This window comes from Haliotis rubra, unplaced genomic scaffold, assembly GCF_003918875.1.
Source record: "Haliotis rubra isolate DU_JTF1 unplaced genomic scaffold, ASM391887v1 Scf397, whole genome shotgun sequence".
In the NCBI taxonomy this organism is placed as follows: Eukaryota; Metazoa; Mollusca; class Gastropoda; order Lepetellida; family Haliotidae; genus Haliotis; species Haliotis rubra.
The window spans coordinates 339,872-411,960 of NW_025767076.1; the positions used below are offsets into that span (position 1 = coordinate 339,872).

The 72,089-nt window shown below is 41.1% G+C and overlaps 3 protein-coding genes across 4 annotated transcripts in view; 1 reads left to right on the top strand and 2 right to left on the bottom strand.

Moving 5' to 3' along the window:
• Positions 1 to 297: 297 nt before the first annotated feature.
• Positions 298 to 6,151, bottom strand: LOC124286956 (60S ribosomal protein L23a-like). The gene is made up of 5 exons (XM_046723413.1): positions 6,023 to 6,151; positions 3,753 to 3,972; positions 2,662 to 2,838; positions 1,333 to 1,402; positions 298 to 359 (listed from the first exon to the last, which is right to left on the bottom strand). The coding sequence occupies exons 1-5, from the start codon at positions 6,048 to 6,050 to the stop codon at positions 345 to 347; spliced, it is 510 nt and encodes a 169-aa protein (XP_046579369.1). The 5' UTR covers positions 6,051 to 6,151; the 3' UTR covers positions 298 to 344.
• Positions 6,142 to 38,269, top strand: LOC124286955 (ras-related protein Rab-34-like). Of its 2 annotated transcripts, none has more exons than XM_046723411.1 (10): positions 6,142 to 6,218; positions 16,950 to 17,098; positions 18,615 to 18,706; positions 19,266 to 19,331; positions 20,775 to 20,876; positions 24,660 to 24,724; positions 25,171 to 25,298; positions 26,816 to 26,906; positions 29,148 to 29,267; positions 36,703 to 38,269. In XM_046723411.1, exons 2-10 carry the CDS (start codon positions 17,033 to 17,035, stop codon positions 36,762 to 36,764), a joined length of 792 nt encoding a protein of 263 aa, XP_046579367.1. In that variant the 5' UTR covers positions 6,142 to 6,218; positions 16,950 to 17,032; the 3' UTR covers positions 36,765 to 38,269. The 2 variants fall into 2 exon arrangements, with proteins under 2 accessions (XP_046579367.1, XP_046579368.1); XM_046723412.1 differs by lacking the exon at positions 6,142 to 6,218 and adding an exon at positions 6,222 to 6,281.
• A 5,205-nt stretch (positions 38,270 to 43,474) lies between these two features.
• Positions 43,475 to 72,089, bottom strand: part of LOC124286951 (neurogenic locus notch homolog protein 1-like) — a 29,110-nt gene continuing 495 nt past the window's right edge. The window contains exons 2-33 of the mRNA XM_046723408.1: positions 71,806 to 71,922; positions 71,370 to 71,398; positions 71,007 to 71,071; positions 70,677 to 70,793; positions 70,322 to 70,438; positions 69,992 to 70,108; positions 69,686 to 69,802; positions 69,330 to 69,446; positions 68,975 to 69,091; positions 68,644 to 68,760; positions 67,752 to 67,868; positions 66,401 to 66,517; positions 65,382 to 65,492; positions 64,958 to 65,068; positions 64,581 to 64,697; positions 56,429 to 56,542; positions 55,894 to 56,013; positions 55,498 to 55,605; positions 54,497 to 54,601; positions 53,493 to 53,609; positions 52,582 to 52,686; positions 52,169 to 52,282; positions 50,613 to 50,711; positions 50,351 to 50,458; positions 49,867 to 50,007; positions 49,438 to 49,635; positions 48,796 to 49,011; positions 46,055 to 46,204; positions 45,245 to 45,630; positions 44,919 to 45,033; positions 44,329 to 44,408; positions 43,475 to 43,868 (exon numbers count right to left, since the gene is read on the bottom strand). Of these exons, the coding sequence (XP_046579364.1) occupies positions 43,827 to 43,868; positions 44,329 to 44,408; positions 44,919 to 45,033; positions 45,245 to 45,630; positions 46,055 to 46,204; positions 48,796 to 49,011; positions 49,438 to 49,635; positions 49,867 to 50,007; positions 50,351 to 50,458; positions 50,613 to 50,711; positions 52,169 to 52,282; positions 52,582 to 52,686; positions 53,493 to 53,609; positions 54,497 to 54,601; positions 55,498 to 55,605; positions 55,894 to 56,013; positions 56,429 to 56,542; positions 64,581 to 64,697; positions 64,958 to 65,068; positions 65,382 to 65,492; positions 66,401 to 66,517; positions 67,752 to 67,868; positions 68,644 to 68,760; positions 68,975 to 69,091; positions 69,330 to 69,446; positions 69,686 to 69,802; positions 69,992 to 70,108; positions 70,322 to 70,438; positions 70,677 to 70,793; positions 71,007 to 71,071; positions 71,370 to 71,398; positions 71,806 to 71,922 (3,921 nt within the window). The 3' untranslated portion in view covers positions 43,475 to 43,826. The remainder of the gene's footprint in view (positions 43,869 to 44,328; positions 44,409 to 44,918; positions 45,034 to 45,244; positions 45,631 to 46,054; positions 46,205 to 48,795; positions 49,012 to 49,437; positions 49,636 to 49,866; positions 50,008 to 50,350; positions 50,459 to 50,612; positions 50,712 to 52,168; positions 52,283 to 52,581; positions 52,687 to 53,492; positions 53,610 to 54,496; positions 54,602 to 55,497; positions 55,606 to 55,893; positions 56,014 to 56,428; positions 56,543 to 64,580; positions 64,698 to 64,957; positions 65,069 to 65,381; positions 65,493 to 66,400; positions 66,518 to 67,751; positions 67,869 to 68,643; positions 68,761 to 68,974; positions 69,092 to 69,329; positions 69,447 to 69,685; positions 69,803 to 69,991; positions 70,109 to 70,321; positions 70,439 to 70,676; positions 70,794 to 71,006; positions 71,072 to 71,369; positions 71,399 to 71,805; positions 71,923 to 72,089) is intronic.

Consider the following 72,089-nt stretch of genomic DNA (forward strand, 5'->3'; position numbering starts at 1 on the left):
TCAGATTATGTGGTGACGCTAATTTAGTTATCCGGTCTCTTTTGTTAAGTAATTTACTACCAGGGACCAAGAGAAGAAGTTAAGCAGTATTGTTTACTTATCCGAGTTTAGTTAACAGGACTCTAATAGTGATAATTAATGAAGAAATTTGCCGGGACCAAAGAATAGTGTTTACTTATCCGGTCTGTTTAGTTAAGCGGTCATTACTTAGGTTTCCACTGTATAAACTCCCTTTCAAAGGGGGTGGTGCAGCATATATTTAGACTATTAAGACAAAATTACAAAGCAAGAAAAAAATGTATTTTGTATTTTTTTTTATTTCCCCTTTTTACAGACTCAACTGCTTAGATGATGCCAATCTGTAAAGAAAAGAAGGTGTAATGAGCATATGCAAAAACAACGAATAAGGTACTAAATATGAAAATCTACACGTTTTAAGTTTTTAAGCCATGGAGAATGTCTTGCAAAAATAATGTGGATTGTGAAAGGCATATGAAGAAATCAGCCTGCCTAGGTACTGAGGTTTTGACACCAGTAAAACATTTCAAGTTTCAGATCCAGTGTCCACTTTGAAGTTTAAGTATATTAAGTCAGCAATATTACAGTGGATCAGCTCTACGTGGCAGGTAGGAACCACTGAAGGGATGCCGGTCCCAGACAGTAACACTTTGGTTTGATCAAGGGCACCTTAGCTGAGAAGGCCATTCATGCAAACTTGGTTTAAGAATAGATGCGTCAATCATCACAAAAGAAAACAGAATTAATTGATAGGGAAAGAACATGTTCTAATTTTAAGTTGGCAACCAGTGTTTGACCCAAGGTATGAAATGTTCATGTTTATAGTGCAAGCCATATCTCTAGCCTCATCCATACCATTCCTGCTTCAGATGGTCAGTAATAAAGTTTCTTGTACAATGAGTACAACATTTTTCACAAGCACGAGGGAAGTGAGTGAGTGAGTATGGTTTTATGCCATATTATGGTTAAGCAACATTCCAGCAACATCACGGCAGGCAGCACCAGACATGGGCTTCACACATTGTAACCATGTGGGGAATCGGACCCAGGTCTTCAGCGTGACGAGCGGACACTTTAACCACTAGGCTACCCTACTGCCCCCACTAGGAAAACCAAGAAGTTCTCAGCCGAATGGGTTTTCAGCTTACATCGCCACACAAACACGTCTCCCACCTCTGGCTGTGTAAAACATGCCATAACCATGTGTTTACATCCAACGTCACTACATTTGTTACAAACTAGCCATCACCTGTACCATCTCAATGTCACAAACTACTGAATGTCGCTCAAGAACTTATCAAATGATCAACTTGCCTTATTTGCAACATCCAGAGCATCGTAATCTGATGCTAGCCGCACATAAGCTTTCTTCTCCCCATCAGGTCTGAAAATATAACACAAAACTATCACATCTGTTTCACAAACAGGTGACATCAAACCTACATGATTTTATACAACACTGATGTCAGCAAATTTGTGCTGGTGGTAAGAAATATATTGTCCTTGAATTGAAGGCTCAACCTTTCCAAAGATCCTTTCAATACTTTCTACACATAGGCAGTAACAATAAGCCCAACCAAATATAAGTGCTATCTATGCCAATATGTACAGAATATGACACATATACCCTTGAGTTTCAGGCCAACTGGTGTGCCAATATGGTGAGGTGAGGTGAAATTGATTTAACGTGCTTGAGAATATTTCGCTCATATGACTACGTGCATGCGTGTGTATGTGTATGTGCGTCTGCTTGTACTAGCTAAGACTTAAGCTGGTTTTATAGTGCTAGCCCACTAAGATACCATCCCACAGTGAAGCATGAATACCCCACTCAGACACATTATACTGGCTCTGAGCCGACCAGTCCTTCGTGTACCCATTAATGCCGAACGCCAGACAGGGATCAACAAGTACCATATTTCAACTTCTTTTGGTATGATGTGGTCGGTGATCGAACCCGCGACCTTCCGCTCTAACCACTACACCACGGAGGCGGTCTGTGCCAATATGGCCAAACAACTTCAACATAATGCAAAAAGACGTTTCAGTTACTTTACCACTAATAACAGACTAAAAGCGAACAGACTATGACAAAATCACACAGAGAACAAACATAAATCCTTTACTTCTTCTATGCACGGTGAATTCTGACTTCATTTGTAGTAGCGAGTGAATAATAGTTAAAGCTGTGTAAGCAGATTACCAGTCATGTCACATCTGGCTTTCAGTGAATAAAAGAATGAGCGGCATCTACCCTATCAAGGTGTGTGTGTGTCCTAATCAGTGTTCGAAATTAACTTCGGTCCTTAAGCCAAAAGCCGTCTGAAAACCACTCGGACCCACAACTTTTGTTTTCTGCAGGTCCTTATGGCCGACAGTTTTTTCATCCCCAATAACTAGAGCATTATTTCCATATTAAAATATAGGGCCTACACATTCAGATCAGGACCCTGACATTCAGATCAGGACCCAACTTCTATGGGTCTGGGTCCTCAGGGCCTGCAGCTTTTCGGGGTTAAGGGCAAACACTGGTCCTGATCAGTATTTTAGTCCTAATGAATGACAAGCATGGGTTTCTGGGGATCTATTCCGACCCTGAATTCCTTTACTTCTCACTCTGCAGCACACAGCACCAAAACGTACCTGACCAAAGTGTTTACTTTAGCGACTTCAATATCATACAGCTTCTTGACGGAGCTCTTGATTAGGGGTTTGTTGGCTCGCTTGTCCACAATAAACACCAAAGTGTTGTTGTCTTCAATCTTCTTCATGGCAGACTCAGTGGTCAGGGGGAACTTGACAATCTTGTATCTGTCCAACCTGAAACACAATCATCACAAGGAAATAAGTGAAAACATTTTGTTTAAACCTGTGTCCCAGCATACATACACCCATTAAAATCCTTGGGAACAACTGGGCTGAATACAACATTTACAAGCTTACAAATATGATTCACATGAAGACATCGATCAAGCAGACACTACATAATAGTTGTGATGTGCACACAAACTCTCCCAGTAAATGGTTGTGATGTGCACACAAACTCTCCCAGTAAATGGTTGTGATGTGCACACAAACTCTCCCAGTAAATGGTTGTGATGTGCACACAAACTCTCCCAGTAAATGGTTGTGATGTGCACACAAACTCTCCCAGTAAATGGTTGTGATGTGCACACAAACTCTCCCAGTAAATGGTTGTGATGTGCACAAACTCTCCCAGTAAATGGTTGTGATGTGCTCTCCCAGTAAATGGTTGTGATGTGCACACAAACTCTCCCAGTAAATGGTTGTGATGTGCACACAAACTCTCCCAGTAAATGGTTGTGATGTGCACACAAACTCTCCCAGTAAATGGTTGTGAAGCTGCAATCAAACAGTGTAACCAACATTATAACACTCAAACATGATGAATGAACAATGACACTGAATCCAGAATAGTTGAGAAATGTTAATATCTTAACAGTGTATGAAATAAGGCCCGTCCGACCCGCCCGCGATGGTCTAGATTTCTGACGGATGGTTTAAAGTTACAGTCAGCCAGCCCAATGGTCTGGTATTTTTTTAGATGTTACATACATCTGAGTAAATTCACCATATTTGGTCTGGTTTAATCAATTTTGGGCTGGTAACATTTTGAAATTACCAGCCCTGATGTCTTGCTGGATTTTTTACTTATTTCATACACTAATCTTTATCAGTATATGAACAAAAGAAATGTCTATTATGTGAATTACCTGTCCCTTCGTGCAACACTTTTACGGGGATATCTGGGAGCTCTGGGCAACTTTATGGTCTTAGGCCTCCTGAATTTGACGGAAGTCCTTGTTTTCCTGTTCCTTTTATCATGGACACCACGTAGGACGGCTTTCTTTGCCTTCAGGGCCTTGTCCTTGGCACTTTTAGGTGGTGCTGCTGCTGCCTTTTTGGCAGGTTCAGCTTTGGGTTTGTCAGCCTCTGAAGTAATAATCCAACATAATAAATTTCTAGAATTAGTTTTTCTTTTCTTTAACATTGACTTTATAACAAACATTTGTCACAGTATGCCTGAAATATTGCCAGTGTGACATTAAATATTAACTCACTCACTTATTACAAATATACTGCTGATTAACATGTGATGGAATCTTGTCAGTTTTGCCATTATTTCTATAAACTTTCTCTGAAAAGGAACAAGCAAAATGTAATAGTGCCAGCAGTGCTCAAAATTAACTGGGACCACTTCTATTATGCTGGTATACTATTTTCACAATGTGTTTGAGGCACCCTCTAAATCATTAACTGTTAAAAATGGAATTACAGCAAAGACCCATTGACTTTTATATGATTGTATCCTCTGGCAACTCTTCCATGATGTTCATAAGCAAATTTCATTTCAATACTGAAACTTCACTGCTTAGTCCATATCAAGGAGAAAATGAACTTAATAAACAGTTGGACACAAGGTGGCTAGGACACTCAAATATTTTTTATAAAAAAACATGGTCAGTTACAAGCTTCTGTACTGAATCGTTACCTATCAGACAAGAGTCAGATTTCTTGGTCATGTTTTTGAAAGCTAGTCTTGTTATATATTTTGATTCATAAATAATCAATTGTAACTTATCTCTGGAGCATATCTGGCATCAGAGTACTTAAACAGTAACTCTATCATACATACTCCTGCTGGTACAAAATAGGTTTTGGACATTACACATGATACAAAGATACCAGTGTTTAATCACGCTCTTAACAGGGGTGTTGCTTCATACAGATATTGTAAATTCTTCAATGAAGGCTTGTGTTTAGGATAAACTTATATTTTGTACATTGGTACAATTGTACATGCGATAAGCAAGAAACAATGGATGTTCTGAAAACTCATAATAAACAGATTAAAAAATGCAAAAGCAATATATGCCGACCATAGACAACTGACCAGTAGCAATGACACTTCAAGAAAGCATTGATATCCAAAGAAAGAAGCCAGCAATTAACCAAGACCAAGGCATTTACCTTCCCAGTGTGTACTCATTTGTGCTGTTATCATTGGCCACCCCTTACAGTGTTATACAATTAATCTCAATGACTTCTTTACATTGTTATACATGTTCCCAAACTAATTGGCTTTGTGACTGTATAAGTGAGTGAGTTTAGTTTTACGCCACACTCAGCAATATTCCAGCTATATGGCAGCAGTCTGTAAATAATCGAGTCTGGACCAGACAATCCAGGGATTAACAGCATGAACATCAATCTACACAGTTGGGATACGATGACATTTGTCAACCCAGTAAGCGAGCCTGACCACCAGATTCCGTTAGTCACCTCTTACAAGCATGGGTTGCTGAAGATCAATTCAACCCGGACCTTCATGGGTCCGATTATATAAATATTTTTGTACAATAACCACCTTGCACTGGGTTAACATATACATGTATATATATTATTTGTGTGCACTGACATAGCCTTCACCCGATGAAGAATTAGCTCTGATGTGAAAAAGAATAAACAAGGGGTTGCTATCACGTGTTCATTCAACTTGTAAATGCCTTTGAATAACTTTATTTACATAAGCTTGAAGTGCTAACGAGTGAAACATTCTACCAGGAAGACTTAATACGAAATTAATGTTACCTGTATGTACACTCATACAGGCCTGGCAGTCTGTGGACTAGTTGCTACAGAAAATAATGCATGCTCCGTCATCGTAAGTGTTCAGATTTACACAACTTAAAAGTAGTTTGAGTCGCCTATATTGTGTGTAACTGATGTCAATGACATTGCAGTTCATATTTCCATACATGAACAACATTCATCAAAGCGTGTGGTCGGACCTTTCCAAAACCAACAACATGTGCCTTCATCCCCTTCAACTTGTTGTGGGCATGGTATTACCCTGATCCTACATTCCTATGTTCATATTTAATTATTCTAAACAAGTACGACAATTACGAGGGGAGTCGGTACAATTATATCCTGTTAATAATGTTTATTTTATCAGATACATGTCAGGTTTTGTACGCACTTGCCGCTGGCTTCTTCTTAGCAGCCATGTTGGTGTGAAAGAGACCGAGTAGGGGCTCCACGTGCTAGATCACGGTGGACGGGCACTGGGCTTCCGCTTCCTGATCTGTTGCGCATGAATATATTCCGCGCTTCCGTTTCCGGTAAATTCCAAACACATGAACACGAGCACTGTGCAAGTGGAGATACCCTGCCAAGTATGTTTTTAATTAAGTTCTGTATCGAAAAAGATCCTCTGCTCAGATATGCTAACTGAACTGGTGGGTAGAAGTAGTCTCTTGCAGTGCAAATTGACGTTTTCATTGAAAACAATGATTGTGTTTTGGCATAACACGATGTACGAGATAACACGCTAACAACGGTGTAAACTTTTGGTATGAGAATATATTGAGATTTGGTAAAAATGTAACAACACTGATAAAAGAGTACGTTTATTCCATACGACAACATTTGGTATTGTTTTAGTGTTTTATTATTACCTCGAAGTTTCTTAACTCTGTGGAGGGAATGCCTAATAACCCTAACCCAATATTCATCTTTAACTTGACATTTGCATTATAGTCTTCCACTGTTGGGAGATAAATTAACCACTGACCCCTACTGTCCAACCCATAACCCTACCACTATTTGTTGAAAATGATGATGTTTTCTTGGCTTCTGTGCTGATGACGCCCTTAACAACAGCATCTTTCTTAAATTTATATTTGCTCATTTACGATTTGTTAGCAGCTCACCCATGTGCCAGTTGTGGTGTAGCCAGTCATACTTGTGCCTCCTTGTTTCTTACTCTGGTCCACATTACCCAAATGGCCATATTTGAAAAAAACATCCTTTATGCATATTTGTAGGTACAATCTCTGAAACTGTTTTCTGATCACATTGTGTCGGCACATTAATCACCATCATGTACTTGTAGATTAGTAGTAGACAGTGGTTAGAGCGTCCACCCGGAGAACGGAAGGCGCATGTTCAATCCCTGGCCACGTCCTACCAAACGACGAAAAATATGGTACTTGTTGGTCTCTGCCTGGCGCTCAGCATTAATGAGTACAACAAGGTCTGGTCAGCTTAGAGTGTCAGTAGGGTATGCATGCTTAACTGTGTCATGGTATCTCAATGAGCTAGCACTATAAAACCAGCTTACATGTGGGCTAGTACAAGCAGCCACACATACAATCGCATGCACGTCGCCATATAATGAGCGAAATACTGTCAAGTGTGACATTAAACCCCATTTCATCTCACCTCACCTAGTAGTAGACAAATCTGACAAATAGTACTGGGATCTCTTCAAAGTGTTTGTGTGAGGGTGCTACAATTATTTATCACTTTTAGTATGTATGAGTGTCTAAAAATGATTCAACACGGCAACACGGCAGATTAATATTTTGCTAACTGTTGCGCTGTTGTAGATAAATGATATCAATGAAACATCTCAGTCTCATTGCCAATCTTCTTATGAAACTTCCAGTACAAAAGCCTTACAGGCATACCTCTATATCTGCCTGTATGTGGCAGCATATACATTCAACTAGGGTTGGTTGTGAATATAGATCACATAGATCAATAATTGTTAACTAAATAGCAGCTATTGGTAAATATAGGAGCAGTAACTTTGACTACTTTGAGTAAAACATACTCCAAACTAAATATTTCACATCAGTGGTGAGTGGTCAGATATTTTTACATAGGTTGTAAATAAAAACAAGTTTTCTGAACATATTTTGGAAGTGGCCTGTGAATAAAGACATAACTTTGTGTATTGTGTGTGTGATTTAAAACTTTGTTTCATTGCAATAGTTCATGCAAGATAGTTTGGAGGACAAAATTTTCATAACAATAACTGCTAATAATTCTTCATATCAACAGTATTTCTGATAATCAATCCTTTTAGCCAGATCTAGAAGACCTGGTTGTGTTGAGCTAACAATCCAGTCACAGAAAACTTGTCCTGATTTTAGGTCTGTTCAATCCCAGAGGTGTTCAGCTGAAAGTGTTGAATTACCAGTTGTCTCGAACTCGCTTTATAGTTCAAAAAATCAGATTTACCGGTACTGTAACACCCCCTACCTCCACCCCCCACCCCCGATGGCCAGGTTTACAAAACACAGTTTTTGTACAAGTTAGTATTGTATAATCTTTATAAAATATTATATGATATACCGTATATTACCGAAGATATGCCAAATTTTTAGGACCAAAAGTAGCAGTCTGTAGGGGGTCGACTTATCTATGGGTTACTCTTTTGTCAAACTTTTTTCAGGGGTAAGAAAATGACATTGTATCGCTTCGCATGAACAAACAAAAAAAGAAGATGACTTTCTCAGTAAGGACGTCAAATTTGCAATTAAACGTCACTAGACAAGATTATTTATCTGTTCAGTTCTAATTTGTTTTTGCTGTCTTATATGCAGGGATTAAGATTACCGTGTGTAATTGTCTCGTATACAGCGCCGGTATGTTCATATTATATAGATGTTGTTATCCCCCGCAACGCGTTTTGCGGGGGGTATTAATATGGACTCCGTCCTTCCGTGCATATTTGTCTTTTCCGAAGCAGAACTCTAAAACCGTTCTATATTTCTTCACCAAACTTGGCACATAGATAGATCTGGTGGTGTACTGGTGCCTTTTGGTAGTTTTGGAATTCTGAATAAAATATTTTTGGCATTTCCATGGCAACAAGTTTGACTTAGCCTGAAATTGGTGGTTGTGCTCTTTTCCGGAGCTGAACTCTAAAACCGTTCACTATTTCTTCACCAAACTTGGCACATAGATTGGTCTTGTGGTGCACTGGTGCCTTTTGGTAGTTTTGGATTTCTGAATAAAATATTTTTGGCATTTCCATGGCAACAAGTTTGACATAGACTGAAATTGGTGACAGTGCTCCTTTCTGGAGCAGAACTTTAAAAACCTTTCAATACTCTCCTTCCACTTTTCTATATACACACCTAAATATTTGACATAATCATAACTCGTAGACATAATCATGAAGAGTATTTTGCCATTGCGGGGATATTGATGACTTTGTCTTCTTGTTTTTTCTACATGGGTGAGCTAAAAGTTGTCTAATAGCAGTTGTAACTCAGGTGCATCAGATGAGTTGAACACGAGACATATTGAACCATTTGTCAGGTCCCCAGGAGAGTGAAGTTTGATTATCATGATTCTATTTTTGTCAGATGTGCTCTCTGTGTCTAGTTATGCCTGTCTGTCAGCGCATTAACATAGGCATAAACATGATAAAGGAATGCACCTCATTAGGTTTTTTCTATATAGCAGTAATACTGCAAACTGTGTGTAGTTATTTTAATGAAATCATTCTGTAATGACATGATGATGATGATGATGATGATGAAATATCAATATGGTAAATTCCTGTACAGTGGTTTAGTTCCTCCATGCTACACTATACTAGTAGTATTACTAGACAACAACAACTAGCTCTTTGCTCTTTTCATTTCTAATCTTTGTTAAAAGTTCCTATTTTCATCATGTTCATAGGACTGGAAATTGACTTTCTCAAGAGCAACATCATGTAACAGCTAGCCCAGAGAAATTCAAAACTCAGTGTTGTAGCAACATCATGTATTGCTAGCCCAGAGAAATTCAAAACTCAGTGTGTAGCAACATCATGTATTGCTAGCCCAGAGAAATTCAAAACTCAGTGTTGTAGCAACATCATGTATTGCTAGCCCAGAGAAATTCAAAACTCAGTGTTGTAGCAACATCATGTATTGCTAGCCCAGAGAAATTCAAAACATCATCAGTGTGTTGTAGCAACATCATGTATTGCTAGCCCAGAGAAATTCAAAACTCAGTGTTGTAGCAACATCATGTATTGCTAGCCCAGAGAAATTCAAAACTCAGTGTTGTAGCAACATCATGTATTGCTAGCCCAGAGAAATTCAAAACTCAGTGTTGTAGCAACATCATGTATTGCTAGCCCAGAGAAATTCAAAACTCAGTGTTGTAGCAACATCATGTATTGCTAGCCCAGAGTGTTGTAGCAACATCATGTATTGCAGCCCAAGACTCAGTGTTGTAGCAACATCATGTATTGCTAGCCCAGAGAAATTCAAAACTCAGTGTTGTAGCAACATCATGTATTGCTAGCCCAGAGAAATTCAAAACTCAGTGTTGTAGCAACATCATGTATTGCTAGCCCAGAGAAATTCAAATCAAAATCTCAGTGTTGTAGCAACATCATGTATTGCTAGCCCAGAGAAATTCAAAACTCAGTGTTGTAGCAACATCATGTATTGCTAGCCCAGAGAAATTCAAAACTCAGTGTTGTAGCAACATCATGTATTGCTAGCCCAGAGAAATTCAAAACTCAGTGTTGTAGCAACATCATGTATTGCTAGCCATCAGAGAAATTCAAAACTCAGTGTTGTAGCAACATCATGTATTGCTAGCCCAGAGAAATTCAAAACTCAGTGTTGTAGCAACATCATGTATTGCTAGCCCAGAGAAATTCAAATCATCAGTGTTGTAGCAACATCATGTATTGCTAGCCCAGAGAAATTCAAAACTCAGTGTTGTAGCAACATCATGTATTGCTAGCCCAGAGAAATTCAAAACTCAGTGTTGTAGCAACATCATGTATTGCTAGCCCAGAGAAATTCAAAACTCAGTGTTGTAGCAACATCATGTATTGCTAGCCCAGAGAAATTCAAAACTCAGTGTTGTAGCAACATCATGTATTGCTAGCCCAGAGAAATTCAAAACTCAGTGTTGTAGCAACATCATGTATTGCTAGCCCAGAGAAATTCAAAACTCAGTGTTGTAGCAACATCATGTATTGCTAGCCCAGAGAAATTCAAAACTCAGTGTTGTAGCAACATCATGTATTGCTAGCCCAGAGAAATTCAAAACTCAGTGTTGTAGCAACATCATGTATTGCTAGCCCAGAGAAATTCAAAACTCAGTGTTGTAGCAACATCATGTATTGCTAGCCCAGAGAAATTCAAAACTCAGTGTTGTAGCAACATCATGTATTGCTAGCCCAGAGAAATTCAAAACTCAGTGTTGTAGCAACATCATGTATTGCTAGCCCAGAGAAATTCAAAACTCAGTGTTGTAGCAACATCATGTATTGCTAGCCCAGAGAAATTCAAAACTCAGTGTTGTAGCAACATCATGTATTGCTAGCCCAGAGAAATTCAAAACTCAGTGTTGTAGCAACATCATGTATTGCTAGCCCAGAGAAATTCAAATCATCAGTGTTGTAGCAACATCATGTATTGCTAGCCCAGAGAAATTCAAAACTCAGTGTTGTAGCAACATCATGTATTGCTAGCCCAGAGAAATTCAAAACTCAGTGTTGTAGCAACATCATGTATTGCTAGCCCAGAGAAATTCAAAACTCAGTGTTGTAGCAACATCATGTATTGCTAGCCCAGAGAAATTCAAAACTCAGTGTTGTAGCAACATCATGTATTGCTAGCCCAGAGAAATTCAAATCATCAGTGTTGTAGCAACATCATGTATTGCTAGCCCAGAGAAATTCAAAACTCAGTGTTGTAGCAACATCATGTATTGCTAGCCCAGAGAAATTCAAAACTCAGTGTTGTAGCAACATCATGTATTGCTAGCCCAGAGAAATTCAAAACTCAGTGTTGTAGCAACATCATGTATTGCTAGCCCAGAGAAATTCAAAACTCAGTGTTGTAGCAACATCATGTATTGCTAGCCCAGAGAAATTCAAAACTCAGTGTTGTAGCAACATCATGTATTGCTAGCCCAGAGAAATTCAAAACTCAGTCAGTGTTGTAGCAACATCATGTATTGCTAGCCCAGAGAAATTCAAAACTCAGTGTTGTAGCAACATCATGTATTGCTAGCCCAGAGAAATTCAAAACTCAGTGTTGTAGCAACATCATGTATTGCTAGCCCAGAGAAATTCAAAACTCAGTGTTGTAGCAACATCATGTATTGCTAGCCCAGAGAAATTCAAAACTCATCAGTGTTGTAGCAACATCATGTATTGCTAGCCCAGAGAAATTCAAAACTCAGTGTTGTAGCAACATCATGTATTGCTAGCCCAGAGAAATTCAAAACTCAGTGTTGTAGCAACATCATGTATTGCTAGCCCAGAGAAATTCAAAACTCAGTGTTGTAGCAACATCATGTATTGCTAGCCCAGAGAAATTCAAAACTCAGTGTTGTAGCAACATCATGTATTGCTAGCCCAGAGAAATTCAAAACTCAGTGTTGTAGCAACATCATGTATTGCTAGCCCAGAGAAATTCAAAACTCAGTGTTGTAGCAACATCATGTATTGCTAGCCCAGAGAAATTCAAAACTCAGTGTTGTAGCAACATCATGTATTGCTAGCCCAGAGAAATTCAAAACTCAGTGTTGTAGCAACATCATGTATTGCTAGCCCAGAGAAATTCAAAACTCAGTGTTGTAGCAACATCATGTATTGCTAGCCCAGAGAAATTCAAATCATCAGTGTTGTAGCAACATCATGTATTGCTAGCCCAGAGAAATTCAAAACTCAGTGTTGTAGCAACATCATGTATTGCTAGCCCAGAGAAATTCAAAAGAGAAATTCAAAACTCAGTGTTGTAGCAACATCATGTATTGCTAGCCCAGAGAAATTCAAAACTCAGTGTTGTAGCAACATCATGTATTGCTAGCCCAGAGAAATTCAAAACTCAGTGTTGTAGCAACATCATGTATTGCTAGCCCAGAGAAATTCAAATCATCAGTGTTGTAGCAACATCATGTATTGCTAGCCCAGAGAAATTCAAAACTCAGTGTTGTAGCAACATCATGTATTGCTAGCCCAGAGAAATTCAAATCATCAGTGTTGTAGCAACATCATGTATTGCTAGCCCAGAGAAATTCAAAACTCAGTGTTGTAGCAACATCATGTATTGCTAGCCCAGTTCAAAACTTGTTGTAGCAACATCATGTATTGCTAGCCCAGAGAAATTCAAAACTCAGTGTTGTAGCAACATCATGTATTGCTAGCCCAGAGAAATTCAAAACTCAGTGTTGTAGCAACATCATGTATTGCTAGCCCAGAGAAATTCAAAACTCAGTGTTGTAGCAACATCATGTATTGCTAGCCCAGAGAAATTCAAAACTCAGTGTTGTAGCAACATCATGTATTGCTAGCCCAGAGAAATTCAAAACTCAGTGTTGTAGCAACATCATGTATTGCTAGCCCAGAGAAATTCAAAACTCAGTGTTGTAGCAACATCATGTATTGCTAGCCCAGAGAAATTCAAATCATCAGTGTTGTAGCAACATCATGTATTGCTAGCCCAGAGAAATTCAAAACTCAGTGTTGTAGCAACATCATGTATTGCTAGCCCAGAGAAATTCAAAACTCAGTGTTGTAGCAACATCATGTATTGCTAGCCCAGAGAAATTCAAAACTCAGTGTTGTAGCAACATCATGTATTGCTAGCCCAGAGAAATTCAAAACTCAGTGTTGTAGCAACATCATGTATTGCTAGCCCAGAGAAATTCAAAACTCAGTGTTGTAGCAACATCATGTATTGCTAGCCCAGAGAAATTCAAAACTCAGTGTTGTAGCAACATCATGTATTGCTAGCCAAAACTCAGTGTTGTAGCAACATCATGTATTGCTAGCCCAGAGAAATTCAAATCTCAGTGTTGTAGCAACATCATGTATTGCTAGCCCAGAGAAATTCAAAACTCAGTGTTGTAGCAACATCATGTATTGCTAGCCCAGAGAAATTCAAAACTCAGTGTTGTAGCAACATCATGTATTGCTAGCTAGCCCAGAGAAATCAAAACTCAGTGTTGTAGCAACATCATGTATTGCTAGCCCAGAGAAATTCAAAACTCAGTGTTGTAGCAACATCATGTATTGCTAGCCCAGAGAAATTCAAAACTCAGTGTTGTAGCAACATCATGTATTGCTAGCCCAGAGAAATTCAAAACTCAGTGTTGTAGCAACATCATGTATTGCTAGCCCAGAGAAATTCAAACTCATGTAGTGTTGTGTTGTAGCAACATCATGTATTGCTAGCCCAGAGAAATTCAAATCTCAGTGTTGTAGCAACATCATGTATTGCTAGCCCAGAGAAATTCAAAACTCAGTGTTGTAGCAACATCATGTATTGCTAGCCCAGAGAAATTCAAAACTCAGTGTTGTAGCAACATCATGTATTGCTAGCCCAGAGAAATTCAAAACTCAGTGTTGTAGCAACATCATGTATTGCTAGCCCAGAGAAATTCAAAACTCAGTGTTGTAGCAACATCATGTATTGCTAGCCCAGAGAAATTCAAAACTCAGTGTTGTAGCAACATCATGTATTGCTCATGTGTTGTTGCATCATGTATTGCCCAGAGAAAATTCAAAAGCTCATCAGTGTTGTAGCAACATCATGTATTGCTAGCCCAGAGAAATTCAAAACTCAGTGTTGTAGCAACATCATGTATTGCTAGCCCAGAGAAATTCAAAACTCAGTGTTGTAGCAACATCATGTATTGCTAGCCCAGAGAAATTCAAATCATCAGTGTTGTAGCAACATCATGTATTGCTAGCCCAGAGAAATTCAAAACTCAGTGTTGTAGCAACATCATGTATTGCTAGCCCAGAGAAATTCAAAACTCAGTGTTGTAGCAACATCATGTATTGCTAGCCCAGAGAAATTCAAATCATCAGTATTTGTAGCAACATCATGTATTGCTAGCCCAGAGAAATTCAAAACTCAGTGTTGTAGCAACATCATGTATTGCTAGCCCAGAGAAATTCAAAACTCAGTGTTGTAGCAACATCATGTATTGCTAGCCCAGAGAAATTCAAAACTCAGTGTTGTAGCAACATCATGTATTGCTAGCCCAGAGAAATTCAAAACTCAGTGTTGTAGCAACATCATGTATTGCTAGCCCAGAAATTCTCAGTGTTGTAAACTCAACAGTCATGTATTGCAACATCATGTATTGCTAGCCCAGAGAAATTGCTAGCCCAGAGAAATTCAGTGTGTTGTAGCAACATCATGTATTGCTAGCCCAGAGAAATTCAAAACAGTGTTGTAGCAACATCATGTATTGCTAGCCCAGAGAAATTCAAAACTCAGTGTTGTAGCAACATCATGTATTGCTAGCCCAGAGAAATTCAAAACTCAGTGTTGTAGCAACATCATGTATTGCTAGCCCAGAACTCAGTGTTGTAGCAACATCATGTATTGCTAGCCCAGAAATTCAAATCAGTGTTGTAGCAACATCATGTATTGCTAGCCCAGAGAAATCAAAACTCAGTGTTGTAGCAACATCATGTATTGCTAGCCCAGAGAAATTCAAATGTTCAGTGTTGTAGCAACATCATGTATTGCTAGCCCAGAACTCAGTCAGTGTTGTAGCAACATCATGTATTGCTAGCCCAGAGAAATTCAAAACTCAGTGTTGTAGCAACATCATGTATTGCTAGCCCAGAGAAATTCAAAACTCAGTGTTGTAGCAACATCATGTATTGCTAGCCCAGAGAAATTCTCAGTGTTGTAGCAACATCATGTATTGCTAGCCCAGAGAAATTCAAAACTCAGTGTTGTAGCAACATCATGTATTGCTAGCCCAGAGAAATTCAAAACTCAGTGTTGTAGCAACATCATGTATTGCTAGCCCAGAGAAATTCAAAACAGTGTTGTAGCAACATCATGTATTGCTAGCCCAGAGTGTTGTAGCAACTCAGTGTTGTAGCAACATCATGTATTGCTAGCCCAGAGCAAATTCTAGCCCAAATTCAAAACTCAGTGTTGTAGCAACATCATGTATTGCTAGCCCAGAGAAATTCAAAACTCAGTGTTGTAGCAACATCATGTATTGCTAGCCCAGAGAAATTCAGTGTTCAGTGTTGTAGCAACATCATGTATTGCTAGCCCAGAACTCAGTGTTGTAGCAACATCATGTATTGCTAGCCCAGAACTCAGTGTTGTAGCAACATCATGTATTGCTAGCCCAGAACTCAGTGTTGTAGCAACATCATGTATTGCTAGCCCAGAACTCAGTGTTGTAGCAACATCATGTATTGCTAGCCCAGAACTAGTGTTGTAGCCAGTATTGCTAACTCAGAGAACTTCAGAACTCAGTGTTGTAGCAACATCATGTATTGCTAGCCCAGAACTCAGTGTTGTAACATCATGTATGCTATTGCTAGCCCATGATTGCTCAGTGTTGTAGCAACATCATGTATTGCTAGCCCAGAACTCAGTGTTGTAGCAACATCATGTATTGCTAGCCCAGAGACTCAGTGTTGTAGCAACATCATGTATTGCTAGCCCAGAACTCAGTGTTGTAGCAACATCATGTATTGCTAGCCCAGAACTCAGTGTTGTAGCAACATCATGTATTGCTAGCCCAGAGAAATTCAAAACTCAGTGTTGTAGCAACATCATGTATTGCTAGCCCAGAACTCAGTGTTGTAGCAACATCATGTATTGCTAGCCCAGAACTCAGTGTTGTAGCAACATCATGTATTGCTAGCTAGAACTCCAGTGTTGTAGCAACATCAGTATTTGCTCAGTGTTGTAGCAACATCATCATGTATTGTATTGCTAGCCCAGAACTCAGTGTTGTAGCAACATCATGTATTGCTAGCCCAGAACTCAGTGTTGTAGCAACATCATGTATTGCTAGCCCAGAACTCAGTGTTGTAGCAACATCATGTATTGCTAGCCCAGAACTCAGTGTTGTAGCAACATCATGTATTGCTAGCCCAGAACTCAGTGTTGTAGCAACATCATGTATTGCTAGCCCAGATTCAGTGTTGTAGTTGTAGCACATCATGTATCTGCATGAATAATCAGTGTTGGAAATATATTGCAATACAATTTAAACACAGTCCTACCACTGATAATGTTTCCTCCATCAAATGTACATGTGAAATCTTTATGAACACAAAATGCTTGTTTGAATATTATATCAACACCTTTATTTTTCAGTTGATATGCAGAAATAAACATTTTCAAGGCTTATTGCAATCAGTCCGTCTGTACACCACCGTGTCCGCTGTGTGACCAGCATCATGTCTGCAACTCGTACAATTACATCATCTGTGGCCAAGGACAGGGTCATTTCCAAGTTCCCTCAAGTAAGGATATAGATTGTAATTAGGGTTGAGGCACAGAACTGTGCCTTTAATTTCACCCAGTGAAAGCTTTCATCATAGGTGGTGTAGTGGTTAGAACGTCTGCCCGGAGAGCGGAAGGTCGCGGGTTCCATCTCTGGTCGCATCATACCAAACGACGATAAATATGGTACTTGTTGGTCCCCATCTGGCTCTCGGCATTAGTGGGTACAACAAGGACTTGTTGGCTCGGGATTATAATGTGTCTGAGTGGGGTATTCATGCTTAACTGCTGCATGGAATCTCAGTGAGCTAGCACTATAAAACCAGCTTAAGTCTGGACTAGTACAAGCAGCCACACATACACACACCTGCATGTTTTCGTATGAGCGAAATATTCTCAAGTTAAACCCCACCCCACCTCATCGATACGATACGATATGATGTACACAAGAATATACTGGATACAGGTGTGCCCAGCAGTTGTGTGCAGCAGTTGTGTGGCTAGAGTACTGATCACTGCCAATTTAACAAAGGACCAAACATCTGTACTAAATCATCTACAAATTTCTTACAAGCTGGTATTGCACAGACCAATATGACAATGTTTGTGGTTTTCAGAGTGTCATAAACTATGACTGGTGATACACTGAAAGTTAGATGTAGCACTTGTCTGAGATGTTGTGTATAAGTTAGATGTAGCACTTGTCTGAGATGTTGTGTATAAGTTAGATGTAGCACTTGTCTAAGATGTTGTGTATAAGTTAGATGTAGCACTTGTCAGAGATGTTGTGTATAAGTTAGATGTAGCACTTGTCTAAGATGTTGTGTATAAGTTAGATGTAGCACTTGTCAGAGATGTTGTGTATAAGTTAGATGTAGCACTTGTCTGAGATGTTGTGTATAAGTTAGATGTAGCACTTGTCTGAGATGTTGTGTATAAGTTAGATGTAGCACTTGTCTGAGATGTTGTGTATAAGTTAGATGTAGCACTTGTCTGAGATGTTGTGTATAAGTTAGATGTAGCACTTGTCAGAGATGTTGTGTATAAGTTAGATGTAGCACTTGTCAGAGATGTTGTGTATAAGTTAGATGTAGCACTTGTCTGAGATGTTGTGTATAAGTTAGATGTAGCACTTGTCTGAGATGTTGTGTATAAGTTAGATGTAGCACTTGTCTGAGATGGGTATAGGTTAGATGTAGCACTTGTCAGAGATGTTGTGTATAAGTTAGATGTAGCACTTGTCTGAGATGTTGTGTATAAGTTAGATGTAGCACTTGTCAGAGATGTTGTGTATAAGTTAGATGTAGCACTTGTCAGAGATGTTGTGTATAAGTTAGATGTAGCACTTGTCTGAGATGTTGTGTATAAGTTAGATGTAGCACTTGTCAGAGATGTTGTGTATAAGTTAGATGTAGCACTTGTCAGAGATGTTGTGTATAAGTTAGATGTAGCACTTGTCTGAGATGTTGTGTATAAGTTAGATGTAGCACTTGTCTAAGTTGTCTGAGATGTTGTGTATATGTGGCTTCATTCCAGGCCTTCCATCCAGATGCAACGCCGTATCAGAAGATGAACTTCCACCCCAAGGTGAAAGCAGCGTGTACAGAAAACAAGACAGGAAGAGTTGGGTACGTATACCCATCTGTCCTCCAGAGTCGGGTACGTATACCCACCTGTACCAAGGGCTTTCTACAATCTGGCTTTTGGCTGGTTGGTTGGTTATTGTTTACACCGTACTCAGCAATATTCCAGCTATACGGCAACAGTCTGTAAATAATCAAGTCTGGACCAAACAATCCAGTGATCAACAACACGAGCATCGATGTACACAATTGCGATGCGTTGACATGTGTCAATCAAGTCAGCCAATCTGACCACCTGATCCCGTTAGTCGCCTTTTATGCGAGCATGGGTTGCTGAAGACCAGTTCTAACCCGGATCTTCATGGGTTCTGGCTTGTGAGTTTGCTCATAACATCAACCACTTGCTTGTCTGCTTGAGACTTGATTCTTTCCAAATGGTAGTACTGTACCTGGAATATTGCTATTTGTGAATCCGGCCAAAATGTGAAATTCAGTGATTACAGCTTCTTCTCTAGTTTGACAAGTGTCTGTCTTGAGTTCTGATGCTGTGAAGTGTTACCATGGTTACAGCCCCGTAATAGGTCGGATGTGTTTGCTGTTCCAGGTTAAAGATATCCAAGGCAGTGCTGGTGGGAGATGTAGCTGTGGGGAAGACCTGTCTCGTCAACAGGTACGGGAGACACACCTGGGAGGAAGGTTGTCACAATGTGCTTGAGGTGCTGGGGTAGCCTAGTTGTCCCTCGCCGGAACGGGGGGCTATGTATTCAGCGGCGTTTGTCCCGATTCTTGTTAACGCGATATCTCATGAACTGTTGTACCCAATGTCTTCAAATTTGGTGACAGCCTACATTGGGGGACTACCCACACACTAGTCGATTTGGGTGACCTTGACCTTATTTTCAAGGTCACAACACTTTGACCACTTTTCAAACTCTTGTTAACGAGATATCTCATGAACTGTTGTACCCAATGTCTTCAAATTTGGTGACAGTCTACATTGGGGGACTACCCACACACTAGTCGATTTGGGTGACCTTGACCTTATTTTCAAGGTCACAACACTTTGACCACTTTTCAAACTCTTGTTAACGAGATATCTCATGAACTGTTGTACCCAATGTCTTCAAATTTGGTGACAGTCTACATTGGGGCACTACCCACACACTAGTCGATTTGGGTGACCTTGACCTTATCTTCAAGGTCACCACGACACTTTGACCGCTTTTCAAACTTATTTAAACGCGATATCTCATAAAACATTGCACCCAATGTTTTCAATTATGTTGACAGCCTACATTGGGTGATTAGGCAGACACCAGTCATTTCAGGAATCTTGTATGTGACCAAAAAATATAAAGTAGTAAATATAGATATTCCATTCTTTAGTGGCGGGGGACATTGCCATATTAGTGGCAAACACTGGTTGTTATATAAAAGCATTTGCTTTCTCTGATTTCTATCATGGGTAAGGTTTGTGAAACCAACTTGTGATAATATGATAATATGATGATGATGATGATGATGATGATGATGATGATGATGATGATGATTGATGATGATGATGTTGCTGGAAGCAGTGATATACTGTAGTCTCAAAATGCAATGGGATTTCAAAAAGATAATCATCTTTCATTTTCAGTGCATCTACCATAGCTTTGTTTTGAGCCTTTACTGACTGAAAAAACTATCCATTCATTCTTGTACAAGACAGATTCTATGAGAAGGTATTGATAAGAGACCAGTGATAAGGCCAAGTGAAAAAATTGTTGTGGTTCCGATTACAGCTCTTTAAAATTTAGGGTAGGTAGGTAAGAATTTTTTAAATATTTTTCACATTTTTTTAAGAGGTAAAGTACAAACTAATAACACATTTATCAATGTGAAATTGTTTATTTAATCAAGCTTGCCACCATCTCTACGATCTTGTCAAATTTTTCTATCAGAATGACTGATGTCCGTCGGTGCCGGGAAAAAACAATGGTATCTGAACGCTTGTTTTATACCGCTTAAAAAAATAGGGTCGGCACCAGAAATCAAGGGTCGGTCCAGTAATCGGAACCACAACATTTTTTAGGCCTATTTCCAGTGTTGTGACCGTGTGAATGTTCCACAGGTTCTGCCACGATGTGTTTGACCGAGACTACAAGGCTACGATCGGGGTCGACTTTGAAGTGGAGAAGTTCAGCATTTTGTCCACACCCTTCACCTTACAGATGTGAGTGGTTCATGCCAGTTGTATCTTACTTGTCATAGTGGGTAATGAATAAAAAAAAATAGGTACAAAATACAAACAGTAGGTACCTAATATACCGGTACTCATCGGAACAAATAAGTGTTCCTTTATTCTTTTCCAGGTTTCTTCACAAGGTATGTATTGCACTGTGAGTGAAATTCTGGATATAGATAAAGGAACACTTGTACTACCATGTGTTCCCTTATTTGTTTCCATGAGTGTATCTCTGAAACAACAACCAATAAAGTTTTCACAGTGCTGACTTTATGACAGTGTGAATTTATCATGACAGTGACCCATTTGCTGTTAAACTGAAAATACATGACTATCCATCCTGGTTTGGATATATTCATTTTCCATATCATGCTTTGACAAATAACCACGAAATTTAAGTAAAAACACTCCTTTTAAATTTTTTTTATGAACATTCGATTCTAGTGATTGCTGAATAATGAGTTGAATTTATGAAGGGATGCAGTAACACGCAGTAACACGCAGCAACACGCAGCAACACGCAGCAACACGCAGTAACACGCAGTAACACGCAGCAACACGCAGTAACATGCAGTAACACGCAGTAACACGCAGCAACACGCAGCAACACGCAGCAACACGCAGCAACACGCAGTAACATGCAGTAACACGCAGTAACACGCAGTAACACGCAAGTGAATCAGAACAGACTCAGACCACAGACATTCTCTCACATACAGTAACACGCACGTGAATCAGAACAGACTCAGACCACAGACATTCTCTCACATACAGTAACACGCAAGTGAATCAGAACAGACTCAGACCACAGACAATCTCTCACATGCAGTAACACGCAAGTGAATCAGAACAGACTCAGACCACAGACAATCTCTCACATGCAGTAACACGCGCGAATCAGAACAGACTCAGACCACAGACAATCTCACATGCAGTAACATCGAAATCAGAACAGACTCAGACCACAGACATTCTCTCACATGCAGTAACATGCAAGTGAATCAGAACAGACTCGGACCACAGACAATCTCTCACATGCAGTAACACGCACGTGAATCAGAACAGATTCAGACCACAGACATTCTCTCACATGCAGTAACACGCAAGTGAATCAGAACAGACTCGGACCACAGACAATCTCTCACATGCAGTAACACGCAAGTGAATCAGAACAGACTCAGACCACAGACATTCTCTCACATGCAGTAACACGCAGCAACACGCAACAACGCGCATTAGACAGCAACAACAATCGAACAGCTCAACACGCACATAACACGTGAATGCGGTATTCTCTCACATGCAGTAAGTGAATCAGAACAGACTCAGACCACAGACATTCTCTCTCACATACAGTAACACGCAAGTAAATCAGAACAGACTCAGACCACAGACAATCTCTCACATGCAGTAACACGCAAGTGAATCAGAACAGACTCAGACCACAGACAATCTCACATGCAGTAACACGCTAGTGAATCAGAACAGACTGAATCAGAACAGACTCAGACCACAGACAATCTCTCACATGCAGTAACACGCACGTGAATCAGAACAGACTCAGACCACAGACAATCTCTCACATGCAGTAACACGCACGTGAATCAGAACAGACTCAGACCACAGACATTCTCTCACATGCAGTAACACGCAAGTGAATCAGAACAGACTTCGGACCACAGACAATCTCTCACATGCAGTAGTAACCACAGACACTTGAATCAGAACAGACTCAGACCACAGACATTCTCTCACATGCAGTAACACGCTAGAGTGAATCAGAACAGACTCGGACCACAGACAATCTCTCACATGCAGTAACACGCTGCAGTAACGTGAATCAGAACAGACTCAGACCACAGACATTCTCTCACATGCAGTAACACGCAACGTGAATCAGAACAGACTCAGACCACAGACATTCTCTCACATGCAGTAACACGCAAGTGAATCAGAACAGACTCAGACCACAGACATTCTCTCACATGCAGTAACACGCATAAAAGTGAATCAGAACAGACTCAGACCACAGACATTCTCTCTCACATGCAGTAACACACAAGTGAATCAGAACAGACTCGGACCACAGACATTCTCTCACATGCAGTAACAAGTGAATCAGAACTCAACCACAGAATCAGAACAGACTCAGACCACAGACATTCTCTCACATGCAGTAACACGCAAGTGAATCAGAACAGACTCGGACCACAGACAATCTCTCACATGCAGTAACACGCAAGTGAATCAGAACAGACTCAGACCACAGACATTCTCTCACATGCAGTAACACGCAAGTGAATCAGAACAGACTCAGACCACAGACATTCTCTCACAGCTTTGTGCCTTTTATCAGCATACAGGCACTAAATGCATTGAGGAGTAATGCAAGATAAGTGTACAAATATGTATAATATTTACATCTTAAAAAGTGATTTGAATGGGATTTTTGGGTGGTACTTGGTTCAAGGCTATCCTGTCTTTATGAATTATCTATATTGTTAAAGACACAGTATTTTATTTCCATCATGGGGAGCTGGTTCATTGTTTGTCTCAGTTTGCTTTACAGAGTTGCTTCCCTTGTGCCAGTAAAGTATGATCTGGGTTTGAATGTGAGATTTTTTTCTCCTGTGTTTCACCAAAGATGTACATGTGAAAGGCCTCTGTCAAGTCAGGCTTCCGACAACATCAAGTTGACAGAGCTTCATTACAGAAATAATGTTCAGATCGGCTCAAGACACAGTCTGCTTGTAAATATTATTCTGAAGGAACATGTCAAATATTTTTGTACTTTTGTTATGATTTTGTGACCTTGGTGAAAGTTACATATAAGTTGTCACACATGTCATCTATGTTAAAGATGGTCCCTTAAATACTGTCACCCAAAGATGTATGTTCCTACAGTGTGCTTATTTCTGTATTACGTCACTGGGTGTGGGATTACAGTGGAAGCCCTCAAAACTGGCATTCGTTGGGACCGATAAAAAATGCTGGTATTGAGGGCATGCCGGTTTAGAGAACTTTTCAACCTGATAATGATCTTTCATGTTCCGTAAGATACAACTGAACAACGTGTTGATAGTCATCATATTCTTCATTCATTAATTCTTGGATAGGGTCTTATCAGGTATCGTGTCTTCCAACGTGCCAGACAACCTTCTGATGCATTTCAGTTTTCTCTTTCAAAATAGGTCCAGAAATGGGCATGTTTTTACTGCGGGCAGTCAAAAACCAATCATTCGTCAGTGTGTTAATTTTGCCAAATTTACTGTTTGCAATAATTTATAATACAAGTGGCACATGTCACTCACTAATTTGCCAAATCCTTATCCATACTCCTTTCATCAGGCAACATCAATGAGCTTAATGCCGATGGTAATTCACTGTGTTGTTAATACATGTTCAGCCAATCAGCTAATCAACAGGAGAGCCGAGATACCAGGTGCCGGTTTAGAGAGCGTTAATTACAATACAAATTACAGTCAATTGGGCGGTCTTTGTTGTGCCAAAGTAAGGAATAGACTGACGCCATATTAGAGGGCGTGTAAATAATCATAAATTAACTAGCTTCTGCCGGGACCAACTTCTAGTGCCAATATTGAGAGGATGCCGGATTGGAGGGCTGCCGGTTTTGAGAGCTTCCACTGTACTTGTGAGACAGTGACTGCCGACCGATAGCTCCAACTGAAAGATGTTGTTTAGACACTTATTTTCAATGTGAGGACCCTGCTGAGATAGCAGCCCATTATGTATACATTGTCTTGTTGACAGATGGGACACAGCAGGCCAGGAGAGGTTCAAGTGTATAGCAGCTTCCTACTACAGGGGAGCTAACAGTGAGTACAACTAGGGGAGATCACTCTGTCCTTCTCTTTCACATTCTAAATTGCTCACAGGTAGTGACTGCCAAGTCAAAAATGATATGCATGGTTCTTCTCAGTTGTACCACTTTAAAACATGCTGGGGCCCTTTTGATTTTATTTAGAAAATATATTCCTTTCCCTGGATTATATATTAAGTGTCTCTGATTAAACTGTAGATAGTTGGTGTTCAGTGACTGTAACTATCCGACCTGACATGACTTTATGTCAGTTGAAGAAATGAACAATGTCCATCAGTTGTTTTCTTTTAATTCATTGGTTTACATCTTCCTTTTGTCATCACTTTTAAAGAAAATATGCTTTGGAAATATTGTTGTTATCACATGGAGGAAGGTCTAGTTCTAGTGTGGCAATGCCTTGAAATAGCGAAGAGGGAGACTGTATTGTTTGTGTGTTTACAGTTGTGATCGTTGCGTTTGACCTGTCTGACGAGGCGTCGTTACGGAGTGTTCCCAAGTGGATGGACGAGGCTTGTGAGAATGCAGCTGACCCAATCAAATGTCTGGTTGGAACTAAGAAAGATCTGATGGTACGCAGTGATTCCAATGAGGGAGGGGCATTCCAGGTCTGGTCCTAATGTTAGAGTGTAGGAATGTGGATGTAGTTCACTATCTCAATGATTACTGATGGTTACATCGTTAAACTTGAAACATGCCTTCTCTTGGATGAGACTGTTTTGAAAAGGTTATGGAAATTATTCAATGTTAGTTATGTTGCTCTTTTACATGTAAAATCCTGAGATTTAGATCATTGTCAGATCTTGAGAAGTCTGTCACGGTAAGAAGTCAAAAACGGTAAGGAATGTTTTTAATCTGGACCAATCTCATTACGATCATATCTTATTTCTAATTCTACCATGACTTCAGTAAATACTGGATTGTTATTGGTTTATTATAGTCATTCAGAAGTATCTGTAATCACCTTATATAACTCTGATTTTCCAACACAATATGTATTTTTTTTTTAAATCTTAATAACGCGGTTACGGTTGAATGGAGATAAACTTACTGTGTTGGAAAATCAGAGGTATATAATGATATTATAATAGCTCTGAATTTTGTATTTAAAACCTCATGCTACGCGTTCAGTATTAAATCAAATTTAGAGCTATTATAATTTTGTTAAATACCTCTGATTTTCCAACACAGTAAGTTTATCTCCTAATTAATGCCCAACACAGATCTGTGGGTATCCATTTCTCCCCAGGAAGACCTTGCATTTGACCTATCAGAACATGTGTTTTCTAATCATTTAATCTTGGAAGGGGTGAAAATGGGCTTGTTCCAGATGAACAAATATGATGTGTACATTAGACATACCTGAATGTTGCTTGCTTTCAGTTTTCAGGTTTTGTATTGAGAATTTTGTCAATGTGATTTTCAAAGAATAATCTGGACTGGACATCACCAGTTTGATACAAGTGCTTTAGAAAACTGTGTTCTCATTGACTCATGTCAGTTTCTTGTTGGACATTTTATCAGTCAATGCGAGTTCTCAAAAGTTGTTATGACATGGCATGAATGGGATGTCCCCAGATCTTTGTTTTAGTAGTGGCAGTGAGATTTCAGGTCTGTTGAGAACATGCTGGGAATACATGGTGAGCACTGACCCAATAGCAGGGTCACCTCCAGTCAAAGATTATATTGGACTCAGGGGCAGATCCAGAGGGGGTGTGCACACACGCCCCTTCTTTGCCGAAAGAAAATTCCCTGAGGAGCATTTCCCCCTAATCTTTGGACTTCCTGGTTTATGTGCATCCCCTTCTCCAAAATCCTAGATACGCGCCTGGGACCGGACAGTTTTTTCAGCTGATGTTTTTAAGTCAGCAACGGATTACACCCCACTCAATAGCATTGTTACCATGATAACTGCTCCATGTCAGCAGGACTTATCTACAGGCCCTCCTTGGTCAGCTGTTATGATGATCACTGTGTGTTCTGATGCAGAATCAATAGAGGGAACTGTATTTGAATATTGTGGTGTGTTCTTACCAAAATTAGTCCAGATGTATCAAATCTGGACTAATCCCCTGTCTTTACTTTCCAGTCTCCGGCAGGGTACATCGATATTGAGTTCCGTGCTATTGCGCTGGCCAATCAGTTAGGTGCTGAGTTCTGGGCAGTTTCCTCCAAGACAGGTAACATTATGCAAAGAGAATTGAAATGGCTGACTTCTTGGCAGATGTGCACTGTTCCGACAACCTAACATTAGGATATATTGTGTCATTAGGATGTTTTGTCTGTACTTTTACAGGGCAAGGTATATTGTAAAAACGTGAATGAATTTTTCAATGAACAGGAAAGCCATGAATAAAATTGAAAATGAGGTCCCAGAGAATACTTGTAAAATAATGACGGGGTGAACATATCACATGCTATCGACCTGAGAGATGTTATAGTATCAGCTCTTGTTGTAGTCTATTCAACTAGGTTTGGTTTGGTATAGATATTACTTCTCATAAATTGTCAATTGCCAAGAGGCCAGTATTTGAATTGTGTTAATATTGATATCCTGTCTTACACTGTTCATACTGATATTCTCTGATCCCTGTGTTAACACTGACCCCCTGTGTTACCATGTGTTAACACTGACCCCCTGTGTTACCATGTGTTAACACTGACCCCCTGTGTTACCATGTGTTAACACTGACCCCCTGTGTTACCATGTGTTAATACTGACCTCCTGTGTTACCATGTGTTAACACTGACCCCCTGTGTTACCATGTGTTAACACTGACCCCCTGTGTTACCATGTGTTAACACTGACCCCCTGTGTTACCATGTGTTAACACTGACCCCCTGTGTTACCCTGTGTTAATACTGACCCCCTGTGTTACCCTGTGTTAATACTGACCCCCTGTGTTACCCTGTGTTAATACTGACCCCCTGTATTACCCTGTGTTAACACTGACCCCTGTGTTACCCTGTGTAAACACTGACCCCCTGTGTTACCCTGTGTTAACACTGACCCCCTGTATTACCCTGTGTTAACACTGACCCCCTGTATTACCCTGTGTTAATACTGACCCCCTGTATTACCCTGTGTTAACACTGACCCCCTGTGTTACCCTGTGTTAACACTGACCCCCTGTATTACCCTGTGTAAACACTGACCCCCTGTGTTACCATGTGTTAATACTGACCCCTGTGTTACCCTGTGTTAATGTGTTAATACCCCCTGTATTACCATGTGTTAATACTGACCCCTGTATTACCCTGTGTGTAAATACTGACCCCTGTATTACCCTGTGTTACCCTGTGTGTTAACACTGACCCCTGTATTACCCTGTGTAAACACTGACCCCCTGTGTTACCCTGTGTTAATACTGACCCCCTGTATTACCCTGTGTAAACACTGACCCCCTGTATTACCATGTGTTAATACTGACCCCCTGTATTACCCTGTGTTAATACTGACCCCTGTGTTACCCCCTGTGTTAATACTGACCCCCCTGTGTTATTACCCTGTGTTAAACACTGACCCCTGTATTACCATGTGTTAATACTGACCCCTGTGTTACCATGTGTTAATACTGACCCCTGTGTACTGACATGTGTTACCCTGTGTTAATACTGACCCCTGTGTTACCATGTGTTAATACTGACCCCTGTATTACCCTGTGTTAATACTGACCCCTGTGTTACCACCCCTGTGTGTAATACTGACCCCTGTATTACCATGTGTTAATACTGACCCTGACCCCTGTATTACCCCTGTGTTAAAGTGTTACCATGTGTTCACACTGACCCCTGTATTACCCTGTGTTAATGCTGACCCCCTGTGTTACCCTGTGTTAATGCTGACCCCCTGTGTTACCATGTTAACACTCAATACTGACCCCTGTGTTACCCTGTGTTAATACTGACCCCTGTGTTACCCCCTGTGTGTTAATACTGACCCCCTGTATTACCCTGTGTTAACACTGACCCCTGTGTTACCATGTGTTGTTTAATACTGACCTCCTGTGTTACCCTTGTGTGTTAACTGACCCCTGTGTTTACCATGTGTTATGTGTTAACACTGACCCCCTGTGTTACCCTGTGTTAACACTGACCCCCCTGTGTTACCCTGTGTTAATGCTGACCCCTGTGTTACCCTTTGACCCCTGTGTTGACACTGACCCCCTGTATTACCCTGTGTTAACACTGACCTCCTGTGTTACCCTGTGTTAACACTGACCCCCTGTGTTACCCTGTGTTAACACTGACCCCCTGTGTTACCCTGTGTTAACACTGACCCCCTGTGTTACCCTGTGTAAATACTCTGTAGTCCTCTGTTGGCATGATACTATGTTACTGAGAGTGACTATAAATCTAACACTATTTTCTAATCATTTTGCCATCAGTCGTCCTTGTGTCATATTCTAATCTCCTTTCAGGTGAGAATGTTCGAGACTTTGTCTTCAGAGCAGTGTCTTTGGCCTTTGACAGTGCTCTGCTTAAAGAAGTCGATACCTCTGCCACATCACCCACAAAGCAAATAGGAAATGACTTGATAAGTGAGTAGCCCTATAATCATCACATTTTAACATTTCTGTACTGATATCCCTATAATCTTTATATTGAACATTTGCATACTGATACTAATATGATCTTTGTGTTTAACATTTGAGTATTGATACCAATATGATCTTTGTGTTTAACATTTGAGTATTGATACCAATTTGATCTTTGTGTTTAACATTTGAGTATTGATACTAATATGATCTTTGTGTTCAACATTTGAGTATTGGTACTAATATGATCTTTGTGTTTAACATTTGAGTATTGATACTAATATGATCTTTGTATTTAACATTTGAGTATTGATACCAATATGATCTTTGTGTTTAACATTTGAGTATTGATACCCCAGTAATTGTTAATTTTTAAACTTATCCTATCTCACGACTTGCCCACCTCTCTCTCTTCATTCGACCATGAGTGGAAACGAATTAAAACTTTGCTCCAGGCCTACCTTGTCCCTGTCCCCGTGCTGTGCGTGCCTTCCTGCCTCAGTCATGCTCACCAGTCCATGACAGCACGAGGCATGCGCAGTCCTCACCCACGTGATCACCTCACATACTCATTCTCTTTCTTGTCGCTCCACTGAGTGGACGTGAAAATAATTTCGTCTGAGAATTGCTCAAAATGGTTAAGCCTGTTCAGGCCAGTAAACGGAAGTTTTGTGCCCTTTATAATAAAGTATTTTCAGCATGGGACCCACACACATCGTGTGTTGATTGTGTGTTTTTTTGTGACTGGGACACACGCTGTCCTAAGTGTTCAGGTCTGTCTAATGAGGCGTTTAAATCTTACAAACGTGCTTGTGCCAGACGTTTGGCAGATAGGGCTAGGACTAATTCTGCGGGGTCTGGTCCATCTCCCGCTAAGAAACAATGCTTAGATCACCCCACCCTCACTGCTCACCGTTCTAAATCGCCCGTCTCTCATGACGAGGATTTTATGGACGCTTCGTCGGATTCCTATTTGTCTGAGAACGTTAAAAGGCTTTAGGGGAGCCCCCACCCAGTTTTAGTTCTCATGAGCTTACCAGGGTGGTAATGACCGATATTTCTTCTACGCAAGATCTGCGATCTACATTATCTCGTAGGTCTGTTTCTTCGGAACGTTCACAGACTTTGAGAATTTCTAAGCATTCACCGTCGAAGCGGGGATCAGCGCGGTTGGAACGTACCCACTCTCCTCTTTCCATGGTTTTATCTCACCGAAACAATTCACCCACACGAGTTGAGTCACCATCTGGTGCGAAGGTTCGAATACGTTCTTCCACTGCTGGGAAGAGTTGTTCTAGGTCTCGTTCACGCTTGAGCTCTTGTTGGCCTTCTAACGTATCAGTTCCAATTGATTCACGTAATCGAATGGGTTCACCAGGACGAATCAGTTCACTTTCCCGAGCCGGCTCACCAGTACATCTTCGAATGGGTTCACCTGACCGAACTGATTCACGTCATCAAATGGGTTCACCTGACCGAACTGATTCACGTAATTGAATGGGTTCACCTGACCGAACTGATTCACGTAATCGAAGGGGTTTACCAGGACTAACGGGTTCACATTTCGATCCGGTTCACCTAGCCGTACAGTGTGTTTTCGTCAGAGTGATTCTCGTAGTCGGTCTCATTCACTTCAGGTGAATCAGGATATCCCGTCTTGTCAGTCTACACTCAGTACCGTAATTTTGCGCACACTGTAACAATATTTACTTCCTCGGATCCCCAATCGTCATGTTCCTGGAGCAAACATTGTCGGGAATGTGCTCCCTTATTAAGGACGTTTTTAGAGCATGTAGACATGCTCATCAAAACGCTCTGTGTTGCCAGTTGACTCACACATCCGATCTACATCGTCAAATCGCTGAACCGATTCACCACACAGAATCGGTTCGCCATACCGAACGGATTCACCAGACCGAACCGTTTCAACGCCATACCGAATGGATTCACCACACCCAATCGGTTCGCCATACCGAATGGATTCACCACACCGAATCGGCTCGCCATATCGAATGGTTTCACCAAACCGAACCGTCAAATTGCCGAACCGATTCACCACACCGAATCGGTTCGGCATACCAAATGGATTCACCAGACCGAACCGTTTCGCCACGCCGTATGTGAATACGACATTGACTCAGTTCGCCATAATATTAAGACTGTTTCTTATCGCCGAAACAGTTCACATCATCGATTCAATTCACAGCACCGAAACGACTCACCTCGGCCGGAACATTTCACCTCGCCTCACCGGTTCATCTGAGCGTTCTAGATCTCTCCATCAGCTGAGATCATTTAACCATTTCGGTTTACCGAACCAATCCAGATCAGTCACAATTCAGATCACATCGGACTGATTCAGATCACGTCAACTTTCCGGCTCACCACCCTGAACTGATTTACCTGCCGGCTCGTACCGTTTCACCAGGTCGAAAGCTCCCTATCGTCGAACCAGTTCACCTGGCCGTTCAAGATCAATGTACAGAGGTAGTAGCTATGTGCTTCACCATGCCGATTTGATTTACATGTGATGTTAGTAGCGCAGTCATCTAGAGATATCACGCTCCGGCACTTGACGGCCTGATGATCCCAGTTCTCAAGAGTCCTCTGTAACCGGGGCTCATCTCATTCCAGATTTAATCTACCATCCGATCTTCACTTTTGATGAATGATTCGGTTCAACGATTCTACCCTTTGGTGTAGATGTCAGTTCTGCAACCACCCGATATGGCATAACTAGATACGCTTGCTAGCCAGGAATACTCTACGACGCTCCGATGAGTCTTGTTACTACAGACTACTGGAAACAGCGTGTTTGTGTATCACTGGGTGCAATTGTTGCAGACGGCTCGTCATCTTCAGCTCCCTTTGTTTTACATGATAAGCAAGTTTCTGGACAGATAACAATGGGTGAAGTTCTTGCGCATGGTACCAGCAATGTTTTGTCAAATAGGCAGCATAGCTCAGCCCGGAATTTATGGGTTGCGACTCGCCTGGTTAACCAAAGACCATGTTGTCCGTATTTTTCTGTCACTCGTGTGTAACGTTTGCAAATGGCGGACTACTGTTTGTTTACCGGAATTTTGATGATTAGAGTGACTATGAAGTGCCCTTGCAGAATTCTCTTGGTCCGACGAAACGGATACCAAGTCCAGCCTTTAAATGCAAGTAACAACGAACGCTGCCATTCCCGGTAAGAGTGAATGTGTCGGGATTTTGACAGCCAGTCGAGAGAGACTGCTTATTGAGGGTGACGGACAGAAACACCCTTGAACGGTTTGACTAGTTCAAGCACTGAGTTCAGAGGTCACTGCATTATGCAAGGACTGTCACCAGGCAGCGATCTACTCCTTATATCACTCCACCTGGCGCACCATTATTTTGTTCGGCCAAAAGAAACGTTCCTGAGGTCACCGATACAACATTTCGGCATAATACTGTTGTCTGTTTGCTTCAAGTTGAACTGGGGGCGGTGGGGTAGCCTAATGGTTAAAGCGTTGGCTCGTCACGCCGAAGACCCCGGTTCGATCCCCACATGGGCACAATGTGTTAAGCCCATTTCTGGTGCCCCCCGCCGTGATCTTGCTGGATGATTGCTAAAGGCGGTGTAAAACTAAACTCAGTCAGTCAGTCAGTCAGTCAGTCAGTCCCTCGACCTGTGAGACGCCTACCTTCACATCCGGATACATCCAGACTATCGGAAGTATCTTCGATTTACTTTTATGGGGCGTCATTGATACCAATGGAGGATCCTGCTGTATGGGCATATGTGCAGCCCCGTGGCTTTTTACTCAGATACCCATTCTGATAACAAGCTACCTGCATTGTCGGAGCGTGACAACTGACAACAATATCGACGACTGTGTTCAAGCCCAGCAGGATCCAGTCGTCCTTCCTTTCCACAGACAGTTCATCATCAAGTTGCTCACGCAATTAGGATGGCTGCTAAATTCGGAGCAATCAGGGGTAACACCGACCCGCTGATTTCTTCTTATTGGGTCAATATTCAACACGCCAGGTCATGATGTTTGTGCCCCAGGAGAGGTGGGACAAGATTCAGTGCAACGCACCACTAGTGTTGGTCCAACCCACACTCTTTCGCCAGTGGCAGAAGTTACTAGGGTGGTTGGCGTCGGCACAAGCGCTGACTTACAGGGGCCAGCTGCAGCTTGCCCTCTTCAGATGGTTCTGTGCCCATACATCGGGGACGACAACCCCAGGGAGTTGATTTGTCTTCCCGCACAACTACATTCAGTCTTTTGTTGGTGGCTCAACAAGTGGAATGTTTGTGTTGGAGTCTCTAGGGTGCCCTTCATACCGACTCAACACCTATTCGTTGGCACATCTTACAAGCTGGGGTGCTCACTTTCGCCATCAAGTGGCCTAGCAGTGGTCATCAGGAGAAAGGGCCCTTCATCACAACGAATTGGAATTCAGCACTGTCATTATCGCCTGTTCGGCAATCGGGACAACCATCAGCTTCAGCGCAGATGATCACCAGTTGCGGTCGTTTCTGCTTTGTGTACAATCTGAATAAAATTCTGAATTTTATTTCTGATTTGTGTCTTCGATTCTTCTGGGACTTGCGAGTTTCCGATTCAATTACCCTTTCACCCTCCAGGGGACAGTGTCTGTGGGGGTTGTTTCGAAGCAGGGGCTGGCCCGATACTGGTCGTCAGACCTTGGAAATCGTGGTAATGCGACTGTTTACACTCGCTAAGCTCTGTCCTTTCACTTTCATGAAGGTAGTGACTGAACACCACATTGCTCGGGAATCCCGGTCCCTGGAGCACTTGTGTTTAGTAAGTCAATGGGTCCGAACTGACCATCGCAGGTCTCGCTTTTGAGGCGCTGGAGGGTCGCCACCTCACTTACTGTCCTCTGCTCCACGGAGTAATTACGTCCAGTGAAGTGAGTCATTCCCGGCGTGTTACACTTCAGAAGCGTTACCTTTAAAGCATCGCCAGAGCCGCCGTCGTCTCGCGTAAGAGACTGTTTATACCCTTGTCTACTGCTTCCAAGGCGGAAGTTTCTCGCACAACACTTTCATATTGGCTACGAGCTACAAAACTTCGAGCCTACACTTTTGCGGTTTGCCACCACCTACGGCAGTCAACCCTCATGAAACCAGGGCATTGGCTTCTACTATGGCGTTGCATAGCAACTGCTCGTTAACTGCCATAATGGAGGATTGTTTTTGGCGATCTGACACAGTATTTTCATCTCATTACCTCAGAGATGTGTCGGTGACGGATATTCAAGGCCTTCATCAGTTTGGACCACTCGTCCCTTGCCCAGCAGTTATCAGCGGCACAACATCGCAGATAATGAACTTCCTTGTGCTCCGATGCTATATGGATCCCATTGGGCAGTTGATCCCAAGTCACGATCGTTTCTGCTTGTGTACAATCTGAATAAATCTGGAAAACTTTTTTCTGATTTACGTCTTTGTTCCTTCCGGGATTTAGATTTCTCCTCTCATTTGTTTGAGACTACAGAGAGTCGCCACCTCACTTACTGTCCTCTGCTCCACGGAGTAATTAAGTCAGTGAAGTGAGTCTTTCCCGAAGTGTTACACTTCGTAGCGTTCATGCTTCTAAGTGCCTATACACATCTATGTGATCTTACTGTGGTAAGTAGTGGAAGTCATAAGATGATGTTGTGGTACTGAACGTTAAAATTGTGAGTTTTACCGATTCAATTACCCTTTCACCCTCCTCGGGACGGTGTCTGTGGGGGTTGTTTCGAAGCAGGGGCTGGCCCGATACTAGTCGTTAGACTTTTATTACGGGGGTACCTTGGAAATCATGGCGATGCGACTGATTACACTCGCTAAGCTACGTCCTTTCACTTTGTGAAGGTAGTGACTGAACACCACATTGCTCAGGAATCCCGGTCCCTGGGAGCACTTGTGCTTAGTAAGTCAATGGGTTCGCACTAACCCTCGCACATAGTAACTTGGTAGTTATTGGCCTACCTTGTAGTTGCTTCCTACAGTTGTTTGGGCATAACGCTTAGCTGTTATCGCTTGAACTTCGGGTAATCCATGACCCACCTTCCTACCGTGGGATAAGTGCAAGTCGTGAGATAGGATAAGTATATAAATATACAATTTATAGTTAAAATTTCCAATATTTTAACATTCCAGTACTGATACTCCTATAATCTTCACACAAGGTGTCTGACATGTTAACCTTGAATTTCATTATGATTTTTGTATGTCTGCTGCCAACTGTTAGATACTACTGTGTGACATGTTAACGCTAACCAGATCATTGAAGTAATTGATGCCAGATGGAGGAACAGAGTGTATACAATAATACTTTCATTCACTCAGTTTGATGCCAGATGGAGGAACTTAGTGTATACAATAATACTTTCATTCACTCAGTTTGATGCCAGATGGAGGAACAGAGTGTATACAATTATACTTTCATTCACTCAGTTTGATGCCAGATGGAGGAACAGAGTGTATACAATAATACTTTCATTCACTGTTTGATGCCAGATGGAGGAACAGAGCGTGTACAATAATACTTTCATTCACTCAGTTTGATGCCAGATGGAGGAACAGAGCGTGTACAATAATACTTTCATTCACTGTTTGGTGCCAGATGGAGGAACAGAGCGTGTACAATAATACTTTCATTCACTGTTTGATGCCAGATGGAGGAACAGAGCGTGTACAATAATACTTTCATTCACTCAGTTTGTACTAGGAATAGTCTCACTCACTATGTTTACAGATGGAGTACTTTCACCTTGGGCTTCAATAATTTTGGGGGCTCAACTAGCTGGGTTTTGTAACTCACCTCATACTCAAAATAACCTCAAAAACTGTTCAGTATGTTTCAAATTTGTAGATATATCAACAGAATCTAAAGTGGTGACTTTTGCTATTTACAGCTTTTTTGCATTTTTATTTTTTCTCGATTTCCATGAAAGCAATTTGGATTTAGTCTCAAAAAGGGGTGGATTTCGTTTCCGGAGCATAAAACACGCAATATCTATCACAAAACTTGGCAGATATATCAATTAGATCCCAAAGTGGTATTTGCAGAATTTTAGGCATTTCTATTTTTATTGGTTTCCATGGAAACGATTGGGACTTTGTCTAAAAAAATCAAGTTGGACTTTAACTTCAGTTGAAGTAACTGTCAGCTGATTTGTTCTTTCAATTTTGTGGGGGTTGGGGGAATTTGTCATCCTCTAATGACTCTTGTTTTAATAGTAGAAATGCTTATCTGTCTTTATCTATCATGGGAATGCTTACCTAACTCTAGGGAAAGTGGGAATTCTTTTAATAGCTTTGAAAAAGTGGGAATTGTCTCTGTAACTATATATAGCGTGAATCTTTCATTAACTTTTCATGTACTGGGAATTCTTTCTGTAACTCTGTATGTATATTTACTTCTTGACAAACACTCTTAACTTTCAGATGTACAGCGGGAAAATACAGACATGTTCGAACGGCGGAAAAAGAAGATGAACTGCTGCTAGTGATGATGGCGATGGGACGAAGGCGGGATGTATATTTCCTGCTGATAGTTTGCTGGTGCTTGAACAGTGTGCTGTGGTAGACAATGCATACTTACATAAACAAAAGTGGCATCACACTTTATGACCAAAACACTTCAGTCAGAACAGTCTAATGTTTCATTAATGGTTAATATGCAGATTGTAGAAGCACATTTGAGTTGTGTCCCTTAGCCTTGGGTTGGACCGTGATGATATGGTTCTGAGATTCCAGTCAGTAATGCAGCATCATGTCGGTACATATTGCTGTCTGGGGTTGGACCGTGATGATATGGTTCTGAGATTCCAGTCAGTAATGCAGCATCATGTCGGTACATATTGCTGTCTGGGGTTGGACCGTGATGATATGGTTCTGAGATTCCAGTCAGTAATGCAGCATCATGTCGGTACATATTGCTGTCTGGGTCTGGAGACGCTCATGCTGACTGGCCTGGTTCAGGATGCATGGATTTAGACTTCCAGTGATGGCCATATTAGACCAGTCTCACTTACAAGCCTCCTTACAGAGTGAGTGATTCTTCTGGTCATGTTCTTTTCAGGGCCCCATTCCTCAAAGCGATTATAACACTATAATAGTTGTAAATCACTACAATCCAATTGTAACTTTAACTTACAATCACTCCACCGTTCTTCAAAGCAATGGTAAGTTACAATAGTTGTAAGTTACAATCAATTCCGTAAGTTGCTAATGACCGTCTGTAACTTACTTATGATCGATTGTTGTGTTGGAACAAGATGGCGGCGTTTGTTGTAATTCATAAACAAAGGAGACAGAAATTTGGCCCTAAGAGGATATTTCACGACCGTAGTCGTGTTCTTGATGTTTACAATGATGCTGAAATATTTTCAAGGTACAGAATGACGAGGGCTTCCATTCTGAAACTGGTAAGCATGCTAGAAACTGGGTTGTCCTCGGACACTCAGCGTTTACATGCACTATCTGTAGAAAGCAAGGTTTTAATTACTTTGCGATATCTTGCTAAGGGTGGGTTTTTCTGCAAGCTTGGAGATATCCATGGCACCGCTAAGTCAAGTGTATGTAGGGTGATTCACCCAACGATTAGAGGAAGAATTGACGTCTTGAACAACATACATTTTCCTACTGTCGAAACAGCACCTCATATCATGATGGGCTTTTATGAGATCAGTGGCTTTCCTAAAGTGTTTGGATGTGTTGATGGAACTCTTATACCGATCAAGCGTCCCCCCATCGACGTCGTGAAAGGGAAAGCAACACTCACCAACTGGAAGTAATGTAAACGCATTATTTCTAACTTTTGCACAGAAGATCACGATTGTAATTTACAATCGAAAGATTTACATTCACGATACTTACAATTCCCTTACAATAACTTTTAGGAACGACAATAAATTGCTATTTACGATAATTGGAAAGTTGATCGTAAGGGTCTTACAACTGATAGTAGCAATGATCGCTTTGAGGAACGGGGCCCTGAATGTCAAAGTAGAATGTTGGTATGCCTCAGAACCAACCTCCTGCTGTTTTCATTGTTTTGGTTGTATGGACACAAGTCACCTTGTCATGATGAAGTTTTAGGCTGAGTTCATCTTGAAATGACAAGATGCAATCTGTAACTGGACCAACATACCATTGCCCATCATCAGAGGAAAGCTCATCACTAAATGGCTTAATACTGTTAGCTTACACTCAGACAAGTAGACACCATTCTGGTATCATATGTTAGAGTGAATGAATCTCAATAAGGCTTTCAAACTATAATTAGTTGGTTAATAGTAAATGGTATATTAACACATTTGTATAAGCATTCATTATTTGTGTATAATTACATATTTATGCCATAAGGAAATGGTTGTGAAAAATAATATCAGATGTGTTCTGTCACATTGTGCCATAGTGGCGCACACGAGGAGGTCAGAATTACATACAGCTGATCATGCTGATGGAGAATCATCTGGAGAATATGTATGAAGGTTGTACTGATCTGTAAGACTGCCATTCTAGATATGGCTGTCAGTGGCTCTTCTTTGTCTTGTGTGTCTCAAAGAAGCCAATATATGTTATCCTGGTTAATGTTGGAGCCCTGTCTGCCATATGTCAGTGTGCTATGTTCGCCATGTAGAGGGTGTTCTGTCCAAGTAAAGAAAGGATGGTTCTCCATAGTACACTTTCTTTCTTTAATTCAAGTGGAATTTCCTGCTTATGGTTTAATGGAAATTAGATCACATATCAAGCAGTTTGAAGTTATAGTAACATAAGAATTATTATTACTCAACTGAACTGATATCTATCACCCGATTCAGTATGACAGAATTCCAGGTGTTCAGTCTGGGTGTTACTGTTTACTGATGAGTGTGTTTATAGTTCAGAGGTAGGTTAGCCCAGATGTGGACACTGGCTTTAGTTTGGTGACTTACTGTTGTGTTGAATCAACTGCTATTTGTTTGTATGTAGCATGGACACCAATAAACACACTCAGTGATTTATGATGATGTACAAATAATGGAAGTGTCACAATTATATATGTTCATTCTCGGGTTGCACTACATAGTGTTGTACAAAGGTGATGATCTACATTTGTGATTCAACTTCATAATTCCTGTAGTGACTGAAGCAGGGTTTGTGAGAAGATGGGTGGTATTATTGTTTACTTCATTGGGTCACAAGACTATAAATATAATGACTATAAAACACAACTAAAAGTAGGGAAAATTTGATTCCAGCTACCAGGGTTACCTATGGTATTGAATGGTAAATAATAGCAAATGCCTTTTTATCCCCGGCATGTATATAGTCGACGCCTTGTCCATCTGTCTGTCTGTCTGTCCGTCCATCTGTGAATAATCATTTTGTTACCAGAGCATAACTCAAAAACCATGAAAACAACTGGTCAATATTTTTCAACAAAAATCGATTTATACAGCAAACAGAACCTAAAGTGGTGCCTTTTGCTATTTATAGATTTTTGTCATGTATATTTTTCTCGGTTTCCATGGAAACGATTCGAACTAAGTCTCAAAAGGGTGGGGTGGGCATTGTTTCCGGAGCACAACTCGAAAACTTTTCAATATCTTTCAGCAAAACTTGGCAGATATATGAGGCAGATCCCAAAGTGGTGCCTTTTGCTAGTTACAGGTTTTTGTCATTTATATTTTTCTCAGTTTCCATGGAAACAATTTGGACTTAGTCCCAAGAGGGAGGGGTGGGCTTCGTTTCCAGAGCACAACTTGCAAACTGTTCAATATCTTTGAACGTTTCTATGGAAATGATTCGGACTTAGTCTAAAAAAATCAAGTTGGACTTTAAGTAACTGTTAGATGATTTGTTCTTTCAGATATGTTGGGGCCGGGGGGATTTGTCATCTTCTGATGACTCTTGTTGTCTTATACCATGAATAACATCAGATGGACATTCCTGCCTTGAGAATAGAAGTTGTCAAGCTATGATATAACTGTATAACCTGCAGATGCCTTGAGAATAGAAGTTGTCAAGCTATGATATAACTGTATAACCTCCAGATGCCTTGAGTGTTGAAACCCTTGCCTTTCTGTACAAAGCCATTTCTAAGGTGTGTATTCTTTTACATATATTTTATTAAGATGTATATTGTTACATTTTCTGCATATTTTATCACCATAACCGTCCATAGACTCTAGTTGTACTGTCTTTCATGCCAAACCTGTTTATAAAACAGAGGATAGTTCCCACATGACTGTTGTTGTACCATACATGTCTAATTGTAGAACCGTTTGTTTTTATTTGAATTTAACTCCATGAATAAAGTTGGCATGCTATGTATGCTGATGTATTGTTAGGTGTATTGTATGTGTGAAGGTGACTGTGTAGGTTATCAAGAAACCAGGACTTATTCCACAGGAATATTCTTGTGTGGAGAACTGTTAGCAGGACCAGGATCTTTGCCTATGGATTAGAATCCCTCCCTGTTCAGTATATCAGCACCGTACCCATGGTCTTACCAATCTTACCCGTGAAGGTCCGGGTTAGAATATTAATCTACAGTAACCCATGCTTGTCGTAAGAGGCGACTAACGGATCGGGTGGTCAGGCTCGCTGACTTGGTTGACACATGTCATCGGTTCCCAATTGCGCAGATCGATGCTCATGCTGTTGATCAAAGGATTGTCTGGTCCAGACTCGATTATTTACAGACCGCCGCCATATAGCTGGAATATTGCTGAGTGTGGCGTAAAAGTAAACTCACTCACTCACTCTTACCAATCTAAGACTTGCAACACTTTCACCTGTGGCCCAATTGTGGTGATCTATGCTCATGCTGTTGATCACTGGATTGCCTTGTCCAGACTTGATTATTTACAGACCGCTGCCATATAGCTGGAATATTAGTTAGTTAAACAACAAATAAACAAACTAACAAACTTTCACTGGTGGTTTAACTTAAGTACAGGGCAGAGTCCAACACACTTCTTGTGGTTTAACTTAAGTACAGGGCAGAGTCCAACACACTCCTTGTGGTTTAACTTAAGTACAGGGCAGAGTCCAACACACTCCTTGTGGTTTAACTTAAGTACAGGGCAGAGTCCAACACACTCCTTGTGGTTTAACTTAAGTACAGGGCAGAGTCCAACACACTCCTTGTGGTTTAACTTAAGTACAGGGCAGAGTCCAACACACTCCTTGTGGTTTAACTTAAGTACAGGGCAGAGTCCAACACACTTCTTGTGGTTTAACTTAAGTACAGGGCAGAGTCCAACACACTCCTTGTGGTTTAACTTAAGTACAGGGCTGAGTCCAACACACTTCTTGTGGTTTAACTTAAGTACAGGGCAGAGTCCAACACACTTCTTGTGGTTTCACTTAAGTACAGGGCAGAGTCCAACACACTCCTTGTGGTTTAACTTAAGTACAGGGCAGAGTCCAACACACTTCTTGTGGTTTAACTTAAGTACAGGGCAGAGTCCAACACACTTCTTGTGGTTTAACTTAAGTACAGGGCTGAGTCCAACACACTTCTTGTGGTTTAACTTAAGTACAGGGCAGAGTCCAACACACTTCTTGTGGTTTCACTTAAGTACAGGGCAGAGTCCAACACACTTCTTGTGGTTTAACTTAAGTACAGGGCAGAGTCCAACACACTCCTTGTGGTTTAACTTAAGTACAGGGCAGAGTCCAACACACTCCTTGTGGTTTAACTTAAGTACAGGGCAGAGTCCAACACACTTCTTGTGGTTTAACTTAAGTACAGGGCAGAGTCCAACACACTCCTTGTGATTGTCAATACTGCCCATGATGAATCGGTCAAACCCAGTTTTATGCCAAAGGTCCTCCCATTTAAACATACACTATATACACTATCACTGATATGCTGATGGACAAGGGAACACATTAGCAGGAGGAATATTACTGCTGTGTTCAGACTGTCTGCCTTCAGTAAAAGGACACAGGGAGGACGATCTTAACCATAAGCAGTTTACCAGTGTTGAAGTTAGAGCAAACATGTACAACATACTTGGGCCTGCCTGCCTGCCTGCCACCATGATGTCATGAGGTTGGCATCATTCTCCACGAAATGAATGTATCACTCACACCACAATACACATTGCCTGACAATCTCACACAACTGGTGGCACACACAATGTCACACACATTTTCCCCTCCATGTTCCTACTTCCAGGAACTTAAGACCATTGTCTGTTCTCCCTTCCATCAGAATACCCCCACTGAGATTGTTGTCAAATCAAAGTTCAAGAATTTGAAACGAGTTTATCTTCAACATGTTTCTAAGAAACTGGCATACAAAATAATGTGTTGTTTATAAAACATTATTTCTTATCTGTTCTTATTAGGGGAAGAGAGTCATGGTTGTATTTTGTACATGCCCAGATACTGATCTTGTCAGATATTTTAATGTTTGATATTCTTCATGATGTATTTTGCTTTTTTCAGGTTATGTGTTCATAATTTTACTTTAATCATGTTTTTCCAAGGGTTTTACATCAAGCATTATCAATGCTATAAGCTTATGAATGAATAAATATGGCTTTCATAAAAAAAAAAAATGTTATTGTTTTTATTCTGTAAGTGTCTTTAAATGTTTGAAATATATTCTGTAGTTGTGTGCTGTATGCTGTCATTAGACTACTTAAGATGTTGTTAAGTAGAGTAATGCTCGTGCTGTTGATCACTTGATTGTCGGATCCAGGGTCGTGTTGAACAACAAACAAACAACATCTAACCCACTCTTGATGGCTCTCGCTCCTTGGCTGACTCTACAAGGAAAGACTCCTTGTGTGAACAATACTGCTTCTCTATGGTGCGAGAAATGTGTCTGAGTGGGGTATTCTTAACTGCAGCATGGTATCTCAGTGAGCTAGCACTATAAAACCAGCTTAAGTCTGGGCTAGTACAAGCGGCCATACATACACACGCATGCACGTCGTCATATGAGCGAAATATTCTTAAGAACGACGTGAAACCCCATTTCACCTCAACTACTACAACATACTGGCCGGGGAAGCTACAATGACCCACTGCCCCGGAGTCTCTCCGAGTGCCCCGGGATAGATCGTAGAATTGAATCCAACCCGGTTAGTGACATTTGGTTTCATGTATCTTCCTCCTTCAGGGTCGAGCTACATTACCTCATGGATTTCCAGTAAGTAATATGCCACGAATTACTTCCCTATATGTATCAAATAAATACACCACGAATATGTCTAATTGCAGAATTGTATTTGCAACACTTCAGATATAACATGTACAATATAGCACATAACTGTGCCCAATATCAATTTAACAAACCTGCTTACATCTCCATAAGAAGGACAATTGCATATTTAGACAGTGATAAGTTACAAGGAACACATAAGAAGCGGGTTAGCTACCCAACAGTAAGTAGGTCGGCACAGCCGAGGACGCACAGGACATGGTACAGATGATAGCTGTAGTTGAGGTCAGCCGCGGTAGGCACAGTACGATGCAGAATGAATATGAAGTTTACGTGAGAGGTTTAGTGTGAACTCGTATTAACAAGTTCAACAGTATCAGCATTTGTTTATTTGTAGAAACTAGAACAGCTCGCCAGGGTCGCACAGAATCCAGAATCGAGCCTGAAAAAAGCAATGATAGTAATTAGGAGATACCGACAGACTCAATCTGCTGACTAATATTGAAAAGTGTGCCTGTTGCTAGGATATTCATGATTAAGTGTTTCTCCTGGATAATTAGGGAAAAAGAAAGCTTTTAAGTTCTTATGATTATTATATCATACAATGATTGTATATACGAATTGAAATTGAAAAGACATGGATAACATTTTTATCAGATAATGTGATGTTTATAATTATCGACTTAAACAAATTATGCTTCTGAGGGAACTGTTAACATCAATTTAACATCTACTTCCCGTTATGGATGTATCTCTCCATAAGTACATATTTGCTCTTTTGCAGGTTCTAACTGGTTAATGTAACACACTGATCTTGGTTGTCGAGTGCTGGCACATGGAGTGATGGACTGTGTGACGTGTGTATGTGTTGACCACTATGTATGTGGACACATCAGACTTACCCAGTCGATGAAGCCTTCAAACGACCTATACAGGTAGCCCTGGCCAACCTGTACTGGACATTCACGGGCGGAGATTTTACCTGGTGGAAGAAGAGGAGGACCAGGAGATAAACGGTAATATATATAGCAGAGTATACAGTCGGCTACAGACAACAACTGACATGTGAAACTGTTGATGAGTCACTCAACATTCAGTGCAATCCAAAATACGATCGTGTCAAGATATCTAGCGTTAACGGTTCAATGAATACGACCCTGTCAAGATATCTAGCGTTAATGGTTCAATGAATACGATCGTATCAAGATATCTAGCGTTAATGGTTTCATGAATACGATCGTATCAAGATATCTAGCGTTAATGGTTTCATGAATACGATCGTATCAAGATATCTAGCGTTAATGGTTTCATGAATACGATCGTATCAAGATATCTAGCGTTAATGGTTTCATGAATACGTAAATGGAGCACATGCCCTATGGTTTGGACTATATTATGTGAAACTGATAACCATTGTATGCATCGTATCGCCGACAACGCACCATCTGTGTGTCCGGTATAACCCACACTAAGCCGTGGACCAACAACTCACCTCCAAGTGTCACTGTGTCAGTCCGTCTGACTCCACCTGCTCCCTTTACACTTCCTGTCAAGTCGTAGGACCCGCCCTCAGTACGGACATACCTTAACTCTAGAGTGACCCAGCCCTGAAAAACAAGTCATCGCTATCATCACTGGATCAGTTGCATATATGACGTGGATCTGGGGACAGGATAGCCCAGTCTTCCTGTAAGTAGGCATTTTAATGTTTTGGGGTTGTGTTCCTTGGCTTGCCATGGAGCTTCATCCCACAATAAGCTAAGAAATGTTTTAGTGAAACATTGTTCAAAGTGAACTTTCCAATCACAACGAACTTACAGCATCAGTTGTATACTGAAGATCGACTGCGGTCTCTTGGCTGTTACCCTCAGCAACCACCTTGAAGTATGCTTGGCCGCTGTCGGAGCTGGTAGGGCGTACTGTGATGGCCATGCTGGCAGTGACGTTGCAGTCACCGTTGCTGATAACGGCGTATTCCTGACCTGGGGTCAGGAGAGATGTTTGGATGCGCACACGGGCCACAAACACGGGATTGTGGAAGCCAGACTTGGCGAAAGGATTGAGGAAGACACGGCTGTTACCGGTGAAGTTGCCAGCCTTTCCGTCGGCACCAGTTCTTGTAACCAGATCGACGTTCTCGAAGACGAAAGAGCTGTTGCTTTTATCGTTAAACTCAATGGGCCAGTCAGCATTGTCACAGGAGTCTGCAGGCAACGAAATAAGTCAACGTGAGACCAGAAAAAATCCAGTATGTGGGTGATAACGATCGGTCATAGCTTACCAACATGTCTAATGACACAGCAGTTGGCAACAGGTGTGTCTCCAGGATTTGGTTACATTGTCTTTGGAACCTAAGACATGCATAAACCGTTCTTGATACAAAGTTTACGAAAAACAGACAAAATACAGTGCCATATGAATTGTGAATCTTCACTTTGTGAAAACATGAGGTGCCTTGTGCCAGGACTGGCTGACCATTATCCTTGGCCTGTCACCACACTGCACGTGCTCTATAGTTTCACGAAGTGGTCAATGGTTCCTGCCTGATTCGTCCCAACACCACGTTGTAACTTGAACACTGTTGACAACGGCGTCAAACTAAACACACTCACTCATTCCTGAGCTTACCGACTCTCTGTCTGGGCCGTGTGTCATGCACACATGTGCATGCGTCCAGATCAAACACGGTGCCTGGGCCGCAAGGGAATCTCTCCCTCGTATCCCTAGTGATCATGTAGAAGGCTTGCGGATCAGCTGGGTCAGGTGTGAGGTTACATCCTGGAAACAACCCGACACATGTGTTTTTATCGTAAATAGAGGAGGGCAGGGCATTTTCTATACTGTGAGAAATAACGGTATTTTGACGGCTTGTTTACATTCAGAACTGCTTCAGTTACGAGATATATAAGGGAACTCTTTGCTGTTTTGTGTTGACGGTGAGGTCTGGTCGTGGGAGGTCAATGTGGGATATCATCCGACCAGGGGGAGTCAGCGCCATTTTTGTACAACGGTCGATAGCAATCGGAACTGATAACAGTGCATATCAACGGGATATATGTACCGTTTATTAGCAGTTATGTTGTAATTATGTTACTTAGGCTGTTTGGTGTGGTATACTGCTGTACAGTTTGTAATGTCATCACTCGTACTTGCGTTAAAGTACGTAAGATAAAGCCGTGTTTACGGCGAATGTCTTGACCGTAAGATAAAGTCATGTTTACGGCGAATGTCTTGACCGTAAGATAAAGTCGTGTTTACGGTGAATGTCTTGACCGTAAGATAAAGTCGTGTTTACGGCGAATGTCTTGACAGCTTGTTGCCAGTAAAAGAACCCCCAAATTAGACGCTCCAATCGCAGCCCTAAACATCTTCCTTCAACGTCACTTTAAGTGACAATCAACTGCCGGTACTATCACCTTAATGACAACAGTCTGTATTGTACGTCAACCATACGTTTCCCTGGCAACAGAAGAGATATATTTACTAAGTTTAGTTGTATACGTTTCCCTGGCTACAGAAGAGTTATATTTACTAAGTTTAGTTGTATACGTTTCCCTGGCTACAGAAGAGATATATTTACTAAGTTTAGTTGTATACGTTTCACAGGCTACAGAAGAGATATATTTACTAAGTTTAGTTGTATACGTTTCCAGGCTACAGAAGAGATATATTTACTAAGTTTAGTTGTATACGTTTCACAGGCTACAGAAGAGATATATTTACTAAGTTTAGTTGTATACGTTTCACAGGCTACAGAAGAGATATATTTACTAAGTTTAGTTGTATACGTTTCCCTGGCAACAGAAGAGATAGATTTACTAAGTTTAGTTGTATACGTTTCCCAGGCTACGTTTCACAGGCTACAGAAGAGAGATATATTTACTAAGTTTAGTTGTATACGTTTCCCTGGCTACAGAAGAGATATATTTACTAAGTTTAGTTGTATACGTTTCACAGGCTACAGAAGAGATATATTTTACTAAGTTTAGTTGTATACGTTTCACAGGCTACAGAAGAGATATATATATTTACTAAGTTTAGTTGTATACGTTTCCCTGGCAACAGAAGAGATATATTTACTAAGTTTAGTTGTATACGTTTCCCTGGCTACAGAAGAGATATATTTAACTAAGTTTAGTTGTATACGTTTCCCAGGCTACAGAAGAGAGAGATATATTTACTAAGTTTAGTTGTATACGTTTCCCTGGCTACAGAAGAGATATATTTACTATGTTTAGTTGTATACATTTCACAGGCTACAGAAGAGATATATTTACTAAGTTTAGTTGTATACGTACAGAAGAGATATATTTACTAAGTTTAGTTGTATACGTTTCCCTGGCTAAGAGATATATTAAGTTTAGTTGTATACGTTTCCTGGCTACAGAAGAGATATATTTACTAAGAAGAAGAGATATTTTACTAAGTTTAGTTGTATACGTTTCCCTGGCTACAGAAGAGATATATTTACTAAGAGTTGTATATATTTACAGAAGAGATATATTTACTAAGTTTAGTTGTATACGTTTCCTTTAGGCTACAGAAGAGATATATATTACTAAGTTTAGTTGTATACGTTTCCCTGGCTACAGAAGAGATATATTTACTAAGTTTAGTTGTATACGTTTCCCTGGCTACAGAAGAGATATATTTACTAAGTTTAGTTGTATACGTTTCCCTGGCTACAGAAGAGATATATTTACTAAGTTTAGTTGTATACGTTTCCCAGGCTACAGAAGAGATATATTTACTAAGTTTAGTTGTATATGTTTCACAGGCTACAGAAGAGATATATTTACTAAGTTTCGTTTAGTTGTATATGCTACAGAAGAGATATATTTTTAGTTTGTATACTAAGTTTAGTTGTATATGTTTCACAGGCTACAGAAGAGATATATTTACTAAGTTTAGTTGTTTATGTTTCACAGGCTACAGAAGAGATATATTTACTAAGTTTAGTTGTATACGTTTCACAGGCTACAGAAGAGATATATTTACTAAGTTTAGTTGTATACGTTTCCCTGGCTACAGAAGAGATATATTTACTAAGTTTAGTTGTATACGTTTCACAGGCTACAGAAGAGATATATTTACTAAGTTTAGTTGTATACGTTTCACAGGCTACAGAAGAGATATATTTACTAAGTTTAGTTGTATATGTTTCACAGGCTACAGAAGAGAGATATTTACTGAGTTTAGTTGTATATGTTTCCCCTTTTGAATATGCAAATGTATTATCAATTTATGACGTCATTCAACCGAGGTAAATCTCATCACTCGACTAATTAAGATGCATTTTGAAATGAATTTTGTAAACTCGTTCATTTATTTCGATCACGACTTTAAAATGTTTCTGGGTGGCCCCTTACTCTGTTCTCCAGGACATGGTGGCCTGCTGGTCTCGTCACGTGCGCAGGTTTCGCCGCAGTTGGGGTCGGGGACGCAGCGACTAAGTCCACGGTCGTAGCCCTGCCCGGGGAGACAGCACATGCTCTGGGCGGTCCTCCCATTGAAACAACGCCAATAGGGTTGGCACTCCCGGATATGGGAGTACGTGCTGTTGCTTGCTTTACCAATACAAAAGTCTGGAAATGGCATGAGATGGAAAAGTATTCGTTAACTGTCATCAGGTGATTTCAGGTGATAATTTGTCTTTAAGAACATATAAACACACTAGCTCTGAATCATGTTCAGAACAGGAATCAACGTTTTTCCAAAAAATAATATTTTATTAAATCGTAGGGATAATTAGCTTAAAATTTTCAAAATAACATTAAGGTGCTACTGTGCCAGGAGTAAACCCAGATACAGTTGCAAGGACACCGTGATCATCCAGATGATCTCTGGGCACTCCGGAATATTTAAATGATCAATGGGGACGGCCATTGTTGGTGTACGGTACGGACGATGAACCGTGGAGGTATTGCAATAGAATGTTTGTTTATAAGTACTTTGTATTTAAATTATATTTGGAATGCATTTGCGATCACATACTGTTTAGGTGGCCTTACCGTCTCTACAGGAGACCTGGTCGGGGAAGTTGCAGACAAGCGTTCTCTGATCGAAAAGAGTTCCAGGAGGACATTCAAAGATAGTTGGCACTGGTGGCCCGCTAACAGCCTCCACACAGCGCACAAACAAGTCACATCTCTGCTGGACACCAGTGTAGCCAATGCCGTTCCGGTAGGAGCAGTCATCACACAGGTTGGCTGGAATCAGTGCACCAGCATTCAGGAAACGTTAACTCGAGGACACAATCAGACAGGCATACAGGATTACGCATTATATACTTAATTATACTGATTCTTCAGATACTGTATACCTTTACAGAAAGGGGAGGCAAAATTTCGGTTTGAATCTATAGTGAGTGGGGAGGACACTTGACAATCAAACAATTACAAAGGTGTCATAAGTACCCCACTGGCCCATAAAAGTTATACCTCTCAGTTCAATATCACATCGTGGTCCTCCCATAAATCTTGGACACGTGGTGCAGACGCAGCGGCCATGACAGTCCGTGGTGGCCACGCCTCCTGGGCCGCAGAGTTCCTCGGAGTTGTCGCAGGTACCTGCCCTTACAGCTGTGGAAGAACAGAGAGGAACCACTTAACTCAATGTCATAATCCAGCCACTGACCCAAGATCCAACCCACCATCTAACACCGAGATATAAGAGCCCAGCGTCCCGATCCACAAAGCGTCCGCAGTGCTACGACATCCGTAGGCCTTTTTTAAAACAGTAGAGTTACGACAGTTTGTAACGTTACGAATGCTTTGTTGATCGGGACGCTAGTGTTTGTTGCCAAACCATGCCTGTTGAGACATATGTGTATAATGTCAATGCGTCAACAATGATATTATGCATTGGTTTCTACGGATAAAATAGAGATAAAATGGTTGCATGATGTCTCCAGACGTTACTCACTAAACTGGCACAGAGTCCCCGTGAAACCAGAGCGACACCGACAGGAACACGGGTTGCTAACGAAGACACCTCCATTCTGACAGATCAGGTTACACGTGGGAGGCTGATCTGAAAAATAACGCAACATTAACATGAATACGTTATTGTGGGTGGGTGTGGGAAAACTGCAGCGTAGAACAACGTTCAGTTACCCCGAGGACATCGTTCTGAGCGGTATGAGTACCCCCGGGGGGAACGTGACGCGTGATTGGTTGGTACCTACCGCTGCATGTCAGTCCAGTGAAACCAGGGTCACAGCTACACGAGCAGATGCCATTGGAGGACACAACTCTGCCGTTCTCGCAGTAGGTCAGACTGCAATCTGAAAACAATTGTCATTATTACGTAGAGTCAATTTTGGTAGGTACATGTATCCATATGTTTATCCAGTATACTTAGTGCGGGCATTTTGATACCTGACAGGTTCATGTCCTTGTGGCTGTGTGGGACAAATACAGTGTGACACAACGATCTTCGTACACAGTTTGCCGTGTCATGTATCCTCCAGAGATAGGATACATATCACGAATTTAACTGACGAAATGTATCCGTATCCATAACGTACTCCTATGTTTGTAACAACTGTTTCCTGTATTTATTGTCTCCCCCTGAAGCCATACCGCAAGAATTGTCTTCCCCTGAAATCATACCGCGAGGAATGTCTCCCCCTGAAGTCATACCGCTAGAATTGTCTCCCCCCCTGAAATCATACCGCGAGGAATGTCTCCCCTTGACATATACCGCGAGAATTGTCTCCCCCTGAAGTCATACCGCGTGAATTGTCTCCCCCTGAAGTCATACCGCGAGGAATGTCTCCCCTTGATGTCATATCACGGGGAGTGCCCCTCATGACGACATAGCGCGGAGACCAGCCTGGCGTGGTTATTTTACACTTGGGAATCGTAGAGGGACTCTGCGTTTAATAGACATTTCCTGTGATAATATAAGTTTTTCGTGGTAATATTTCAGCTATGACAAGAACAGACTGTTGAAATAAAGAGCATACCAACCATGATGTGTATGTACACTTATTACCAACCATGATGTGTATGTACACTTATTACCAACCATGATGTGTATGTACACTTATTAACCAACCAACCAAGATGTGTATGTACACTTATTACCAACCATGATGTGTATGTACACTTATTACCAACCATGATGTGTATGTACACTTATTACCAACCAAGATGTGTATGTACACTTATTACCAACCATGATGTGTATGTACACTTATTACCAACCAAGATGTGTATGTACACTTATTACCAACCAAGATGTGTATGTACCCTTATTACCAACCATGATGTGTATGTACACTTATTACCAACCAAGATGATGTACATGTATTACACTTATTACCAACCAAGATGTGTATGTACACTTATTACCAACCATGATGTGTATGTACACTTATTGCCAACCATGATGTGTATGTACACTTATTGCCAACCAAGATGTGTATGTACATTTATTGCTCAAATGATTCCTGTCCGGCATGATCACAATATATGTCTGCTGCAGCGGATGGTTTTTACTGGTGGTATCAAGCCCAAACGCCTGGAATGTACTCGATTTTGTACACGTAGCAGTGGTATTGCATAATACTGATGAGGGCATACCTATCGCTGGCTCACAGTGATCTTCGTACCGGATACTCACTGGATCATGTGACACAACATCATCTAAGATTTGGCAAGCAGACCCGATTGAATCAACATGCTACTGGCCGAAATTAGAAGACTTTGACTACACAACAGGGATGTGAGTACTTACCTGGTGGGACAATTTCACAGTTGAGACCAGACGTTCCCACGGGGCAGACGCATCTACAGATGTTTCCAAATGGCCTGTTGGTTCCGCCGTTCTGGCACGCTCGTTGGTCGCAAGCTTTAACAGAACAGTACACTCCAGATGATCCTTGTACACAGGACATTTGTGATATCATAAATGAATTCAGAGCGGATTCAGAAAACAAATGATTGCAACACTGCACGTAGAGCTTGATCAAATTAGGAGACTTTAAATACTTAGCGAGTATGGTGAACGGCCCCTCCCCAGCTCGGCTTCTGTTCGTATTAGTCAGCATTATGCAACTAAGCTAAGGAACGCAGTAATACTTACAGCGAGCACTGACAGTGCCACCTATCCTCTGCATCATATCCTCAAAGAACGATGAATCAACTTACCTTGTTCACAGTTGAGACCGGAAGTTCCCACGGGGCATTGGCATCTGCAGGTGTTTCCAATTCGCGTGTTGGTTCCGCCGTTCTGGCACGCGCTTGGGTCGCAAGCTTAAACAGGACAGTACAAATACATTCCACGTGTACTTTGTAAATACACACGAATTTTGGGACATTATAAATGAATTCAAAACAGAAAGGAATGATAATTACGATGTAATGGACTTAATGACTCAACAGACAAATTCATTTTGATGCCATCATCAGTCCATGTTTTAGTGAAAGTAGGTCCCTTTCAAAATGCTGTACAAATATATTTGGAGTAAACTGATAAAAATAGATGCGATGATCCACATACTTAACATATTCACATTTCAAATATATGGGGTGGCCGTATGTTTCTGAACGTTCATCGTTCCGAAATGCCATAATAAGCCCATACCCCTAATGTACAGTACACAACTCTGTGCACTTAAAAGAACCCCCGAATCCGTTGGTATTTGACCAGATGGTGGCCACATGAATACGTGCAAACACCTAGTTGCGGGTACAGCAACGTGCAGTGAACTTGCACAAAGTACTGTGACTATGTGTCCCAGTCCACTCAGCTGTGAATGGGTACCTCGTAAGGATGGGAAAGCCACACTAACTCGGTGCGCCTGCAAGAGTTGTATGGTCCCCAGGGAGTAGAGATTGATAATACGATGTGCAGCTGAGATTGACATCCAGTAATCGAGGGAAAAAACAAAGCGCCTTTGAGCAGCTGAGCTGGATATCGGCGCTATACAAATGTTAGTATGTATGTATGTATACCTTTCTATAATAGGCGAAGGCCGTCTTACCGCCTTGTATACACACGTTCAGTCAATCTAAATTGGCCGCGGCGTTACTGAGGCTGCATAACATTCACTACTCACGTATAAGAATTCGAGCTCCACAAAATTGCCCAGTAAATCCATTGGGGCACTGGCACACACAGCGTCCGCCACTCACGACCGGTGTACCGCCATTCTGACAGAGTTGGGGATCACAGACTGGCGGTGATAATCATACTTTTAACAATGATAATGGTAGAGGAGCACATTAATAATGTACATGAAAAATAAGCTCGCCATTTTTGTTTCATTACACCTGATTCCCTGAAAGAAGTAATTAAGATGTCTAAAGCTAACACTGCGCCAAGGCCTGGTGGTAATGAAACCGGTAATGGAAACCGTTCCCTCCAAAAACATGACGTCACTGTTTCAAGTCTCCCCAGGATGCAGGGGATGTTTTTCTTTGTTCTGAAAATGTGGAACAATACTTCTCCCCGCGAAAAAGTGATTTGACTGACCCCCAAAACTTCCACCCTATTAAATGTCAGAATACACAATACAAAATATTGACAGGGTGTCTTACATCTCTTGTCTCATCATACTGCACCTCTAGTGATATTTACACGGAGCAGAAAGGAGCCAGAAAGGGATGTTGGGGTTGCAATATCAATTGCTGGTTCAAGAAAATATCCTTGAAGAGGCAAAACCTTACCATCTTAACCTCTCAATAGAAAAGTCTACCATTCTGTAGCTCACGAATCGACTTTTAAGGCACAAGAATGTATTTCCCTCCCTGAGCGATCACGTCTTTACTCAGGTCTTTAATGAAAAGCAGGTCAACTCAGCTTGTGATGTATAGCAAGGCCAGGCGCTGACTTCAGAACCAATTTCCATTAGAAGAGGAATATTTAAATTTTCTATTTGCCTGTGTGTAAGGGAACTGCGCTGATGATGAGCCTAAGAAGACAGGATCATCACCACCATCCACACTGTATCGACATTGTCGTTAACATAACCATTTCAAGCGACTAGTCTTGACTCCAACAGAAAAAGATCGCGATTTCAGTTATTATAGATTCCAGCCGCCATGTTCACGGGCTACTCACCGGGGGTTTGGCAAAATTGTCCGCTGAATGCTACTGGGCATGCGCAGTTGCACTGTGCGTTCGGTGATGGGAATCCTCCGTTTTGGCATGGGTTTGATGCGCAAGCTGAAATGATCAACTTGTTTGGATATCTGTTGTAACAACTCGTTTTTTCGTCAGTATGTAAGTGAATAATGATAATATCACATACTTTTCTTTTTACTCGTCATGCTAGAGAGCAATTTACTCCGTGAACTGGTATCAATAACCTTCAAGACGAATCCATCACAAAATATTACATACTGTCTTCAATTACATTCAATAGCAGCAACAATCTGAAACATTATACATTTCAAAGATAGTAACTCCTTATAATGCCCTACAATCTGAAACATTATACATTTCAAAGATAGTAACTCCTTATAATGCCCTACAATCTGAAACATTATACATTTCAAAGATAGTAACTCCTTATAATGCCCTACAATCGGGGTTTTATTACTCAGTAAGGTCATATTCGTCCCTTAAAACACATTTACAAAGGTATTCCAGCGAGTGGTTGTCAAACCAAAGGACGTTTCTACATTGACAGGATATGGGTGTACTGGTCGGTTGAGAGTCCGTGTACAGGGCATCAGTGAGGTATCTACCAACATGGTATCTCAGTGGGTTGCTATAAGAACTGGCATTAGACCGGACTTTTGCCAATAGCCTCTCACAGAAATACATGTCGCTACTTACACTACATTGTACGAACGTTAAATCCCATTTTTCACCTGACCCCAGTATTTCCAGGAACTTAACAACTTGAGATCAGAACCCGATCTAGCCATGTTTTTTCACCACCTGAGCTCGTATCTTGAACTGAACTGGTGAATATTTATTGGCATAATTACACGGGATTGTCCTCCAGCGTGGTGCTGTGAGGCCGGGATTTAACTGAAATATTGTTCAAAGTCATGTTCCAGCCAACTACCCCCAACTGACCCCAACTGACCACAACGGGCTCTGCTGACACTCACCGTCACACTGCTCTCCTGTGTATCCCTGGTTGCACTGACAGAAGCATGGTCTGTTGGCTGTGGCCTGGACTAGGGTACCGAACCGACAGGTCAGCGAGCACTGGGGACCTAGGGAAGCATTACACACAGAGTAGTCGGGTCAGCTCAAGTTTATCTCATCCATTGATATTTTTATGTAAGCATTTTCGGAGATAATTATGGTTCTTTTACAAGAATAGACCAATGTTCTACTTATGAAGTATTTTATATGATACATATTAAGGTATTCTGAACGTAAGGCAGACAGAAAGTAGTTCAGACAAAAAAATCTTTAAGTCTTTTTTTCACTCCAGTGATTTTGTTTTCGGAAATTCAGTACACTGAAGGATCACGCCAAAATGTGCTAAATGGTCGCACCTGTTTCACACTGGTTACCAGAGAAGCCAGGAAGACAAGTGCATGGACAGACGCCATTGGACGGTAGAGGGACACGTTGGGGGGTTCCCCCATTCAAACAGAACTGGCGACCATCGCAGACTAAGGGAAAAGACAAAGTTGCAAACACAGTCAGGAAGACCTTCTATAGTTCATTTAAACGCTATTTACAGGCGTTATTTCAAGTACATCACAGCTGTAAATGCCCTGAGTTCAATGACATATAGTCAGTCATTGTTACATTGACACTGTAGTCGCTGCAAGATCATTTTGTACAAATGTGGCCTAAAAATCCTAACGGAATCTTCCAGTTACAAGGCAAACTTGACAACAAAGAACTGATCTGTAGAGCACAGGAAGAGTTCTTCTCTTGTGTCCCGATCAAACACTTGTTGATTTGTAGTTTTGTTTTATTACTCTACATCATGAAAAAAATATCGTTCGCTTTAAATTATTTGGTATATAATGATTGATACGAGGAGAGAGGAAAAGCAAAAAGATTGTGAACAGTACTCACATCGTGTTTCACAGCGAGTTCCTGTGTAATCGGAGGGACAGATGCAGACACACTGTCCGTTCTGCTGACTGACACGTCCGTTGTTCAGACACGAGAAGGAGGCACACGGGTCGACTGAAAGCAATCATAATTGTTCATCTCCGAACTAATAAGTCTTTCAACAAGACATATTAAAGGTGAAAAGGCTCGAGAACTTTATTTTTTTCAATCACACATTATATTATTTGTTTAAAGACCATGTGTATGACATCTGTTACCCCAGTCCTTATATAAAAGGACTCTTATACACGTTAAAATATACATGTTTTAAAGTGAATGACTCCTGTTTTACACTTTCCAAGATACCTTCGAAGCTTCATTATTATGTTAATACCAGAATTGTATATACAGTACATATGGCGTGCTTGACATAATAGTTAAGTAGCAATGACGATATTCTCCCTGAAACATATAAGGTACGAAGCTGCATGACAATCTTGATCACCATACACACAATGCAGCAATCAAATATACTGTATGGAAATCTGAAAATGAACAAAGCAGCTTATACATCAAAACCAAATTTCAATATGATTAGGTATATACAACATCCCTTGCTATTTGTGTGCAAAGCTTATGTTGTATTATGAAAGACATTCATGTTACAACAAGCTGAAATTCAATATACAAAGCAAAACTGGAACATATATCACTATATATATACACGATGGGGTAGTACATAACAGATTAAAATATGTCAAAGCCAACGATGCAAACGTATAATTTATGTGTAACATGTAACATTTTACAGTCCACGAAAAGAAAGATGATGAACATGTTCGGCAGCACCTACACATACGACAAAACAAGAAAACAAACCAAATCAACTTGGTTTACCGGGTGTGAAAAGTTATAAAATCAAATATATTCAAGATGTATATAGCAAGAAAGTTCAACTCGATAGCATCGGAGGAAAGGCAGAGAGACTGGGGATGATCATCATATGTTCACCTTGCAGCAGACCGTGAAGAAGAGTTTCCAACATACACAGACACAGAAACGCCAATAACAGAGGCAGAGCGTCACACAGTAGGCATGGAAACACAGGGATTGAAATAGCGTCATCGTGCATACGGACATTAAACTGTGTATGGACAAAGAATCAAGCAGCATGACTTGAAACAGGAGGGATCAATTCAACATGCATTTAGACAAACAGCTGCTACAAGGGTGGACCAAGTGTCGCAATATCAGAAATAGCGGTATTGAAATGGCGTCAGCATGCACACTAGCCACAAAACTGTCACCAAACCTCATATCAACAAAGCTTCATACGAGAACTATGACACTGAAATCGATTCAACATTATAGACGAAGATTTATAGATCTTCACATAAGTTCCGAACACAAAATGCCATGCATGGTACAGGACAGTGACATGACATCATGCGGTCATACTTCCAGTATTCTCGCATTGCAGTCCAAAGTATCCGTCCATGCATACACACTGGCATCTGTCCAGATCCACATCCCATGTACCCTCCTGGGAACAGTCGAGATCAGCAGCAGTGCACTGTGGACCTAATGGATGTACGCGTAAACAGAATACGACGTCAGAGTGAATGGGAAAACAGGCAAAACAGATGAGTCATTTCAAAATATCCAGTATTCTGACTGAGACATCGAATCGTAGATGAAATCACTGGATCTGATGGTTTTGATTTAAGACCAGTTCATCTTGAAGCAAACAGACAACCGTATTATGCAGACATTTTGTATCCAAACAGGATACCAAGACGAGAAGACTCTTGAATGTATCAAGGAGAAGAACATGTAGAACCTAGGGAAGATTGAAGTGGATGTGAATAGAAAGAATTCTTTTTCTTTTGAGTGAAAGGAAAGACAACTACTCTGGTCTTGACAGGTGTCTCCAGTGAAACCAACTTTGCAGAGACATGTACAGGAATCGGTGTCTGTCTCCGCTGTTCCAGCTATGTCACAGTTTAGACCAGGACAAACTGCAGACTGGTCATCTGAAACATCGATTTGATTGAAAGGAACTGTACTGAACATAATTTATATATATGAGTTTACAGCCATATCAACCCCTTTTCAGCAAAGCGAAGCATTTACATCATTTAGGCATGTCCAATGCAATACCAATGCAATCAATTGAACTGGTTGTTGTTACATATGTGTAACGTTAGTAACTCTTATACCCCGTTGACAGGAATCTCCCGAGTACCCAGGTTTGCAGACACATCTGCAGTTGTTCACATCACTGAGGCTGGTACCATCTCTGTCACAGACAAGACTGGTACAGGTCTGCTGTCCAGGCGGGCTGGTTGGGGGACTACTTGGACCTAAACACAAGCAATCTTAGTCCAAATGAAGAAATGGAAGTCACATCATTCCTAAATGACACAAATCACGACACGACAGATTAGGACCAGTTCTTTCTATTATTGATATTAATCTAAATCAAAGAAGGCTTTTTCTTAACACTTTAAAAAGCAAACAAATAGATAATAACACAAAAGAGAGATCAACAAAAAGGGAAATGAGACCAGTGTCTTGTGGATGATAAAATGTATAATTCCTGATATCTCTCCTTGCTGTCCCCGCCTGGTTACATTTAAGGCTGGTACAAGTTTGTCTTGGTGGGCCAGTTGGAGATGGAGTTGTTTGTGATGGCACTCCTTGTCCTACACATTTATTTAGCACATACTTCAGTAAAACAATTTCTATCCTAATACAGTAAGGCTGTGTAATACAGATTGAAAGAAACCTTATAAATAAGACAGAAGACATCAGAGTCTTGTAGATGATAGAAATGCATAGGATAGATGAAATGCACAATGAAAAAGTTGCCAAAAGGAAAGCAAGATTTACCCCTCTGACACGAGTCCCCAGAATATCCACGTCTACAGATACATCTACAATTCCTGATATCTCTCCTTCCTGTCCCCGCCTGGTTACAGTTAAGGCTGGTACAAGTTTGTCCAGGTGGGCCAGTTGGGGATGGAGTTGTTCGTGGTGGCACTCCTGGTCCTACACATTTATTTAGCATATACTCAAGTAAACACAATGGACTCATGAAGATACAGATTGAAATAGATTTTAAACTTGGCAGAAGAGAGAATTGTCTTGCAGATGATAGAAATGCACAAGATAGATGAAATGCACATTGGAAAAGGTGCAAAAAGGAAAGGAAGAATTACCCCTCTGACACGAGTCCCCAGAATATCCACGTCTACAGATACATCTACAATTCCTGATATCTCTCCTTGCTGTCCCCGCCTGGTTACAGGTAAGGCTGGTACAAGTTTGTCCAGGTGGGCCAGTTGGGGATGGAGTTGTTCGTGGTGGCACTCCTGGTCCTACACATTTATTTAGCATATACTCAAGTAAACACAATGGACTCATGAAGATAAGGATTGAAATAGATTTTAAACTTGGCAGAAGAGAGAATTGTCTTGCAGATGATAGAAATGCATAAGATAGATGAAATGCACATTGAAAAGTTGCAAAAAGGAAAGGAAGAATTACCCCTCTGACACGAGTCCCCAGAATATCCACGTCTACAGATACATCTACAATTCCTGATATCTCTCCTTGCTGTCCCCGCCTGGTTACAGTTAAGGCTGGTACAAGTTTGTCCAGGTGGGCCAGTTGGGGATGGAGTTGTTCGTGGTGGCACTCCTGGTCCTACACATTTATTTAGCATATACTCAAGTAAACACAATGGACTCATGAAGATAAGGATTGAAATAGATTTTAAACTTGGCAGAAGAGAGAATTGTCTTGCAGATGATAGAAATGCATAAGATAGATGAAATGCACATTGAAAAGTTGCAAAAAGGAAAGGAAGAATTACCCCTCTGACACGAGTCCCCAGAATATCCACGTCTACAGATACATCTACAATTCCTGATATCTCTCCTTGCTGTCCCCGCCTGGTTACAGGTAAGGCTGGTACAAGTTTGTCCAGGTGGGCCAGTTGGGGATGGAGTTGTTCGTGGTGGCACGCCTGGTCCTACACATTTATTTAGCATATACTCAAGTAAACACAATGGACTCATGAAGATAAGGATTGAAATAGATTTTAAACTTGGCAGAAGAGAGAATTGTCTTGCAGATGATAGAAATGCATAAGATAGATGAAATGCACATTGAAAATTTGCTAAAAGGAAAGGAAGAATTACCCCTCTGACACGAGTCCCCAGAATATCCACGTCTACAGATACATCTACAATTCCTGATATCTCTCCTTGCTGTCCCCGCCTGGTTACAGTTAAGGCTGGTACAAGTTTGTCCAGGTGGGCCAGTTGGGGATGGAGTTGTTCGTGGTGGCACTCCTGGTCCTACACATTTATTTAGCATATACTTCAAGTAAACACAATGGACTCATGAAGATAAGGATTGAAATAGATTTTAAACTTGGCAGACGAGAGAATTGTCTTGCAGATGATAGAAATGCATAAGATAGATGAAATGCACATTGAAAAGGTTGCAAAAAGGAAAGGAAGAATTACCCCTCTGACACGAGTCCCCAGAATATCCACGTCTACAGATACATCTACAATTCCTGATATCTCTCCTTGCTGTCCCCGCCTGGTTACAGGTAAGGCTGGTACAAGTTTGTCCAGGTGGGCCAGTTGGGGATGGAGTTGTTCGTGGTGGCACTCCTGGTCCTACACATTTATTTAGCACATGCTTCAGTAAGCACAATAGACTCATGAAGATACGGATTGAAAGTGATTTTGAAATTGGCAGACGAGAGAATTGTCTTGCAGATGATAGAAATGCATAAGATAGATGAAATGCACATTGTGAAGGTGCAAAAAGGAAAGGAAGAATTACCCCTCTGACACGAGTCCCCAGAATATCCACGTCTACAGATACATCTACAATTCCTGATATCTCTCCTTGCTGTCCCCGCCTGGTTACAGGTAAGGCTGGTACAAGTTTGTCCAGGTGGGCCAGTTGGGGATGGAGTTGTTCGTGGTGGCACTCCTGGTCCTGCACATTTATTTAGCACATGCTTCAGTAAGCACAATAGACTCATGAAGATACGGATTGAAAGTGATTTTGAAATTGGCAGACAGAAAGAATTGTCTTGCAGATGATAGAAATGCATAAGATAGATGAAATGCACATTGTGAAGGTGCAAAAAGGATAGCAGGAATTTCCCCTCTGACACGAGTCCCCAGAATATCCACGTCTACAGATACATCTACAATTCCTGATATCTCTCCTTCCTGTCCCCGCCTGGTTACAGTTAAGGCTGGTACAAGTTTGTCCAGGTGGGCCAGTTGGGGATGGAGTTGTTCGTGGTGGCACTCCTGGTCCTACACATTTATTTAGCATATACTCAAGTAAACACAATGGACTCATGAAGATAAGGATTGAAATAGATTTTAAACTTGGCAGACGAGAGAATTGCCTTGCAGATGATAGAAATGCACAAGATAGATGAAATGCACATTGAAAATTTGCAAAAAGGAAAGGAAGATTTACCCCTCTGACACGAGTCCCCAGAATATCCACGTCTACAGATACATCTACAATTCCTGATATCTCTCCTTGCTGTCCCCGCCTGGTTACAGGTAAGGCTGGTACAAGTTTGTCCAGGTGGGCCAGTTGGGGATGGAGTTGTTCGTGGTGGCACTCCTGGTCCTACACATTTATTTAGCATATACTCAAGTAAACACAATGGACTCATGAAGATAAGGATTGAAATAGATTTTAAACTTGGCAGACGAGAGAATTGCCTTGCAGATGATAGAAATGCACAAGATAGATGAAATGCACATTGAAAATTTGCAAAAAGGAAAGGAAGATTTACCCCTCTGACACGAGTCCCCAGAATATCCACGTCTACAGATACATCTACAATTCCTGATATCTCTCCTTCCTGTCCCCGCCTGGTTACAGGTAAGGCTGGTACAAGTTTGTCCAGGTGGGCCAGTTGGGGATGGAGTTGTTCGTGGTGGCACTCCTGGTCCTACACATTTATTTAGCATATACTCAAGTGAACACACAAAGATGGACTCATGAAGATACAGGATTGAAATAGATTTTAAACTTGGCAGAAGATGGAGTTGTTCGTGGTGGAGAATTGCACAATGGACCCATGCAGATGATAGAAATGCACAAGATAGATGAAATGCACATTGAAAATTTGCAAAAAGGAAAGGAAGATTTACCCCTCTGACACGAGTCCCCAGAATATCCACGTCTACAGATACATCTACAATTCCTGATATCTCTCCTTGCTGTCCCCGCCTGGTTACAGGTAAGGCTGGTACAAGTTTGTCCAGGTGGGCCAGTTGGGGATGGAGTTGTTCGTGGTGGCACGCCTGGTCCTACACATTTATTTAGCATATACTCAAGTGAACACAATGGACTCATGAAGATAAGGATTGAAATAGATTTTAAACTTGGCAGACGAGAGAATTGCCTTGCAGATGATAGAAATGCACAAGATAGATGAAATGCACATTGAAAATTTGCAAAAAGGAAAGGAAGATTTACCCCTCTGACACGAGTCCCCAGAATATCCACGTCTACAGATACATCTACAATTCCTGATATCTCTCCTTGCTGTCCCCGCCTGGTTACAGGTAAGGCTGGTACAAGTTTGTCCAGGTGGGCCAGTTGGGGATGGAGTTGTTCGTGGTGGCACGCCTGGTCCTGCACATTTATTTAGCAGATGCTTCAGTAAAACAATTTCTGTCTTAATACAGGAAGGCTGTTTAATACAGATTGAAAGAAACCTTTAGCACATATTTCAGTAAAACGATGTAGATTAAATGAAATCCGATGAATAAGAAAACAGTAGACACCAGGAAGAGGGATCTTGATGCAGATTTGGCTTTTCTTGCTTGAGGTGGAACCGTACCTACATGGACAGATGTCGGATTTGTTACTCTGAACAATTGGTTTGAAGATACTGACCTCTGAAAGCCAGATATTTCGGCTCAACCGACTGATGATAGTAAGTGTAGAGGTGATGTAATCGTACCTATGTAAGAGTGGTGGTTAGTGAAGAATAGTCATTATAAGCTAATCTAGTACTTTTGCTGTGAAAGTATTATGAAGAAAAAAGTGAGAGACATTGCCATTACCGTCTTCAGCATTATTTCAGCAATATCACAGTGTGAGACAACAGAAATAAGGATGTCACATTGTATCCATTTGGGTAATGTACCCCGGGGTCTTTTACGTGATAACCACGCGGATAGCCAAAGGTCCCGTACTGATGCTCTATCTGAGATTGTTGTTGAGAAGGAAGAAGAGAATTATGTCTATTACTGGAGCAATCTTGTCCAGTGTAGCCGTTCTGGCATACACACTGACAGTTCAGTTCATCAACAGATGCTGTTCCTCTATCGTCACATTGCAGGTCGCATCTTGGAGCTGAAATGCAACAGTTGGATTTCCATGAGACGTGAAGGATAGAGACGAGATCCTTTTATAAAGGAACAGACTTAAAGGTTGCAGTAAGGTAACTGCAAATGTTGAATCTAGCTACATAGAAGGCAGCATGCAGGTATAGTAGCTGCACATTGAAAGATAGTTTATGAATGTCCATCCAAAGAGGCAAAACATGGAACAAAGAGACATACCTTAAGGAATCGGTGGCTGACAATGAAAAGAATATTGAAGCACAGATCAAACAAATATAATATGCAACTGGATATTCCTAGAATGTATGCATTCAGTGTGTATAGGAAATATGGCCTCAGTAAATGAAGGACATGTTTTACTGGGTACACTAAAGACTGAAAGAGAGGAAGGGGGACAGTGGGTTAAAAGTGAGACGGAGAGAATGGTCAAACTTAGCGGAATTTCCTGTTATTTAACAGCACATTCACCAAGGACAGAGGGATATCTTCTATATCGATGCTAAGCATCCTAAACAAAACACAAAACATCGCAGTGGACACATGTTTATTTGTCTGTTTACACCATGGTAGCACATTTAACAAACATTTCCCCTGTCTGCAGAATCACAATCATAACCGCCGATAACCATCTGTTCCTGCACAGCATATTTTCTCCTCAGCTGCTGAAGAATAAAACACCTACCTGGTATGCCCCGGATCTGTAGGTAAAGACATCAGGTCAGTGACCCTCCCCCGTGTGTACCTAGGTCACTAGCACTTACTTGGAGTTTGACAGGTAGGGCCAGTGAACTGGGAGGTACATCTGCACTCACAGTTACCACCGAATGAGCTCTGGACTGCGTTGCCGCCGTTTGCACAGTTGATAAATCTGGAGCAGTCTGAAAGGCAGTAACACAGTCTGTAAATGTGGTTCCACAACCAAGATTTCTTTACCGATTGTTACAACCTTTGAGTGAGTGAAAGTCTGTTATTGTTATTGTTAGTTAGTCAGTATTTAGAATTAGGTTTCCGATATCCTGATTCGCAATGTATCCGTCCATTCAGTGTACGCAAGCGTATGTCATAACATTATCTTGTTCGTTTGGATTGTATTTATGTTGAACCATTGCGCCGATTTAGGACTTTAAGTTAAACAGACCTTGTGTTTGACAGTTAGTCCCAGTGTATCCAAAAGGACATTGACATCTGCATGTACCAAACTGGTTGACTGCCACTCCGCCATTCTGACAGGTAATCTGTGTTGTGCAGTCTGGGAAGACAGGGAGATCGTTGTGTCATACATACACTACACTTGTGAGTGAGCTGAGTATCGGCTTCTCAACAATCAACCTACATTGGTTCACACATTATAACACATGTTGGTCATCAGACCGGATTGGGTTACGAAAGTTGAATGTTAAAGTGCCATATAACATGCCATAAACAAATGCATCCTTCTCGGTAGTTAACGCTTTTGATAAACTACATATGTAAAATCAAATTAATCTTGTATCATTAATATCTCTCTGTGACTCATTATATTATTTGTTTTCAGATTTATAATTTTATAGACTCGGACTCACCAACGTTCGCACAAGTTGGTCCTGAGTAACCGACAGGGCAGCGACATGTGCAACTACCAAACTGTTCAATCGCTGTTCCGGAGTTCTGGCATATGATTTGAGTAGAACAGTCTGAAGAAGAAGACACTCCTATATAGAATGATATCAATACAGTTATATTACGTCTAGATAGTAACAGCGAAGGGCACCAAGATATTGCGATTGTAGGACGAATAGGCATAGACACGGTAGGACATAGACGTAGTGACGGTGCTCAGCGGGATAACAATGTAGGCCGTCAGAATAATGACAATGCAGAACGTCAACATAATGACAGTGTAGCACACCGAGATAATGACAATGCAGAACGTTAACATAATGACAGTGTAGCACACCGAGATAATGACAATGCAGAACGTCAACATAATGACAGTGTAGCACACCGAGATAATGACAATGCAGAACGTTAACATAATGACAGTGTAGCACACCGAGATAATGACAATGCAGAACGTTAACATAAAAACAATGTAGCACACCGAGATAATGACAGTTTAGGACGCCAAGTAAGTGACAGAGTAAACAAAAAATGGTTAAAATGCTGACCATTGTCCTTTCAAGGTAGTTAAAAAATGAAATAGATACAAATGAAAAGTGTATGGCAGTAATGACGCTCCCGTGCACTGACCTATGGTCTGACAGTTGGTTCCGGTATAGCCAGTTCTGCAGCTGCAGACGCATCGTCCAAAGGAGTCAGATACAGGGGTTCCGCCATTTTGACAGCTAATGTCAGCGCTTGTGCACACTTAAAACAAGATAGTATTTTACATGGGGGCACTGAAACTCAATTAATCAAACTCACATTAAGAAATGTTCTCTACAAGAAATCTACTGAACTTCAAGACTTATTAAACCTGACTTATTTATACTTGAACATCATCAAATGTAGTTTCCCATGTCTTTAGGAGCAAAGTATGGGCTAAGTGAGTAAAAAAGATACGCACTGAAAATAGCTGACCATAACGCTCGCGTGCACTGACCTCTAGTCTGACAGTTGGTTCCGGTATAGCCAGTTCTGCAGCTGCAGACGCAGCTTCCAAAGGAGCCAGACACAGGGGTTCCGCCATTTTGACAGCTAATGTCAGCGCTTGTGCACACTAAAAGCAAGATAGTATTTTACAAATAGTGGGATTCACTGAAACCAAACTCAAAAAACCCTCCCATTTAACAGTTTTCCTTTCTTTTAAAAATCACCAGATGTTCAAGAGTTAACAGGCCTGACGTATTTGCACACACAAACATTATCAAAGGTTTTTGTCGTGTCATTGGGAACAAAGTATTTACTGAATGGCAAAACGAAAGGCAAACTGGTGACCATAACGCTCGCGTGCACTGACCCCTAGTCTGACAGTTGGTTCCGGTATAGCCAGTTCTGCAGCTGCAGACGCATCGTCCAAATGAGTCAGATACAGCGGTTCCGCCATTTTGACAGCTAATATCAGCGCTTGTGCACACTAAAAGCATAAGGATTTGTAACCAATAATTTGGTTCACTGAAACTCAGCTTCAAAAAATATCGTTTCTGCAAAAAGGTATCTAAGTTCAAGAGGGAATGGTCCACAAATTTGTTCCTAATTCATCACTAAATGCTTTTGACATTCAAAATAAATATGGACTGACCAACAAAAAGCAACAAAAATAAACGCTGACAATAACGCTCGCGTGCACTGACCTCTGGTCTGACAGTTGGTTCCGGTATAGCCAGTTCTGCAGCTACATGCGCAGCCCCAAAGGTGCTAGTTACTGCAGTTCCGCCATTTTGACAGTTAATATCAGCGCTTGTACACACTAAAAGCAAAACAGTATTTTACAAAAATGGGGTTTACTGAAACTCAACTTAAGAAACCCTCCCTTTTATCAGTTTTCCTTTCTCCAAACATCAAATGAACTTCAAGAGTTAATAATAGACCTGATGTATTTAAACATAAACATTATCAAATGTTTTTGACATGTCATTTGGAACAAAATTGGACAGACCGACAATGAGCAATGAAAAACGCTGACCATAACGCTCGCGTGCACTGACCTCTGGTCTGACAGTTGGTTCCGGTATAGCCAGTTCTGCAGCTACATGCGCAGCGCCCAAAGGTGCTGGTTATCGCAGTCCCGCCATTTTGACAGTTAATGTCAGCGCTTGTGCATACTAAAAATAACATTGGACTCAATAAGAACCTGCTTATTTAGCTTGACATTCCGTTTTGAAATATCCCGAATCTGTTTGTACTTTATGACTTTTGATAAGGCTTCTCTTTCACATGTCATTTGGAACCAAATTGGACAGACCGACAAAAAGCAATGAAACATGTTGACCATAACCCTCGCGTGCACTGACCTCTAGTCTGACAGTTGGTTCCGGTATAGCCAGTTCTGCAACTGCAGACGCATCGTCCAAATGAGTCAGATACAGCAGTTCCACCATTTTGACAGTTAATATCAGCGCTTGTACACACTAAAAGCAAAACAGTATTTTACAAATATGGGGTTCACTGAAACTCACCTTAAGAAACCTTCCCTTTTATCAGTTTTCCTTTCTCCAAACATCAAATGAACTTCAAGAGTTAATAATAGACCTCATGTATTTAAACATAAACATTATCAAATGTTTCTGACATGTCATTTGGAACGAAATTGGACAGTCGGACAATACGCAATGAAGAACGCTGACCATAACGCTCGCGTGCACTGACCTCTAGTCTGACAGTTGGTTCCGGTATAGCCAGTTCTGCAGCTACATATGCAGCGCCCAAATGAGTCAGATACAGGGGTTCCGCCATTTTGACAGTAACTATCAGCGCTTGTGACTGACTGACTGACTGAGTTTGGTTTTACGCCGCTTTTAGCAATATTCCAGCAACATCACGGCGGGGGACACCAGAAATAGGCTTCACACATTGTGCCCATGTGGGGATTCGAACCCGGGTCTTCGGCGTGGCGAGCCAACGCTTTAACCATTAGGCTACCCCACCGCCCCTCAGCGCTTGTGCACACTTAAATACATGAGAGTATTTTGCAAATCATGGGTTTCACTGGAACTCAGCAGATGGAACCTTTCCGTTTAACAGGTTTCTTTGTTTCAAAATCAGCTGAAGTTCAAGAGTTAAAGGACCCGAATAATGTGCATTGAATATTATCAAATGGGTTTTTGACATGTCATAGGGAACAAAGCATCGAAAGATCGCCAAAGAGCAATGAAAACGCTGACCATAACGCTCGCGTGCACTGACCTCTGGTCTGACAGTTGGTTCCGGTATAGCCAGTTCTGCAGCTGCAGACGCATCGTCCAAATGAGTCAGATACAGCGGTTCCGCCATTTTGACAGTTAATGTCAGCGCTGGTGCACACTAAAAGCCAAACAGAATTTTACAAATCTACTGAAACTTAACTCAAGAAAACTCCCATTTATCAGTTTCATTTTCTTCAAACATCAAAGGAACTTCAAGACATATTTCCACATAGACATTATCAAATGTTTTTGACATGTCATTTGGAACAAAATATGGACAGACCAACTAAAAGCAATAAAAAACGCTGACCATTACGCTCGCGTGCACTGACCTCTGGTCTGACAGTTGGTTCCGGTATAGCCAGTTCTGCAGCTACATGCGCAGCGTCCAAAGGAGCTAGATACAGGGGTTCCGCCATTTTGACAGTTAATGTCAGCGCTTGTGCATACTAAAAATAACATTGGACTCAATAAGTAGCAGCTTTTTCTTTTGAAATTCCGTTTTGAAATATTCCGGATCTGTTTGTACTTTACGCCTTTTGATAATGCTTGTCTAATGTCCAATCGTTTAGAATGTTGACCAACCTACTTTTCGGGTACACCAAGGTCAAACGGTTAATGATTATAAGAATTATGAGAATAGGTTACAAGAACTGAAGAGCAGCAATAACGCTCGGGTGCACTGACCCCTAGTCTGACAGTTGGTTCCGGTATAGCCAGTTCTGCAGCTGCAGACGCATCGTCCAAAGGAGTCAGATACAGCAGTTCCGCCATTTTGACAGTTAATATCAGCGCTTGTGCACACTAAAAGCAAAACAGTATTTTACAAATATGAGGCTCACTGATACTCAACTTAAGAAACCCTCCCATTTATCAGCTTTCTTTTCTCCAAACATGAAATGAACTTCAAGAGTTAATAATATACCTGATGTATTTATACATAAGCATTATCAAATGGTTTTTACATGTCATTTGGAACAAAATATGGACAGACCGACAATAAGCAGTGAAAAACGCAGACCATAATGCTCGCGTGCACTGACCTCTGGTCTGACAGTTGGTTCCGGTATAGGCAGTTCTGCAGCTACATGCGCAGCGCCCAAAGGTGCTAGTTATCGCAGTCCCGCCATTTTGACAATTAATGTCAGCGCTTGTGCATACTAAAAATAACATTGTACTCAATAAGAACAAGCTTATTTGGCTTGACATTCCGTTTTGAAATATCCCGGATCTGTTTGTACTTTATGACTTTTGATAAGGCTTCTCTTTCACATGTCATTTGGAACCAAATTGGACAGACCGACAAAAAGGAATGAAAAACGCTGACCATAACGCTCGCGTGCACTGACCTCTAGTCTGACAGTTGGTTCCGGTATAGCCAGTTCTGCAGCTGCAGACGCATCGTCCAAATGAGTCAGATACAGCGGTTCCGCCATTTTGACAGTTAATGTCAGCGCTGGTGCACACTAAAAGCCAAACAGAATTTTACAAATCTACTGAAACTTAACTCAAGAAAATCCCATTTATCAGTTTCATTTTCTTCAAACATCAAAGGAACTTCAAGACGTATTTCCACATAGACATTATCAAATGTTTTTGACATGTCATTTGGAACATAATATTGACAGACCAACTAAAAGCAATAAAAAACGCTGACCATTACGCTCGCGTGCACTGACCTCTGGTCTGACAGTTGGTTCCGGTATAGCCAGTTCTGCAGCTACATGCGCAGCGTCCAAAGGAGCTAGATACAGGGGTTCCGCCATTTTGACAGTTAATGTCAGCGCTTGTGCATACTAAAAATAACATTGGACTCAATAAGTAGCAGCTTTTTCTTTTGAAATTCCGTTTTGAAATATTCCGGATCTGTTTGTACTTTACGCCTTTTGATAATGCTTGTCTAATGTCCAATCGTTTAGAATGTTGACCAACCTACTTTTCGGGTACACCAAGGTCAAACGGTTAATGATTATAAGAATTATGAGAATAGGTTACAAGAACTGAGGAGCAGCAATAACGCTCGCGTGCACTGACCTCTAGTCTGACAGTTGGTTCCGGTATAGCCAGTTCTGCAGCTGCAGACGCATCGTCCAAATGAGTCAGATACAGCGGTTCCGCCATTTTGACAGTTAATGTCAGCGCTGGTGCACACTAAAAGCCAAACAGAATTTTACAAATCTACTGAAACTTAACTCAAGAAAATCCCATTGATCAGTTTCATTTTCTTCAAACATCAAAGGAACTTCAAGACGTATTTCCACATAGACATTATCAAATGTTTTTGACATGTCATTTGGAACATAATATTGACAGACCAACTAAAAGCAATAAAAAACGCTGACCATTACGCTCGCGTGCACTGACCTCTGGTCTGACAGTTGGTTCCGGTATAGCCAGTTCTGCAGCTACATGCGCAGCGTCCAAAGGAGCTAGATACAGGGTTCCGCCATTTTGACAGTTAATGTCAGCTTGTGCATACTAAAAATAACATTGACTCAATAAGTAGCAGCTTTTTCTTTTGAAATTCCGTTTTGAAATATTCCGGATCTGTTTGTACTTTACGCCTTTTGATAATGCTTGTCTAATGTCTAATCGTTTAGAATGTTGACCAACTTACTTTTCGGGTACACCAAGGTCAAACGGTTAATGATTATAAGAATTATGAGAATAGGTTACAAGAACTGAGGAGCAGCAATAACGCTCGGGTGCACTGACCTCTAGTCTGACAGTTGGTTCCGGTATAGCCAGTTCTGCAGCTGCAGACGCATCGTCCAAATGAGTCAGATACAGCAGTTCCGCCATTTTGACAGTTAATATCAGCGCTTGTGCACACTAAAATTATGAAACAGTATTTTACAAATATTGAGGTTCATATCGTCCAAAAGGAGTCACAGCAGTTCCGCCATTTTGACAGTTAATAAGCGCTTGTGCACACTTGATACTCAACTTAAGAAACCCTCCCATTTATCAGCTTTCTTTTCTCCAAACATGAAATGAACTTCAAGAGTTAATAATATATACCATTATCAAATGTATTTATACATAAACATTATCAAATGTTTGGTCTGACAGTGACATGTCATTTGGAATACAAAATTTGACAGACCGACTAAAGAAAAAACAGTAAATGAAAACGCTGACCATAACGCTCGCGTGCACTGACCTCTGGTCTGACAGTTGGTTCCGGTATAGCCAGTTCTGCAGCTACATGCGCAGCGTCCAAAGGTGCCAGATACAGGGGTTCCGCCATTTTGACAGTTAATATCAGCGCTTGTGCACACTAAAGACAAAACAGTATTTTACAAAAATGGGGTTCATTGAAACTTAACCAAAAAAACCCCTACCATTTAAGATTTTTCTTTTCTTCAAACATTAAATGAACTTCAAGAGTTAAAAATAGACCTGATGTATTTAGACATAAACATTATCAAATGTTTTGGACATGTC

Coding starts and splice junctions, on each gene's coding strand:
- LOC124286956 (XM_046723413.1), bottom strand. CDS start 6,050: ATGGCTGCTAAGAAGAAGCCAGCGGCAA. Junction 3,973..6,022: donor TAAGAAGAAGCCAGCGGCAA/GTGCGTACAAAA, acceptor TTATTACTTCAG/AGGCTGACAAACCCAAAGCT. Junction 2,839..3,752: donor AGTGTTGCACGAAGGGACAG/GTAATTCACATA, acceptor ATTGTGTTTCAG/GTTGGACAGATACAAGATTG.
- LOC124286955 (XM_046723411.1), top strand. CDS start 17,033: ATGTCTGCAACTCGTACAATTACATCATCTGTGGCCAAGGACAGGGTC. Junction 19,332..20,774: donor AAGACCTGTCTCGTCAACAG/GTACGGGAGACA, acceptor AATGTTCCACAG/GTTCTGCCACGATGTGTTTG. Junction 26,907..29,147: donor GGCAGTTTCCTCCAAGACAG/GTAACATTATGC, acceptor ATCTCCTTTCAG/GTGAGAATGTTCGAGACTTT.